Source organism: Oncorhynchus mykiss, chromosome 30 (genome assembly GCF_057628025.1).
Source record: "Oncorhynchus mykiss isolate SJ-2025 chromosome 30, ASM5762802v1, whole genome shotgun sequence".
NCBI lineage: Eukaryota > Metazoa > Chordata > Actinopteri > Salmoniformes > Salmonidae > Oncorhynchus > Oncorhynchus mykiss.
Window position 1 is genome coordinate 39,459,444 of NC_143051.1, and position 72,089 is coordinate 39,531,532.

The following is a 72,089-nucleotide window of genomic DNA, read 5'->3' on the forward strand; positions in this document are numbered from 1 at the left end:
GCCTGCAGGAAGGGTACCACATGAGAGAGGAGGATGTCTTCCCTGTAACGCACAGCATTGAGATTGCCTGCAATGACAACAATATCAGTCCGATGATGCTGTGACACACCGCCCCAGATCATGACGGACCCTCCACCTCCAAATCGATTCCGCTCCAGAGTACAGGCCTCGGTGTAACACTCATTCCTTCGACGATAAACGTGAATCCGACCATCACCCCTGGTGAGACAAAACCGCTACTCGTCAGTGAAGAGCACTTTTTGCCAGTCCTGTCTGGTCCAGCAACGGTGAGTTTGTGCCCATAGGGGATGTTGTTGCCGGTGATGTCTGGTGAGGACCTGCCTTACAACAGGCCTACAAGCCCTCAGTCCAGCCTCTCTCAGCCTATTGCGGACAGTCTGAGCACTGATGGAGGGATTGTGCGTTCCTGGTGTAATTCGGGCAGTACCTGTGCAGTACCTGTGTCATCCTGTACCTGTCCTGCAAGTGTGATCTTTGGATGTACCGGTCCTGTGCAGATGGTGTTGCACGTGGTCTGCCATTGTGAGGACGATCAGCTGTCCATCCTGTCTCCTTGTAGTGCTGTCTTAGGCGTCTCACAGTACGGACATTGCAATGTATTTCCCTGGCCACATCTGCAGTCCTCATGCCTCCTTGCAGCATGCCTAAGGCACATTCACGCAGATGAACAGGGACCCTGGGCATCTTTCTTTTGGTGTTTTTCAGAGTCAGTAGAAAGGCCTCTTTAGTGTCCTAATTTTTCATAACTGTGACCATAATTGCCTACCGTCTGTAAGCTGTTAGTGTCTTAACGACCGTTCCACGGGTGCATGTTCATTAATTGTTTATGGTTCATTGAACAAGCATGGGAAACAGTATTTAAACCCTTTACAATGAAGATCTGTGAAGTTATTTGGATTTTTATGAATTATCTTTGAAAGACAGGGTCCTGAAAATGGAACGTTTCTTTTTTTTTGCTGAGTTTATATTAATTTGGGTACAGGTCGAAAAGCATTAAACAGTTATGGCAATTTAGCTAGCTTGCTTGCTGTTGCTAGCTAATTTGTCCTGGCATATGAACATTGGGTAGTTATTTTACCTGAAATGAGGAGGAGATGGGAGAGGCGGGACTTGCAGCACTATGAGCTGTGATTCCAACAGCAAAGGCGGTGTAATGCTACCATTGCATTTCAATGTGCCACTGACAGATTCTGTGATATCAACTTTGAAGACTGTTACAACTCAATGTGGTGTTTGGAAGAGAGGCAGTTATGATAGACCTTGAGACCCAATTTTGTATGCCATATGGGCCCAAGCATTATGTCTTTGTTAGATGTGTTCTGTGATAAGCAATAAGCCAGAGAAGAAGAAGAATGTTAAAAAGTTAAATCGAAAATGTGTAATGTTTTGTTCCCCAAATAGTGTGACATTCAAATAGGTTAATTCATCTCATATTCTGAGAATCAGTCTAAACGTCTTCTCACTGCTGAAGGACGATCCTTTTATTTCACCAGGAAAGTAACATTGAGATTGACATCTCTTTTTCAAGTGAGCCCTGGCCAGGACAGACAAGTCAAACTCACAGCTTACCATCCATACAGTTTCTCAGGTGAAAAGCATGTGTTGACTTGCATTGTAGAGAGTATATTCATTCATGATGTGATACTTAAGATGGCGCCAGAGAAGAAGGCAGACGTTACGTGCCCCCAGCCAATTGTTTTTTTGTTAGTTTATTTGCAACTTTTTTTTAAACTTATTTTTAACTTATTTTGTACATAATGTTGCCGCTACCGTTTCTTATGTCTCTTATGTACAGAAGCACCAAGTCTAGGTCCAAGAGGCTCTAAACAGCTTCTACCCCCAAGCCATAAAACTCCTGAAAATCTCATCAAATGGCTACCCAGACCTCCTCCCCCTTTACACCACTGCTGCTCTCTGTTGTCATTTATGCATAGTCACTTTAATAACTCTACCTACATGTACGTACTACCTCAACTAACCGGTGCCCCTACACATTGACTCTGTATCGGTACCCCCCTGTATATAGTCTCGGTATTGTTATTTTACTGCTGCTCTTTAATTACTTGTTACTTTTATCACTTATTCTTATTTTTATTTTTTTTAACTGCATTGTTGGTTAGGGTTTCGAAAGTAAGCATTTCATTGTAAGGTCCTGTTATACCTGTTGTATTCGGCGCATGTGACTAATAAAATTTGATTTGATGTTGATGTTATGAATTAACCTTTGACCTCCAGGCCAATAGCTCCTGGTCCTATGGTATAGGCCTCAGTTGCCACTAGATTTAGTGTTATAAAGCACTTCATTTTGACAGTGTAGTTGGGAATGTTGGTAATGAAATAGTGTATAATCATAAATGACTGCTTCATTATTGTTATCAGATAATGCCTACCACTTATACTATTCAAGTATAGTCAACAGATTGAATTCTTTGTATAGAATATTCACCCGATTCAATCGACACTGTTACATTTAAAGAACGATTATTTTCATATTTTTGTCTGATTTCATGTGGAATTGTATGAATCTGTGTCATGAGTAGGTTGAGACATTATCTGATACCAAGATAGATCGATCAATTATCTGTTATTCACTTACACGTCCAACTATCAAATATTCCCCTTTCTCGGAACCATGAGCTGTTAGTCTGGAAGCCAAACGTTAACTCGTAACATCAACGTCAAATCGCGAATTACCTTGAACAAATGTTCTGAATAGATGTTTGTATGAGATATGCTCCTTGTGGTCCTCCGTGGCTCAGTTGATAGAGCAAGGCACTTGCAATGCCAGCTCAGTGGATTCGATTCCTGGGACCACCTGTACGTTAAATGTATGCATGTATGACTGTAAATTGCTTTGGATTAAAGCGTCTGCTAAATGGCATAAAATATGTTTGATAGATTTAGAGTTGACACACCATTGTTTCTACATTGCTGGTAAAAGGATGGTTCATTTTGAATGATTCCTTTGTTTTGAAACAGAATGTGATACGTTCGGTACAAGTCAAACTCATCTGAGTTCTCTCACAGAAAGACACGCTCAGTGTTACTTAACAATTATTTTTGTTGCAGACACTCCCTAGTGGTGTTGCGTGTTCTTTCTGTAGACTTTTTTTTGTTTTGAAATTTCGCCTAACAATTTCATGAGAGGACTGGTTTTGGCATGGGAGGATCTGACAGAGAGGCAGCAAGAGAGAGAAAGAGATGACTTATGCACGCAGAATGTTCCCCCTGTTTTTCGGCACTCCCTCTGCTTGCTGAGCTGGTGAGAGGCATAGGCTACAACAGTGTGAGAGGAGTGCCAAAAAACTGGGAACAAACAAACCAGAGATCGAGCAAGAAGGCAAGGATAGAGGGTCACACTTAGGTCCTCGCCAGTCCTACAGGGATCCAGAGACATTGACAGCACTAAGATTAGTGTCATCAACACAGACGAGTTTAAAGTATAGCTAATCCTTCTAGCGTACAGAAAAACCCTTTCCTCTCCTATACATTTCACAGTAAACCTAAGAAACTTCAAAAAGATAGGAATATGGCGAAGTCAGAGAGGTAGGAGGACAAAAAGACAGAAAGAAAGGGATGAACTGGGCTGAAAAGAGAGCAAGAGACAGGGTCAGGCAGAGAGAAAGAGAAAGCCTGGGTAAGTGACAAGGTCCGGAAAGCTGAGCTGGAGCTGGAAAACAAGATAGATGACCCTGGCAGAGGCATGATGGGTGAGAAGAGCGTGTGACAGGACTATTTGCTGGGAAGAGCAGACCACACCCAGGCCACGCTCCGATGGCAGGGTGCCAGGATGCTCTCTGATTGGAGAGAGAGCCTGAGCCGAGCTGCCTGGCTGTGTTGTTGACAGTGACCAGTCTGTGTTCCTTTCCTTCAGCCCTCTGTGACCCTGACCCGTAGACCTACTCTCTATCTGTCATTTCTAGCCAGTGGGCTAGGCAACCACTCAGGGGGCTCTCCTTCCGAACACTTTGGCAAGCTATGTTCTATTTGTGTTCATTTGATATTGATGCAAATGTAATCTGCACCCACCACTGCATAATAAATAACTACAATGAGATTATAAAGTCAGCCACAGGTCAGCCAATTGTGATCACACGGTTCCGTTTCCACGACCACAGTACCGCCCAGCAAGGTTACAGATGCTACAACATGGGTGCGCCACAAATGTCACCCTATTCCCTATATAGTGCACTACATTTGACCAGGGCACATAGGGCTGGTCAATAGTGGTGCACAAAAAAAAAAGATTTGTGTGCAATTTTGGACGCATACAATGACTACCATAACTTTAGATAACACCCCCCTAGGCTCTGGAAACTCCAGATTATTATATCCTCCCAACTCCGTGATTGGGTTAAACGTCCGCTTGCGACGACCCATGCTGTGTCTTGCTGATTGGTTGGTTGACTCGGTCCACAGGGCTAGACCAGCTGGCTGTGCCAAACCCCCTCTGTTGTAATCCTAATGTGGTCCTATCCCTGTGTCTCTGGCATCAGTCCTGCTTTTATGTTGTACATGCAGCTCTTGTTCAGTTCAACTATGCCTATGGATATGGACTGCTGATGTAAAATGCTGTTTGTCCTGACCTATGAGATTGGCTCACAGTTTTTGGAAATGGTTATGTCGTACAGTGCATTCGAAAGTATTCAGACCCCTCAACTTTGTTACACAATTAGTTACGTTACAGCCTTATTCTAAAATGAATTAAATTGTATTTTTTCCTCATCAATCAACACCCCATAATAATAAAGCAAAAAATAAATAAAAAAATGTATTTGCAAAATTATGAAGAAAAAAAAACTATCACATTTACAAAAGTATTCAGACTTTTTACTCAGTACTTTGTTGAAGCCCCTTTGGCAGTGAGTACAGCCTCGAGTATGACGCTACAAGCTTGGAACACCTGTATTTGCGGAGTTTCTCCCATTCTTCTCCGCAGATCCTCTCAAGCTCTGTCAGGTTGGATGTGGAGCGTTGCTGCACAGCTATTTTCAGGTCTCTCCAGAGATGTTCGATGGGGTTCAAGTCCGGCCTCTGGCTGGCCCACTCAAGGACATTCAGAGACTTGTCCCGAAGCCACTTCTGCGTTGTGTGCTTAGGTTCATTGTCCTGTTGGAAGGTGAGGTTTCCACCAGACGTGCCGCTTGGATTCTCGCTCCTTTCTCGGAGCTCTACAGACAATTTCTTCAACCTCATGGCTTGGTTTTTGCACTGACGAACTGTCAACTGTGGGACCTTATATAGACAGGTGTGTTCCTTTCCAAATCATGTCCAATCAATGTGCAGAAACATCTCAAGGATGATCAATGGAAGCAGGATTCACCGGAGCTCAATTTCGAGTGTCTGAATACTTATGTAAATAAGGTAATTCTAAAAAACAGTTTTTGCTTTATGGGGTATTGTGTGTAGATTGATGAGGAAAACATGTAATTTAATCTTAGAATAAGGATGTAATATAACAAAATGTGGAAAAGGGGAAGGTGTTCTGAATACTTTCCTAATCCATTGTATATGGCTACATTTCTAACTGCACTGACGATTGATGTTTACAGCCGTTTTATTATTTACAGAAATGTGCACTACCGACCATGCCTTGCCCTTTTTTTTTTTAACAGTTGAAGACATTGTTCTCAGCCTGGCTTTTCTTGCCTTTGCTGTGTCTAGACTGCCCTTACGTTCAGTACGGGTGATAACGATTTTACACCTGTTACTCAACACTCTTCACGTTTACTGATGTCAGGGCAGTGGAGGAGCAAGTCAACAGAGGAGCAGTTCTCCTCAACAGGCTCCCATTATGTTCTCTCTCTCTCGCTCTGAAGGGTCAACCGTCTGCTGGACCTAATTTATGACAACCACTTTGAAAACACAGGGGAGTGCTGTGGCACCACACTTTGGTGCTACAGCTGTTTTTACTGTCACCACAGCTGTTTTTACTGTCACAGCCATAAAGCTCCTCTGGGAAGAGAGAAAGGAAGAGAACAATGGATGGAAATACAAACAGAGCAGGAAAGGATGACTAAGATGGGGATATGAAGGAGAGTGGCGTGAACTTCTGTATTTAACTCCATATTAATCGGAGTGATCATTATTATAGCTATCAACTTCTCTGTGATGTTCTTTCCACTGTAATATAACAGAAATCTGTTAGGAGGGGAAAGGGGAAATTATAAAGTCAGGGTAAGGGAAACCACTAATTGTTCTTGTTTTCACAAAAATATATTTTATTTCACATGAGAATTTCACATTTATCATAATTATCAAATGGGTTCTTTATATAATCTTCTATATATATATATATATATATATATACACATATAATACACATATACAAAATAAGGTAACAAAAAGGATTGACTCAATGTTAGTCATATAATGTTGTCTGTTGTTCAAACCACCCTGTGAAGTTGGGCTTGGCAGCTGTGATTGATACGGTGTCTTGTGGTTTCAGTGAGTTCTGTGTGCCTGACTGGGTGTGTAGGCCTATAATCTTACCATAGCAGTATAAGCCTGACTGGCAAATTACATTATAATACAACCAAATTGTAAATTACACTACATGACCAAAAGTATGTGGATACCTGCTCGTCAAACATCTCATTCCAAAATCATGGGCATTAATATGGAGTTGGTCCCCCCTTTGCTGCTATAACAACCTCTACTATTCTTGGAAGGCTTTCCACTAGACGTGTGAACATTGCTGCCCTGGATTTGCTTTCTTTCAGCCACAAGAGCATTAGTGAGGTCGGGCACTGATGTTGGGCGATTAGGCCTGGTTCAGTGTTTGATGGGGTTGAGGTCAGGGCACTATGCATTGGGGCAGGTAGCATTCTCCTGGCATCCGCCAAACCCAGATTCATCTGCCAAACCCAGATGGTGATGCGTGATTCATCAGAGAGAAAGCATTTCCACTGATCCAAATGTGGAGAGCTTTACACCACTCTAGCCAATGTTTGGCTTTGTACATGGTGGTCTTAGGCTTGTGTGCGGCTGCTCAGCCATGGAAACCCATTTCATGAAGCTCCCGACAAACAGTTATTGTGCTGACGTTGCTTCTAGGGCAGTTTGGAACTCGGTAGTGAGTGTTGCAACAGAGGACAGATGATATTTGCACGATACAGCGGTTCTGTTCAGCTGAGCTGTTGTTGCTCCTAGATGTTTCCACTTCACAATAACAGCATTTATGACCGGGGCAGCTCTAGCAGGGCAGAAATTTGACAAAACAGACTTGTTGGGAAGGTCGCATTCTATGATGGTGCCACGTTAAAAGTCACTGAGCTCTTCAGTAAGGCCATTCTACTGCCAATGTTTGTCTATAGAGCATGACTGTGTGCTCGATTGCATGACAGTGTGCTCGATTTTATAAACCTCTCAGCAACTGGTGTGGCTGAAATAGCCAAATCCACAAACACAAAGTATATAGTGTATTACCAACCAAATTTCAACTGTTTTTGAATATAAACATTGACTTTTGACTTTTTAGTGTAAGTAGAAGTAGAGAACAGTGTTGCATAGTGAAACACTGCTCTGGCAAGTACTGTGATGAGCATAGTTCAGTCTGGTTTATTTTGTTTGTCAGTTTAAAACGGTACGGGTGCATGATCTGACATACAGAAAAGGCCTGCCTTACACTGCTTCACACAATGTACTGTATCCGTGTTTGCTTTTGGCAAGTTTTAACATTTTGTTTGACCTCTAGCTCTCTCTCACTGAAACACTCATTCTAACACTCTCCCCCCCCCCCCCCCTCCTCAGAGAGAGCTCACTTACCAACAGTAAGCATAGCATTTGTTAAACATACAGTATTGTATACAGTAAATCTTTCACAGAATGTACATAATACCTTTCCTTTCCATGCAGTGTCTACTATGTCATGGGTCTGTATTGTGATGTCAGTCAGTCTATGCAGTCAGTCAGTCTGTCTGTTGTGCTGTATGGTTAGTGCTGTGAAAGCACATGGTCGAGTCTGCACAGGAACATTGATAGTTCGCCAACATCCCCTGCTTTTGTCGATGCTACATTGAGAAAGAATCACTAGGACATTTAGCGCCACTCAATTACAGTACAATAACACAAACAGAACACAATAGTCACGGTTGGAATAGAATAGTTAAATACTGAAGAGATGATCACTGTATTCTTTGGCTCAAAAGCTTAGAGAAGATGTAACACTAAATGCAATTCATATCAAATCCAAATAGTTGTCCATATAAGAAAGTCATTTAGCTTTTGTCGTCAGTGATTGTTCTTCGTCCATTTATGTTCCTCTTCAAAATTTTCTTCCGCACTTTTCCAAAATGAATTATGTTTTTTTGGGGGGAGGAGAAGAGCAAAACACTAACCCTAAAGAGAACAAAATCTCTCCAGGAAATACTAACATCTTGAGAAAGCTCAGTGCCTTCCCACAAAACTCAAACCAAATTCTCACTCAGCACACTTAGTGCATGTGTCCATCCGTACTTACGAGACTCAAATTTGTCCCTCTCCCAGTGACCAGCACTTGGGCTTTGAGAACTGTCTTTTGTGCCTGTGGTTCCCCACAGACCCAACTTCATTGTATGTCCTCCAAGTCTATGAGATTTGTAGTCTCACTGTAACAGCAGCAATAATAAGACTGGGACAAACAATGACAGGATGGAGAAGGACGCCTTTGACACCGACGAATTTGTTCGCACACTTTTCTGGACCTCTGGCAGGATCACCACTGGGTCATCTGTATGGTGAAAATATAGAATATATATATATTAGTCCATGTAAACTCATCCTTAATCTTAATTTCAAGGGCCGGTTTCCCGGACACAGATTAATCCTAGTCCTGGATTAAAAAAAACATCAATGAAGAATCTCCATTGGAATATACAATGCATTTGGAAAGTATTCAGACCCCTCGACTTTTTCCACATTTTGTTACGTTACAGCCTTATTCAAATATGTATTAAATAGTCCCCCCCTCCCCCCCATCACGTCTTTCAAACCGTCCCTAAACGTTCAGTCCTAGGATCAAGTACAACTGGCCCATAGAGAATACAACTGGCCCAATGGTTTGTTCATTAACATACCTGCAGGCAGCCTGTTGGAGGGGTTGTGTGCTCCACCCTCAGCTCCAGGTACAGCTGCAGCTCCTCCAGTTGCAACCCTGGCCTCTTGAGAACCTGGATGAGAAAAATAACAATCAATTCCTCTGCCATACTGCAGCTAAAATCATCATCATTGTCAGACAAAGGTTACATTCCAAATGGCACCCTATTCCCTATATAGTGCACTACTTTTGACCACCCAACCACTAGGGCAGTGAAACTTACCATCAGTAGCTACGACGTCTACCCTGAGCCTGAGGCACTCCTGTCCGTGGTGGTGCAGAGGTTTGGCTGGAGAGGGGAAGGGAAAAAGACGAGCGTTAATTACAGAAAAGCAAATGCACTTATCCTCCTGTGTCACCTTAATCTACCTCCACAGACAGACAGACGCACGCACACACACGACCTGCAGCCATCTGTGAACAGGGGGAGGGTGTCCCGTCCTATCGCTCATCTAATTACAACACACTCAGGGTCACAGCATCGCCTCTCTGGGTGATTGGGCCACCAGCTATCTGCTAGCTACCATGTGAGCGCTGATGCACAACATAGCATGCCAACAACACAACGTAGCATGCCAACATTCACTGAATGTTAACATAAGCCTTCAAGGTGGCACCTTGTTTGTCTGGGTGCTTTACCAAGGGTCATACACATCTATGTCATCGGCAGTGCTTTTCCCTCACATTTTTTCCTGACTTAAAAAGGAACATTTCACCTCACTCTCATGTTGACTCGACTACTTTTGAGGTCTGAAAACGTCAAACAAACGTTGACTTTCGGGTTCAGTTCTCTTACAAATTCTCAAGAAATAATATATTTACATGGATAAAAAAAAAATAGCTAGACACTTACAGATATAGTAGTAGCTCTCTCCCTGGCGGAACTCCTTGCCCAGGGTGAAAGGGGTGAAGCGCTGGAACTTCTCCGAGAACTTCTCAGCTGCGTGGGGGGCGAAGGGGTGGCCACACTCCCAACGCATCTGGTCGTAGGACTGAGGCTTGCAAGCGTCGTAGTCCTCCCGCTCCACCATGTAGAGCACGTAGCGCTCAGCATCCTGCGATGCCACCTCGCCCAGCGGGTAGTGGGGGCACACGATGTCCAGGTAGTCGTTCAGACGCACCTCCACCGCATAGCTGTCCCTTAGGAACCTGAGGACGAAGATCAAAAGGGGGAAGGAGGGGGTTAGGCGAGTCACAAGTGTCATAGGGATTAATAAGTATGGCGATGGCTTCAGGGCGGCAAAAACAAATACAACAATCAAATGTTGAAGTATGTATCGGCCGGTGGCGTGTGCCACGTATTCAACAGGGGAAATCATGGAGGAGATGGAGAGGCATGAGCAGCAGGCAGGGAGAAAACACAATAAGTGGGAAAGTGAGTTTGGTTGGATGTATAGAAATATGGATGATTGTGGACAGCAGTGCAGTCTGTGCTGGGAGCTAGTCCTGAGTGCACATTGATCCCGGCTCCCCCTGGCACCCAGCGATGTTTACAGAGAAACATTAGCAGTCATTCAGGACACCGGGCCAGGAGATGAGTATCGATACTAAACTGCAGACAGAGCTAGACACCAGGCATGCACAGACAAGGGGTGCCTAATCACAAAACACGCACCACCGCCGCCCGAAAGAGTGAGAGGCATGAGTATGAGGAGGCCAGGTCTCTCCTGAGCATTTACCCCTTTCATTAAGGATAAACAGACACACACACACACACGTCTGGTCCCTGTCTGTTTCTGTCTCCAGCCTCACTCCCCCTCTCATTACAGCTACACACACAGGGAGCAGATACAGTCAGACTATCTGCCTGCCTCTCCTCCCTCCAGTCCTCGGGCAGATTTACATTTGTCAAATATGTCTAGTGAGATCAACAGTATGTCTCTTCAACATCAGATTCGCAACTTCTCGGTTTACACTAGCCTTGGGATGTGAATCCTGCTTCATGTGTGAGTGCAGCTTTTAGCATACCATAAATGCCATAGTATGTAGACAAACAAAATAAGGATAGCAATTCAAACTATACAGGAGCTTCATCTAAACCATATTGCACATAAGTTTGCAAACTTGATTAATGCAATGATACACAAATGTGTGGATATTTTTTAAAGCCATACATTTTCTATGTGGCTAACAGAGCAAAAATGTTGTCTACTGGTATTAAGGTAATTATTTAGGGGACATGTGGTGTGAGAGAGGTTGTCTTACACTGTTCCACTCAGATGGGGGTATGTGGTGTAGATGTCTTCCAAACTACTTTCTCTTAAAGAGAGATTTCAATCTACAGTTGAAGTCGGAAATTTACATAAACCGAGTTTAAATGTATTTGGCTAAGGTGTTTCAAAATTCCTGACATTTAATCCTAGTAAAATTCCCTTAGGATCACCAGTTTATTTTAAGAATGTGATATTTCAGAATAATAGTAGAGAGAATTATTTATTTCAGCTTTTATTTCTTTCATCACATTCCCAGTGGGTAAAACGTTTACATACACTCAATTAGTATTTGGTAGCATTTTTCAAATTGGGTCAAACGTTTCAGGTAGCCATCCACAAGCTTCCCACAATAAGTTGGGTGAACTTTGGCCCATTCCTCCTGACAGAGCTGGTGTAACTGAATCAGGTTTAGGCCTTCTTGCTCGCACACACTTTTTCAGTTCTGCCCACACATTTTCTATAGGATTGAGATCAGGGCTTTGTGATGGCCACTCCAATACCTTGACTTTGTTGTCCTTAAGCCATTTTGCCACAACTTTGGAAGTATGCTTGGAGTCACTGTCCTTTTGGAAGACCCATTTGCAACCAAGCTTTAACTTCCTGACTGATGTCTTGAGATGTTGCTTCAATATATCCACATAATTTTCATGCCTCATAATGCCCTCTATTTTGTGAAGTGCACCAGTCCCTCCTGCAGCAAAGCACCCCCACAACATGATGTTGCCACCCCCGTGCTTCATGGTTGGGATGGTGTTCTTCAGCTTGCAAGCCTCCCCCTTTTCCTCCAAACATAACGATGGTCATTATGGCCAAACAGTTCTATTTTTGTTTCATCAGACCAGAGGACATTTCTCCAACAAGTACGATCTTCGTCCCCATGTGCAGTTGCAAACCATAGTCTTTCTTTTTTATGGCAGTGCAATGGCTTCTTCCTTGTTGAGCGGTCTTTCAGGTTATATGTCGATATAGGACTCGTTTTACTGTGGATATAGATACTTTTGTACCCGTTTCCTCCAGTATCTTCACATAGTCCTTTGCTGTTGTTCTGGGATTGATTTGCACATTTCACACCAAAGTACGTTCATCTCTAGGACACAGAACCTGTCTCCTTCCTGAACGGTACGAAGGCTGCGTGGTCCCATGGTATTTATACTTGCAAATTATTGTTTGTACAGATGAACGTGGTACCTTCAGGCGTTTGGAAATTGCTCCCAAGGATGAACCAGACTTGTGGAGGTTTACAATTTTTTTCTGGGGTCTTGGTTGATTTCCCCATGATGTCAAGCAAAGAGGCACTGAATTTGAAGGTAGGCCTTGAAATACATCCACAGGTACACCACCAATTAGCCTATCAGTAGCTTCTAAAGCCATGACATAACTTTCTGGAATTTTCCAAGCTGTTTAAAAGGCACAGTCAACTTAGTGTATGTAAACTTCTGACCCGCTGGAATTGTGATACAGTGAATTAAACGTGAAATAATCGGTCTGTAAACAATCGCTGGAAAAATTACTTGTGTCATGCAAAGTAGATGTCCTAACCAACTTGCCAAAACTATAGTTTGTTAACAGGAAATTTGTGGAGTGGTTGAAAAACGAGTTTTAATGACTCCAACCTAAGTGTATGTAAACTTCCGACTTCAACTGTATATCTGTCTCTCTAAACTACACAAGCACCTCTCCTGGACCTGATTTGTGTCGTCAAAGTAGCGTAGTGTAAAGAGGCCCCTAGTTCCACCCAGTAAAAAAATAAATAATAATCACCTACACTCCCACCCTCCTCCTCTTTTTGCTCTCCTTCTCTACCTTTCCTTCTTCCCCGTCATTCTTTCTCACAGAGATATGCGTTCATCCCCATCCATCACCACACACACACCAAACTGGAGAGGGCAGTAGCTGGCTCTAGCCTCTAGCAAAACAACCACCACCCCCTCACCCAGTGTTCAGTTACTTAAGCTGTGCTTATCCATTACCAACTCCTCCTGCCTGAATCGGTCTGCATCACCAGGGTGCCCAGAGTAACGGAGAAATGGAGTAAACTCACCCAGCTTAAATGTTTTCACAACACGCGCCCCGAATGTGTGTCTTAGATAGAGTTTTATTGCTTTTGCAATGAATACATGTGCAACTCTGCATTTGGGGGACTCTCACAAAGCCAGCTAGTGTGTGGTGTGTTATATCCTCCCCCTATTAAGGCGGCCGCATGCTTCCCAACCGAAACAGTTTGGTACAGTTTGTGCCATTTTGTTCGTTTTGGAGTTCGGTTAGGATTTTGTCGGCTGTTTGGGCACCGAAACTCGTGTGGATTCAACACGGCGAACGACAACGTCGAGCATCATTTGACCGAGTAAGTAAAAAGTACCTTCCCCAGTACGATTCTACCTATGCATTACATAAAGACCAGCATGTAAATGCCAATTCATTCGAAAAAGTGGGGTAGGGTTTGCAACAAGTTTGTCAAAGCAAAGAAAAAACAAACATGGGCCGCAGTGGAGATCCCGGTAGAAATGCTACTCCAGAAATGTTGCTGCTGGTTTGTTCAGCACACGAAGCATGGGAAGCCAGAAAGGAACATGCTGTCTTCACCAAAGGATGGGGTATGTTGTTGTATTTTCTATTGTAGTCAACAAAGAGTAGTCATGTTTGGCTAACAATAGCTAGCGCAAGCTTCTTGGCTGGCTATTGGCTCATGCATGGAAAGAAAGACAACCAACTAAACTAAAGATCGTCATAATTTTTGATCAAACAATTTTGTCAGAGAAAGAAAAACCTAAGCTACCCACATTGGTGTTACCAAAGTCAAAGTTTGGTAGCAAAGTCTGGTAAAGGGAGGAAAAAGAGCTGCAGACTCAGTCCTTGACACAAGTTTTCAATTATTTGCAATGCCTTTATCTCAAGATCTGGAAAACGTCATGCATAGAGCCAGCAGCTTGTCCCAGAAGTAAAAAAAATAAAATTTAAAAAATAATTTCAGACTTTACTTTGATCCCCTTTCCTCTGTTCTGTGGTATTTTTTCCTCCTCTGCTCTCCAGACACTCCTTATTTCCCCCCTCATCCCATCCTCTCCACAGGGTCCTGGCACCTATAGCTGATTTCATGGACAAACTCTCGCCAAAACTCCGGGAGGAATTTGACCACCAGCTGCATGAGTTTGTGCATGACTTCAAGAAAATGACATGGACCAAACGACTGGGACCGCAATGAAATTAACAACTTGTTCTGTTGTTGTTCAGACATCTCAGGAGTCAGACACTAGACACGTTCATTTTATTCTAACAACACTTTTTTTGGTTTACATGTCTGTTCATAGCAGACACTGTTGCACTATTTTTCAGAAAGATTTATATTCAGAAAGATGTGCAACTACACCCCAACACTTATTTTACTCCATAGGCACTTGTTTCAGCGTCTGTTCTCAGCAGACAATTTTGTATTGTGGCTTAATTTCAGAAGCAAGAATAAAGGTTTATTTGTTAGCTGAAAAAGCTCTGATTGTATTTCTTCATGTCAATACAGCAGAGTTACAGTTCATATAAGGAAATCAGTCAATTTAAATTAATTTATTAGGCCCTAATCTATGGATTTTACGACTGGAAATACAGATATTCGTTGGTTGGCTACAGATACTGTACCTTTAAAAAAGGTAGGGGCGTGGATCAGAAAACCAGTCAGTATCTGGTGTGACTAACATTTGCCTTGTGGAATGTTGTCCCACTGCTCTTCAATGGCTGTGCGAAGTTGCTGGATATTGGCGGGAACTGTAACATGTAACACTTCGACCTAGAGCATCCCAAACATGGGTGACACGTCTGGTGAGTATGTAGGCCATGGGAGAAATGGGATATATCCAGCTTCCTGGAATTGTGTACAGATCATTGCGACATGGGGACATGCATTATCATGCTGAAACATGAGGTGATGGCGGCGAATGAATGGCACGACAATGTCTCATCACGGTATCTCTGTGAATTCAAATTGCAATTGTGTTTGTTGTCCGTAGCTTATGCCTGCCCATACCATAACCCCACCATGGGGCATGCTGTTCACAACGTTGACATCAGCAAACCGGTCGCCCACACGACACCATGTGGTCTACGGTTGTGAGGCCGGTTGGACATACTGCCAAATTTTCTAAAAACGACATTGAAGGCGACTTATGGTAGAGAAATTAACATTCAATACTCTGGCAACAGCTCTGGGACAATCCTGGAGTCAGCATGCCAATTGCATGCTCCCTCAAAAAACTTGAGACATCTGTGGTGTTGTGTGACAAAACTGCATATTTTAGAGTGGTCTTTTATTGTCCCCCAGCACAAGGTGCACCTCTAATAGTCATGCTGTTTAATCAGCTCCTTGATATGCCACACCCGTCAGGTGTCCCAGAATCAGGTTTCATTTTATTAAAAAGATTAGAACTCTACTGGTTCACAGTGCACACAAAGAACAGTGTGTGCGCGTCCAACGAGAATCCTCCTTCTTGCAGCCATGATGCAGAATGCAATTTCTGACTCTCCGACAACAAGAGTGGTGCTAGTTCCAGGTACACCCAGGTTTATTGAGATACCTCTCACGGGAGTCTAACAAGATAAATGTCAGATATATGCATTTGGTAAACAAAAACAACATTTCCAGGAACCATATTCCAAAAGCCTTGATAAAATGGCACTTTCATATAGAGGTGCAGTAACAAGGGAAATTAGAAACAGAAAAAGTGAAATGGATTCCAACATTCTATTATCAACATACCTGAATAAGGGTGCATGAGGTCATCATGTAGGGGGAAAGGCGCATCTCCCATGAAAACACGAGGACGTTGTGGTACCTGGCAGGACAGCTGGCGGTGGTAAATCGAGGGTCTTCTGCAGCAGTTTGGACCCAAAAGAACTCCTGAAACACTTCACCCTAGCTCTTTCGGCCATATGCCCTTGCATCCACCATTGTGAACCTGTAGCGGGCATCTTCTGTCTCCTTATCTCGCCTATTATGTGTGTTACTAGGCACATCAAATCTAGTAGATCCCGGGCAGTTCGAAAAATGCATCTCTCGCCAGTCAAGTGTCTCTATATACACAATTTTATTCACCTGCGTGTGTATTCCTTGTTTAGGTGTGTCGTTTCTTCCTTGTTTGGCTGTAGATGGCCCATTACCAGCTCATCCGCCTCTAATGTCCTAGGGTAATATTGCCGCTTTCCTCTTCATTTTTTCAAGTGAATATCTTTTCAGGGAGCATGGGATCATACTCGTTCAGTTTGGCTAGTCAAAGTCGAACTGAAGCATGCTGACGCCTTTGCACCACACAGCTCTGTGAGAGATGGGTTGCTCCATAGTCCTGGGTTGGGTATTTGCACATCTGCCAATGAAAACTCCACATTGGAGCCATTTTGGCTCTTGGGTATCTGTTTTTTGTTGTTGAGAATTCCAGCTTCACCCCATGAAAGCAGTGAACACAAGAAGTGACATTTGGGATGTGTTCCGGGGGGGGGGGGGGGGGGTGACGTGACAAGGTCCATATGTGTGAGTAACGATCAAAATGCACAAGCAGAGAGAGGCCCTTGTCGCTCATTAGCTGGTGTTGTTTGTTACCGGTGGACCCCCCTGGTTAAAGGGCAGACGCTGTGGCTCCAAACTCCTAGTGCCCACTACCCTTCCCCCACCCCTCCAGCACAACCCCCTCTGCCTCCCCGCTTCATTGCTTTCCCTCAATGCAGATGACCAGATTAACAGCACAGTGGCAAGAGTAGTGTTGGGGCTGGTAAAAAGAGCAACCGTTTCTCTCTGTATACTAATTAAGCGAGTCAACATCCATCTAGCTGCATAATAGTGGCATATTAAGCAAACACAGGGGCCAGTAATTATTATTCCACTGACTGTGTGCTAGGACAGCTTAGTGCTTATCTACAGTTTGCCTAGCTGCCACACACTGTTTACAAGTTCCACTGTAGAGTGGTCATTTTGCCTGACACTCACAATCCCAGCTAAATCGATAATACTATTGAGCAAACATGTTCGTATGCTGCGTTTGACCTAGTATCCTCCTCAAACAGTAACCACACGACCGAGCACGCACACACACTCGCTCGCTCTCCCCCTGATTTAAAAGTTGTTTGTCGGGGTCGAAGGGCAGTGCAATTAAAACACAAAAAAAAAGGTAATAAAGTCACCCTCAGGCTGGGAGTGAGGGAGCCATGTGAATGAGAGGGTCAGGGGCCTCTCGCTGCGAATGGCTTTTCCTCTGTGGTAAACTTTGTGTGTGTGAGTATTGCAGTTGCTTCATCAATGCCAGTTTCATACAGTGGTACTATTTGCACCCTCCTCTGATGGAATATCTTACTAACCCAAATGAACAGGGGGCTGAATACACACCCAAGAGGGGCCCCTTTATTAATTGTAAATAGTTTATTTATCCCGGGGGCTTTTGCAGCACGACTGATTAAAGGCACTTCAAAGAATGCCTGATTGAAAAGTTTTTAACAATGTCAAACGTTGTCACCATCACTCTGGCAGACTCTAAACAGCTTCTCTCTCTTGATTTCAGACTCCATATTGAAAATGGCACCGGAATTGCTTCGCACTATGGTTAGTGCTCATTTATGCCCTCTGTTGTTCCTCGGATGCTTAGTTTTAATGACAGCAACATTTACAGACGGGAGGGGTGACTGCATTCTCTGCTTATGGAGGATTTATGGAACGATGACAGATATGCAACTACGATTGTGTGTGTGCGCGTGCGTGTGTATTAGGTTTACTGAGGTGTGTGTGTGTGTGTGAGATTAAGGGGGATAATGAATGACGACGATAGACAGCCAGCGAACGTCAAGTGGTTTTGTGTCTGTGTGTGTTTGTGTGTATTGTGTCTAGTGCAAAATAGACTCCAGACTGTTTCAACCTCTCCTCGTCTCAAGTGAATTCTTGATTTATTAGAGCCTCTTCAGGGGCAGGAGCCTGATCTATCTACTTTAATCTCTCTGGCCAGCGTTTTGCTTTTTTCTTCACCTCTACCCCCTCCCTCCATCTCCTTCTCTCATCTCTGCACTCTATCGCCCTGTGGAATGTTGGACATCTGAGGGGAGGAGGGCTCACTCGGGATCAAAGGTCGGACAATCGCAAAGTCGGCACCAGAGGGTCCTTGGACACACACATACAATCACACACACGGTCAGCAAGTAATGTGCTGCTCCCGTGCATTTAAAAGCCATGAGATGGATGCTGTGTGGAGAATCACCTGCTTTGAGGTTCAGTTGTCTATTTAAAAGCACATGAGGTTACACCAGCTGTCAAGCTCGCAACACCTGACCACTGTGAAACTCCACAGCAATTACCATCAGTGCCATAGTCTAGAGCCATCACCCATCACTCAAACCTAGAGCAATTACACTAACCTCAGAATCTTTTTTTCCACATCGGGTCATAATGCCACACTAATACAGCCTAAGAGGTGACTGGTCGGAGTTACGGCTGAGTGGATCGGAATGCCGCGGGGGCGTCTAATCGGCTCGTCCGAGCACGGATTATCAGGTGGAGCAGCGGCTGAGTTTAGGTCCATTCAGCGGCACCAGACTCTGCCTAATACAAGGGCTTAGAGCCGACACTGAGGCCCAGAGAGGGAGGACGGTAGTCGGGGAGAGTGGGGCAGGGTGGGGCCCTGGGTCCATTGTTCCCAAACAGAGAGGGGGTATTACTCTGGACTTTGGGACTTCAAAAAGGACTGAACACAGTGTGTGTCCTGTGTGTGTGTGTCCTGTGTGTGTGTCCATAGGACCATGGAGGGAAAATGGGAAAGTGAGGGGTGTTAAAGAAGAGAGATGAAAGACATGGGTTACAGGGCTGGCATTTCTTTCTGAATTTATCCCCTGGAAAAAGAAAAACAGTTAAGAAGTTTTTTAAATTATTATTTTTTTTTTAATTGAGGAGCATGAGAGAAGAGAGCCACTGAAATATAAGTCTGGCTGTGCTTGTGGGGCTGGTTCACATTTTTCTACACAGCTAAATTTCTCTTTCGTTTCATCTATCCATCTCTGTCAGGTCTCCCCACCCTCTCCCAGTCCATCTTGCATCACTCAATAAGCCCAATAGATCCATTTAATTCCGACCTCTCCCCTAGCACTTGACGAACCAATCGGATCCGGCCTTGTTGGAATGCCAAATATGTGAGTTTGTGACCCACTGTTTGTATTGGCTAACACAGTTAATAGAAACAAGAATGGGCCAACTATTAGCCCCTCCCACTTAACATAATATTCAGAGGCAGGTTCATACTTGGGTTGTGTAGACTTCTGTCATCAATCTCTCTCCTTTCTATATCTGTTACTTTACCTTTGTCCATTGTTCATTCTGACAGCGCCCTTGGCCAAAGACTTCAACGGCTTCCCTCCCACAAAGTAACCCCAGAATCCACCAGCAACATAATTGCCTTATTTTGGACAACCACAGGGATATGGATAGGTGTGCTCTTTCTAACGGTCTAACACGGTCCCAGAATCATTTGTACTTGTGTGAGAGCCTGACCAAAAATGTCATCACTGAAATTACATTACTCAAGACGCATTTTTTTTGTTGCAGAATTGATTTCCATAAGATAAACCTTGTTTTTTCATCATTATTTCTCCAATCCTCAGAGTATAATAGTCTGTGAGCATTCACCATTGTTTGCCTGCCCGTGGCTTTGAAACTGTACAAGGAGGTTTGGCTGAGATAATCTATTCAATGCAAAGAGGTAATCGTTACACATCTTGACCTCCAGGGGGCACCAGTAACTGGAGCTGTGTGTGTGTGAGAGACCCATACCGTGGATCAGTGTTACTCACTATTTTTTGTAAGAGGGCCACTTTGGGTTGAGACAATCATTCAGAGGGCCGCACAGATCTTTACATTTGTTGTACTTTTTCTTCCAATATTATCAATTATCAATTGAACAAATTCAGAGCAAGAGAGCACATGCAATTGATTTGATGTACAGCACATCACAAATATATACATACACACATCAAATAGGCTACATCACATGAATAAAGACCCATATTAAGGGTTACCTCAGTAGTTGGATGAGTGAAAATGTCCCCTCTGGTCCTTGACTGAATTCATTCTAAATGTATAGTGTTGTTGCTATCCTTGTGAAGCAATCCAGGTGTGCATTGGTCAGTCTGTTTCTCTGTTGTTTCACAATGTTCATTGTTGAAAATGTTGCTTCACATGATTAAGTGCCAATATACAATGGTCACCTCTTTGCACACATTGCTTCAGAAGTGGATACTCTGTGTCTGACACAAGGCTCCAGAAATGGGTAACACCTAATCTTAGTTCACATTGCAATGAACTGATATCCTTGAATCTTGACTCAAACTCCCTTGGAGCTGGAGATTCACCGTGTTCAGGTGGCAGGTGATGTCATTTTAAAAAGCCAGCTTTAATATCCTCCTTCACAGATTTGAGGGAGGAGAGAGAAATCTTTCCAAAACTCTGTCACGAGACAGCCATTGTGAAATATCAAGTCGCCGTATTCTGTCTGGTATTCCTCCAGCAACTCGCGGAATTTCCGGTGATTCAGTGCCCTCGCAATAATAATTATTTTTATTTAACTAGGCAAGTCAGTTAAGAACAAATTCTTGTTTGTTCTTGGCAGAACGACAGATTTTTACCTTGTCTGTTCTGGGATTCGATCTATCAACCTTTCGGTTACTAGTCCAACGCTCTAACCACTGGGCTACCTGCCGCTCATAAAAAATGTTCACCACACACAGACACACACACACGACTTGCTGCATCACATTCTGTAAGTCTTCTGATTTTCCCATGATGTCAAGCAAAGCGGCACTGAGTTTGAAGGTAGGCCTTGAAATACATCCACAGGTACACCTCCAATTGACTCAAATCATGTCAATTAGCCTATCAGAAGCTTCTAAAGCCATGACATCATTTTCTGGAATTTTCCAAGCTGTTTGAAGGCACAGTCAACTTAGTGTATGTAAACTTTCTGACCCACTGGAATTGTGATACAGTGAATTATAAGTTAAATAATCTGTCTGTAAACAATTGTTGGAAAAAAATACTTGTGTCATGCACAAAGTAGATGTCCTAACCGACTTGCCAGAACTATAGTTTGTTAACAGGAAATTTGTGGAGTGGTTGAAAAACGAGTTTTAATGACTCCAACCTAAGTGTATGTAAACTTCCGACTTCAAGTGTGTGTGTGCGTGTGTTTGTGATATATATATAAAACAATCAAGTGTTTCGGGCCTGCGTTAGACACATTGAATTGAAATTGTATCATTGTTATGTACAATGAATGGAAAATATGAAAACAGGACAAACACATCAAAACGACCCTTATTTACAGAACACACATAATGGCTCATTTTCAGAGACAATAATCGACCCCATACACACACACACACACTTCATTACAAATGCATTGATACGTGCAAAGACAAAGACTATGTAGTTGGACAAGTCTGGACACACACAATTCCATGTTTATCCTATTCCTACGCCTGTTTACCAGGAAAGTCTTTCATACACAGTATTTGGGGTTGAGAGGTTGTAAAACATTGAGGAGGAGGTGGAGGAAGAGGAAGTCTGGCGTGTAGATAAGGAAGAGGCAGAGACAGGGGCAGAAAAACACCCATGGGGTTGATTGAGGTGAAAATGATCAGAAGGAAAATCTTGAGGAGAGACAGTGGAACACACACACAATCAAACAACCAATCACTATTCATCCAATTACTCTCACTGGCAGGAAACGGGTTGTGTTAATTTTGATAAAAATGTTCTTAGGATCATTTCATCAACCCCCTTAAGAAATAAGTTGGTGATTGCGTGTGCCAGTGTGTGAGAACGGTATTGTTTATTGTGTCGGCAGGATATGCCGTTTCCCGGGAAAAGACTAGGCCAGGAAGCTCACATTCGTAAGGAAACACGCACATACACGCTCTTGTAACACTGCCTCTGAAAACCTTTGGCCTGAATCACTATCTTACTTTACTCAAAACTTAGCAGCCTTCCTTCTCCCACCCAGACATACAGGAAATTGGCTTTGTCATTATGGTCGTCAAGGTAGTTAGTCTGCTTAACCGATGATTGTCAACTACTGTCGCTTAGGTGATACTGTTTATACAGTAGTATTTCAAAATACTAATGGTATGATTTTCAAAACAGCAATTTTTTGTGTGTATACAGTACCAGTCAAAAGTTTGGACACACCGACTCATTCAAGGGTTCTTTATATTGTAGAATAATAGTGAAGACATCAACCCTATGAAATAACACATATGGAATCATATAGTAACCAAAAAAGTGTTAAACAAATCTAAATATATTTTAGATTCTTCAAAGTAGCCACCCTTTGCCTTGATGACAGCTTTGCATACTCTTGGCGTTCTCTCAACCAGCATCAGCTGGAATGCTTTACCAACAGTCTTGAAAGTGTTCCCACATATGCTGAGCACTTGTTGGCTGATTTTCCTTCACTCTGCGGTCCAACTCATCCCAAACCGTCTCAATTGGGTTGAGGTCGGGTGATTGTGGAGGCCAGGTCATCTGATGCAGCACTCCATCACTCTCTCCTTCTTGGTCAAATAGCCCTGTTCTCGGTCATTGTTCTGTTGAAAAACAAATGATAGTGGGACTAAGCCCAAACCAGATGGGATGGTGTATTGCTGCAGAATGCTGTGGTACCCATGCTGGTTAAGTGTGCCTTGAATTCTAAATAAATCACTGACAGTGTCACCAGCAAAGCACCCCCACACCTCCTCCATGCTTCACGGAGGGAACCACACATGCAGAGATCATCCGTTCACCTACTCTGCTCCTCACAAAGACAAAGCAGTTGGAACCAAAAATCTCAAATTTGGACTCATCAGACCAAAAGGACAGATTTCCTCCAGTCTAATGTCCAATGGCCCAAGCAAGTCTCTTCTTCTAATTGGTGTCCTTTAGTATTGGTTTCTTTGCAGTAATTCAACCATGAAGGCCTGATTCACACGGTCTCCTCTGAACAGTTGATGTTGAGATGTGTCTGTTACTTGAACTCTATGAAGCATTTATTTGGGCTGCAATCTGAGGTGCAGTTAACTCTTAATGAACTTATCCTCTGCGGCAGAGGTAACTCTGAGTTTCCTTTCCTGTGGCGGTCCTCATGAGAGCCAGTTTCATAATAGCGCTCATTGTTTTTGCGACTGCACTTGAAATTTTCAGTATTGACTGACCTTCATGTCTTAAAGTAATGATGGACTGTCATTTCTCTTTGCTTATTTGAGCTATTCTTGCCATAATATGGACTTGGTCTTTTACCAAATTGGGCTATCTTCTGTATACTACCCCTACCTTGTCACAACACAACTGATTAGCTCAAATGCATTGAGGAAAGAAATTCCACAAATGAACTTAACAAGGTACACCCGTTAATTGAAATGTATTCAAGGTGACTACCTCATGAAGCTGGTTGAACTAATGCTAAAGAGTGTGCAAAGCTGTCATCAAGGCAAAGGGTGGCTACTTTGAAGAATCTCAAATCTATTTTGATTTGTTTAACCGTTTTTGGTTACTACATGATTACATATGCGTCATTTCATAGTTGATGTCTTCACTATTATTCTACAATGTAGAAAATAGTAAAAATAAAGAAAAACCCTGTAATGAGTAGGTGTCCAAACATTTGACTGGTCCTGTGTGTGTGTGTGTATATATGGAAACCCCATCAAATTAGTGGATTCGGTTATTTCAGCCTCAACCGTTGCTGACAGGTGTATAAAGATCGAGCACACACCCATGCAATCTCCATTGCTAAACATTGGCAGTAGAATGGCCTTACTGAGGTGAGGAGCTCACTGACTTTCAACGTGGCACTGTCATAGGATGCCACGTTTCCAACAAGTCTATTCGTCAAATTTCTGCCCTGCTAGAGCTGCCACAGTCAACTGTAAGTGCTGTTATTGGGAAGTGGAAACGTCTAGGAGCACAAGCTTACAGAATGAGACTGTCGATTGCTGAAGCGTATAAAAATCATCTGTCCTCGGTTGCATTACTCACTACAGAGTTCCAAACTGCCTCCAGAAGCAACACCAACACAAGAACTGTTTGTCGGGAGCTTCATAAAATGAGTTTGTGGCCGCACACTAGCCTAAGATCACCATGCACCATCTGGCAGTCGGACAGGGTTTGGCAGGTGCCAGAAGAACGCTACCTGCCCGAAAGCATAGTGCCAACTGTAAGGTTTGGTGGAGGAGGCATAATGGTCCGGGGATTATTATTATTTTTTTTCATGGTTCAAACATGGCCCCTTAGTTTCAGTGAAGGGAAATCTTAACGCTACAGCATACAATGACATTGTAGACGATCCTGTGCTTCCAACTTTGTGGCAACCGTTTGGTGAAGGTCCTTTCCTGTTTCAGCATGACTATGCACGGGGGCACAAAGCGAGCTCCATACAGAAATGGTTGGTCAAGATCGGTGAGGAAGAACTTGACTGGCCTGCACAGAGCCCTGACCTCAACCCCATCAAACACCTTTGGCATGAATTGGAACACTGATTGTGAGCCAGGCCTAATCGCCCAACATCAGTAATGGACCCCACTAATGCTCGTGGCTGAATGGAATAAAGTTCCTGCAGGAATGTCTAGTGGAAAGCCTTCCCAGAAGAGTGGAGGACCACCTACACATTAATGCCCATGATTTTGGAATGGGATGTTCGACGAGCAGGTGTCCACATACTTTTGGTCATATCGTGTATGTCTTTGTGGGGGCTGTGGTAAGCCACTGCTTATAACTAACTATAAGTAATCTAAGATGTATCAAATAAATTATATTCAGCTCGGGGCTCCACTCCAGCTATGCATTTGGTTTGCTAACTTACTAGCTAAGTGGATAGATGTCAAGATCAAGCTACTTGGTTCCAGCAGAGACATTACATCCCCTCCTGGATCAAGAGCCTTTGTTGCCTAAATTGCGTTGAGTTTATTTTTTATATTAACATAATTTTTTTTTAAAATAGCGCCCCACTCAATAATACCATATACCCCTGTATTGTACAGAAACATTATGACGGTATCAACATCTGGATACCGCCCAACCCTAAAACACACCCCGTCATCCCTTCTCACACGCCAATGATCATTGACCTACAGTTGAAGTCAGAGGTTTACATTCAACTTAGCCAAATACATTTAAAACAGTTTCACAATTCCTGACATTTAATCCTAGTAAAAATTGCCTGTCTTAGGATCACTACTTTATTTTAAGAATGTGAAATGTCTTTATTTCAGCTTTTGTTTCTTTCATCACATTCCCAGTGGGTCAGAAGATTACATACACTCAATTAGTATTTGGTAGAATTGCCTTTAAATTGTTAAACTGGGTTCAAACGTTTCAGGTAGCCATCCACAAGCTTCCCATAATAAGATGGGTGAATTTTGGCCCATTCCTCCTGACAGAGCTGGTGTAACCGAGTCAGGTTTCTAGGCCTCCTTGCTCAGGCATGCTTTTTCAGTTCTGCCCACAAATGTTCTATAGGATTGAAGTCAGGGCTTTGTGATGGCCACTCCAATACTTTGAATTTGTAGTCCTTAAGCCAATTTGCCACAACTTTGGAAGTATGGGATATTGCTTCAATATATTCCCATAATTTTCCTTCCTCAAGATGCCATCTATTTTGTGAAGTGCACCAGTCTCTCCTGCAGCAAAGCACCCCCACAACATGATGCTGCCACCCCCGTGCTTCACGGTTGGGATGGGTGTTCTTCGGCTTGCAAGCCTGCCCCTTTTTCCTCCAAACATAACGGTGGTCATTATGGCCAAACAGTTCCATTTTTGTTTCGTCAGACCAGAGGACATTTCTCCAAAAAGTATGATCTTTGTCCCCATGTGCAGTTGCAAATGGTAGTCTGGCTTTTTTATGGCGGTTTTGGAGGAGTGGCTTCTTCCTTGCTGAGCAGCCTTTCAGATTATGTCGATATAGACTTGTTTTACTGTGGATATAGATACTTTTGTTCCGGTTTCATCCAGCATCTTCACAAGGTCCTTTGCTGTTGTTCTGGGATTGTTTTGCACATTTCGCACCAAAGTACGGTCATCTCTAGGAGACAAAACGTGTCTCCTTCCTGAGTGGTATGATGCCTACGTGGTCCCATGGTGTTTATACTTGTGTACTATTGTTTGTTCAGAAGAACGTGGTACCTTCAGGCGTTTGGAAATTACTCCCAAGGATGAACCAGACTTGTAGAGGTCAAGCAAAGCGGCACTGAGTTTGAAGGTAGGCCTTGAAATACATCCACAGGCACACCTCCAATTGACTCAAATTATGTCAATTAGCCTATCAGAAGCTTCTAAAGCCATGACATCATTTTCTGGAATTTTCCAAGCAGTTTAAAGGCACAGTCAACTTAGTGTATGTAAACTTCTGACCCATTGGAATTGTGATACAGTGAATTATAAGTGAAATAATCTGTCTTAACAATTGCTGGAAGAATTACTTGTGTCATGCACAAAGTAGAGGTCCTAACCGACATGCCAAAACCATAGATTGTTAACAAGAAATTAGTGGAGTGGTTGAAAAACGAGTTTTAATGACTGCAACCTAAGTGTATGTCAACTTCTGACTTCAACGGTTTATAGTTTGTGTGTATTGATATGCAGGCTACGTGTGCCTTTTGTAAAAAAATAAATAAATACAAAAGTTTTTTAAGTATGTCGTTCTGCCCTTGAGTGGTTTGTCTATTAATGTTCTGTATTATGTCATGTTTTGTGTGGACCCCAGGAAGAGTAACTGCTGCTTTTGCAACAGATAATGGGGATCCTAATAAATAAAATAAAAAAAATCTAATTGAGGCTATTTCTCTGATTCCAATTCACTATACAGAGATTAGGGAGCAGTTTATGGGATTTGGGGGAGGTAGAGAAACAGAGAATGAGTGGGGCGTGGAAGAATCATTCACAGAAATGACTAGAAAGGGGGTGAAAAAGGGAATAATATGAGATTAGCGAGAAGAGGAAAAACTGCCACTTTTTGCAGAAAATAGGAGATGAGGTAGATACAATTTAGATTGTCTAAGCAATGAAGAAATCCCTTCTCACACCACCTACTTATACCAGAAGACGTGGCTATCCAACCCTCTCTACACACACACACCTTTGTTATTCTCAATTTTACTCCTTTCAGTGGCAGAGCAGAGTTCTCAGACTGGTTCGACCACTTCCACTGCCTCGTGAAAAAAACAAGAAGAGAAAAGCATACAGAGTGAGCCAACAACTGAAAGAGGGGTCAAAATTGCTTGAGTTCATTGAATAACCCATGGCGGCTGGAAGGAGAAGTGGGTAGGGGTTTGCTTGAGGGAAAGGTAAAGCCGGGAGAAAGAGAAAAAGATGGCAAAGTGCCTAGTGACGAATGGCTAAGGGTGCCAAAAACTTTTTTTTTTTTTTAAATCCACACCTCTTACCATTCTTTTCTCCTTCCTTCCTTTAGAGAGGGAGACTAGGAGGTGAGGAAATAATGGACTGGGGGCAGCATGTAAAGATGAGATAAAAGGTGGAGAGGGAGCAGAGAGAGAACCAGAGACATGAGGAAGAATGAATCTCTCCGAGGCAGTTCCAAACCCGTGTGAAGAGGGGAGGCCTGAGTGGCAGACAGCATTCAAAGGCCACCTCAGTGACAGAATGACTGACAGACTGATCGAGGCAATGGCACTTCATCACCGTGTGCACTCTGACCCCCAATCAGTCACACCAGTTACTATTCTCTTCTGTGGCACTCCGTGAAGAGAATACCCCCAATTTGTATAGGAAGCACTACAAAAACCTCCAAATTGGCTGGATAAAACTTGCAAAAATCACTTAAATGGGTGAAACTGACCATAAAAATCACTAATTCGAGGCAAATGCACCGTAAAGGTCACTTATTTTGATGAAATACACTATAGAGCGATAAGCCTGTTGAGTGAAAATATTGCAAAGCTTATTGAGGTAAAAAAAAAAATGCTATACATTAGTGAAGAAGATTAAACCCCCAAAAAGATAAAATGTGCAGCGAGAAAAAGGGGTGGTTGGAATTATGTGATAAGAAAAAAAGCCATTAAGATGGAAAAGAGGCAAATAAAATAGAAAAAAAATCAAAGTAAGTAAGGAGTAGGGAAAGCGTTAACATTGAACATGTTGAACTTTCTGCCACAACCAGCTTGAAACAAGGAACAGAGCCAAAATGAGCGAGGGGGCGGTGGAGAGGAAGAAACAGGTACGGGGAGGAGGAGGGAGGTTTATTCATGCTCTGTCAGGAAAAAAATAATGGGTAAAAGAGAGAGAAAGAGCAAGCTGAATGAGTAGGCTACAGTATTACTTTACTTTTGGGTTATGAATGTTAACATCAAATCACAGCAATGCAGTGCAGTGTGCCCGTTGCCCAGCAGTGTGTGAGGGTGAACGTCTGGGTTCATGTGTGTGTGAGCGAGCAAGTCAGTGATTTAGGAGCTGGTGCTTTAACACACTGCTTCCCCCATTGGACACACCTTTCACACAGACACGTACGTACGGACACACACCGAGCAAAGCATACTGATAGATCAACTTCTGGGAACCAGTGTGAATGATAAATCCCTTCTTAACCTATGATGCAAGCTTTCAGATTGACACATGTAGGCACACGGCTCTAAATTAGAGAATGTTAAAGAATGTTAGGAGAACAACAAAAAAATTATTCATTGATTGAAATACAGCCTATATTGAGCCTACGTTGCACCCTAGAAACGAATATGTAACACTGTAAATACATTAGTTTATTATAAAAGCTAAAATGTTGATACGAAAGTTGTGAAACATTAGGACCCTACATTGTATAAAAGCACACATTTCTTATTTAGATGCATTACATTTAAAAGTGTACACGGTCTCTTTAAAAAAAAAGTCAGGTTTGTGATGACTGTCATTCATGCATCACCATGCTCATTGATTTTCTGAAGAAGCTATCACTTTTCCTTTCTTTCTGTGGCCCCAAATGTTTAGATATAGTGGTAAAGTTACCAGGTTGTTAGCTAGCCAGCCAATGAGGTAACATGGCTGAAAAAGTGTAAACTAATGTTTAACGACGCACAATCTGTTTTAGAACTACCCACGACGTTCCGGTATAGGAAGATAAAAATGTTGCGCTGGTAATATGAGTCAGATCTTTTGACTTGGTTGGTCTGAAAGCAAAGCCTTTTCGTTGTAGTTATGGTACAACCATGACCCTAACAAATCTGAACTCGCTTGTTTCTCTAGGGCACTCGGAAGCAACGGTACAGGGAAGCCTTATCATTACAACAATTGATATCTGGTAGATTTTGTTTTTATAGTCACACGGTGCTCCTAAAATAAAACTCCTGGTCGCACAGCAAAATAATTTTGTCGCATCCAACAAAATTGGTCCCACTTCAGGGCCCCAGGCGTACACACATAACAACCCAGCCAGAAACAGATCTCTGTTGGACTGAAACACAGCGGCAGCTCGCTCACAGGCAACGTCAACATGCCCCAAGGCACAAACATAGTACACACCAATGCATAGTAGGGCATCTGTAACTGACACACACACACTGTTTATTCCGTAGGGAAGCAGACACAGTAAATCGTTACCACCTAACTGACCAAAATGATTAGTCTGTTGTCAAGTAGATTAGCTATAGCTTTCTAATCAAGACCATTGATTGATCTGCCACACAGAGAGGGGGAGGGCGTCGACCCAAAAAGGCCTGAGAGAGAGCCATGAACAAATCAACAACAGTAGGTTTATCAAGCATTGGGTTTGAGGGGGAAAAACAGATTTAGAGAAAACCAAGAAAAGGAGAATAAATGAAGAAAAAAAAACATCTCTCCCGAACTCTCCTTTATTTCTGTGAGTGTGGGATTAAGTGCAGCCAGAGGGAGAGATTTAGTGCAGATATCCAGTAAAAATAGCAAGCGTGGGGATTATGCATTTATTTTCAGAAATGATGATCATTGTTGTCACTGCATTGACGTAGCATGCTCACATCTGGGACTCGTAACTTAATTCTCTAAGATTATGACATGGATGTGTTTCTGAGAACAATGACTGCAGTGGCAAGGCTTTATGGGAAATCTCTAGGGATCACAGCAAGATAAACTGAACTGAGTTTAGTACTGTGTGAATTTGAATATATATGTATGTATGTGTGTGTGTCTACAAGACAGGACATGTTAAATAAAGGTTTTTAAAAATGTGCTTGCATTCAAGTGAGTGTATGCCTTGCTGTGATTGAATGGCCGTTTGTCTTGTTTGTTTAGTGTATGAGTGAGTGTGTGTGTGTTTCAGTCTCACCCTCCCAACTTTTCACCCCAACCCAACCACCATAACTCTAATTGATCTCCACTTATTCAGAGTGGGCTCCAAACCCCCAAAATTTGGGCTCCAATTCCCAAGCTATCCATCGCACTCCCGCAATATGACCTACTAGGCAGGCTTCAAGTTACACCCTCTGTCTCTGTCATTGACCATTATTCCTCATATTTCCATCTGAAATATGAACCCTCATATGTCTCCCTGTCCTGTCCCGTCAGCCCATCATATATATCCAGTGATTTAGTGGACAGACAGACACGCATAATGAAAATGTAAGATGGAGATATCAACGCCATCAGTGGGGATGGGTTTGCAACCGATATTTACTACCACGGTCACGTCTCTGGGTGACTGTTACAAAGCCTTGGGTAAAGATAGGCAAACCCATTTAAAAAAAAACGGATATCTGTTGATACAAATGGAATGTGGAATTACATTTACTGTTAGTGTGGTTGGGTCTTTTAAAATAGGACATTTTATTATTATTAAATAGATATTACACAAGCTTAAACTCAGTTGCTAACAGTGGTGCTAATAATAATGCAACTCCCAATCCATACCATATGTCCTTGAAAGTGGGGTAATTTAGATGGTAGCCTATCAATAAATCAGATTTATGGTATAACTATGTGTAACTACCAATTCACCGAAAGGGTAGACAGAGATTGTGACACATAAATTGACCAGGTTATACAAGGAATTACAGATTCAAAAAAAAAAAAGTTTCCCCTCAGGCAGTAGTGAAGCCAGTGAACAAGAAGATACTGTAACTGCCTTGCATTATCATGACAAGTGGCCAGCTGCATATTCAGTAGACTCAGAATGTAAACCAATTAAAGTAGTAGGCTACAACATAATCTATTTAAAATACCCTAACAATCACATTCATGTGGTAATTAAAAGGTATAGGCTATTGCATAGTCATTGATATGCACAGATAAAGAGGTACTGTAGCATTATTGAGCAGTGACTAGTTTGCCGACAATCCTAGTCAGCAAATCATGCAAGTCACAATCACAGCTTCTGATACATTGCATTACTTTGTTGCACTTGCGAATCTGAATTGCAAATCTTTACAAATGAACAGTAATGAAATAGAATGACAAAAAAAAACACGTAAGCGATCACAAATAGTTTAACTTACTTGCTGTTTGTGTTATTCCAATATATGCTGTGCCTTTCTGCAGAAGCAAACCAAGCGCCGAGACTCCCAACGAAGCACAGGCTCCAGACCAAATCCATTATTTGAGTGGAGAGGTTGCGTTCAGAGGAAAACCGGCGAGTCTTGCAGTCAAAACAAATGTAGGAAAAATATCTATGCGTTCGAGTAGGTTATTTACTCAACAAATGTACTTATGCACGCAACAGCCTCTAAACAGAAAGCAAAAATACGAAGCACTCGGCAAAATAAGACGAGCCTGTTTCAGTCAAGCACAGTCCGTAATGAATGAACAACAATTTGCTTGGTTTCTAGTTTTGTGGAACGCCTACTATCGTTAAACACGCCTCATAATGAATGAGAACCAATGGGAGGACATAGCGCCTCGCCGCTCCCCCTTCTCCCCATTTTGTTTGTCAGATGCGGGATGCACGCCCTCTGTGGTACAGGACGAGGAGGGGCATTTCTAAGAAGTATTAGGACCTATTATATTGACGATTTCTTTTTCCAGGCTTATTCGCAGAAGGATATATATCAATTAAGAAATAACACGATTTTCACAGAATCAAACGACCCAGTCTGAGGGAAGTAAGTTGTATAATAGCTTTCCACCTCAACCACTTTATAGTGGTCAGTTAATTAACAGACCTTTAGGCTATTTTACTTCCCAAATGGCACCCGATTCCTTACAAAGTGCGCTGGTCAAAAGTAATGCACTATATAGGGAATAGAGTGCCATTTGGGATGCAAAAAACATTATATTCTTGATTCCCGAGTGCCGCAGCGGTCTAAGGCACTGCATCTCAGTGGTGGTTTGAATCCAGGTTGTATCACATCCGGCTGTGATTTGGGGTCCCATAGAGCGGCGCACAATTGGCCCAGCGTCGGCCGGGTCATTGTAAATAAGAATTAGCTCTTAACAGACTTGCCTGGTTAAATAAAATAAAATCTCATTCCTCAATTTCAGGGATTGGTTTTGTGTTGGTCTGGTGACATTGCCAACATGACATAGGCCCATAGACATAACATTTAACTAGGGAGCATTTACTGTTGCAGTATTTGACATGGAACCGGAAGAAATGTCAGCAGTTTTACAGGCGCCCAACCAATTGTGCAACCAATTGTGCTATTATGTGGGTTTTGTTCACGTTATTTGTAACTTGTTTTGTACATAATGTTTCTGCAACCGTATCTTCGGGCAAAAAAAAGCTGCTGGATATCAGGACAGTGATCACAAAGATTTTTTCTTCAACAAGCAGGACGCACAAGACATTCTCCAAACACCCCACAGGGCCGACATCCCCGTTATTTGCAAGAGGAAGAGATACAGATACAGAGGACACAGAGCCGGATGCCTCGTGAGGGCCCGCAGAAGGCGAGTGGGAAAGCTGCCGTTACCGTCAATATTACTCGGCAACGTGCAATCATTGGACAATAAATTAGACGAGGTACGATCACAAATATCCTAACAACGGGACACCAAAAACTGTAATATCCTATGTTTCACGAAATCGTGGCTGAATGACGACATGGATATTCAGCTAGCGGGATATATGCTGCACCGGCAAGATAGAACAGCACACTCCGGTAAGACGAGGGGGGGTGGTCTGTGCATATTTGTAAACAACAGCTGGTGCACGAAATCTAAGGAAGTCTCTAGATTTTGTACACCTAAAGTAGAGTATATTGTGATAAATTGCAGGCCACACTACTTGCCTAGAGTTTTCAGCTATACTTTTCGTGGCTGTTTATTTACCACCACAGGCAGATGCTGGCACTAAGACTGCATTCAGCCAGCTGTATAAGGAAATAAGCAAACAGGAAACCACTCACCCAGAGGCGTCGCTCCTAGTGGTTGGAGACTTTAATGCAGGGAAACTTAAATCAGTTTTACCAAATTTCTATCAACATGTTAAATGTGCAACCAGAGGGAAAAAAATTCTAGATCACCTGTACTCCACACACAGAGATACGTACAAAGCTCTCCCTCACCCTTCATTTGGTAAATCCGACCACAACTCAATCCTCCTGATTCTTGCTTAAAAGCAAAAATTAAAGCAGGAAGCACCAGGGACTCAGTCTATAAAAAAGTGGTCAGACTGGAACATGTTTCGGGATTCTTCCGATGGCATTGAGGAGTACACCACATCAGCCACTGGCTTTACCAATAAGTGCATTCAGGACGTCGTCCCCACAGTGACTGTACGTACATACCCCAACCAGAAGCCATGGATTACAGACAACATTCGCACTGAGCTAAAGGGTAGAGCTGCCGCTTTCAAGATGCGGGACTCTAACCCGGAAGCTTACAAGAAATCCTGCTATGCCCTGCAATGAACCATCAAACAGGCAAAGCGCCAATACAGGGCTAAGATTAAATCATACTACACCGGCTCCGACACTCGTCTTATGTGGCAGGGCTTGCAAACTATTACAGACTACAAAGGGAAGGACAGCCACAAGCTGCCCAGTGACACGAGCCTACCAGACGAGCTAAATCACTTCTATGTACGCTTCGAGGCAAGCAACACTGAGGCATGCATGAGAGCATCAGCTGTTCCGGACGACTGTGTGATCACGCTCTCCGTACCGGACGTGAATAAGACCTTTAAACAAGTCAACATACACAAGGCTACGGGGCCAGACGGATTACCAGGATGTGTGCTCCAGGCATGTGCTGACCAACTGGCAGGTGTCTTCACTGACATTTTCAACATGTCCCTGATTGAGTCTGTAATACCAACATGTTTCAAGCAGACCACCATAGTCCCTGTGCCCTAGAACACAAAGGCCTAAATGATGACAGACCCGTAGCACTCATGTCCGTAGCCATGAAGTGCTTTGAAAGGCTGGTAATGGTTCACATCAACACCATTATCCCAGAAGCCATAGACCCACTCTAATTTGAATACCTCCCAAACAGATCCACAGATGATGCAATCTCTATTGCACTCCGCACTGCCCTTTCCCACCTGTACAAAAGGAACACTTACAGTGGGGAGAACAAGTATTTGATACACTGCCGATTTTGCAGGTTTTCCTACTTCCAAACATGTAGAGGTCTGTAAATCACATTGTATGATTTTTAAGTAATTCGTTTGCATTTTATTGCATGACATAAGTATTTGATACATCAGAAAAGCAGAACTTAATATTTGGTACAGAAACCTTTATTTGCAATTACAGAGATCATCCGTTTCCTGTAGTTCTTGACCAGGGTTGCACACACTGCAGCAGGGATTTTGGCCCACTCATCCATACAGACCTTCAGGTTTCGGGGCAGTCGCTGGGCAATACGGACTTTCAGCTCCCTCAAAATATTTTCTATTGGGTTCAGGTCTGGAGACTGGCTAGGCCACTCCAGGACTTTGAGATGCTTCTTACGGAGCCACTCCTTAGTTGCCCTGGCTGTGTGTTTCGGGTTGTTGTCATGCTGGAAGACCCAGCCACGACCCATCTTCAATGCTCTTACTGAGGGAAGGAGGTTGTTGGCCAAGATCTCGCGATACATGGCCCCATCCATTCTCCCTTCAATACGGTGCAGTTGTACTGTCCCCTTTGCAGAAAAGCATCCCCAAGAATGATGTTTCCACCTCCATTCTTCACGGTTGGGATGGTGTTCTTGGGGTTGTACTCATCCTTCTTACTCCAAGCACGGCTAGTGGAGTTTAGACCAAAAACCTCTATTTTTGTCTCATCAGACCACATGACCTTCTCCCATTCCTCCTCTGGATCATCAAGATGGTCATTGGCAAACTTCAGACGAGCCTGGACATGCGCTGGTTTGAGCAGGGGGACCTTGCGTGCGCTGCAGGATTTTAATCCATGACGGCGTAGTGTGTTACTAATGGTTTTCTTTGAGACTGTGGTCCCAGCTCTCTTCAGGTCATTGACCAGGTCCTGCCATGTAGTTCTGGGCTGATCCCTCACCTTCCTCACGATCATTGATGCCCCATGAGGTGAGATCTTGCATGGAGCCCCAGACCGAGGGTGATTGACCGTCATCTTGAACTTCTTCCATTTTCTAATAATTGCGCCAACAGTTGTTGCCTTCTCACCAAGCTGCTTGCCTATTGTCCTGTAGCCCATCCCAGCCTTGTGCAGGTCTACAATTTTATCCCTGATGTCCTTACGCAGCTCTCAGGTCTTGGCCATTGTGGAGAGGTTGGAGTCTGTTTGATTGAGTGTGTGGACAGGTGTATTTTATACAGATAACGAGTTCAAACAGGTGCAGTTAATACAGGTAATGAGTGGAGAACAGGAGGGCTTCTTAAAGAAAAACGAACAGGTCTGTGAGAGACGGAATTCTTACTGGTTGGTAGGTGATCAAATACTTATGTCATGCAATACAATTCAAATTAATTACTTAAAAATCATACAATGTGATTTTCTGGATTTTTGTTTTAGATTCCGTCTCTCACAGGTGAAGTGTACCTATGATAAAAATTACAGACCTCTACCTGCTTTGTAAGTAGGAAAACCTGCAAAATCTGCAGTGTATCAAATACTTGTTCTCCCCACTGTATGTGAGAATGCTATTCATTGAATACAGCTCAGCGTTCAACACCATAGTACCCTCAAAGCTCATCACTAAGCTGAGGCCCCCAGGTGGTGAGGGTAGGTAGCAACACATCTGCCACGCTGATCCTCAACACTGGAGCCCCCCAGGGGTGCGTGTTCAGTCCCCTTCTGTACTCCCTGTTCACCCACAACTGCATGGCCTGGCACGACTCCAACACCATCATTAAGTTTGCAGACGACACAACACCTGATCACTGACAACGATGAGATAGCCTATAGGGAGGAAGTCAGAGACCTGGCCGGGTGGTGCCAGAATAACAACCTATCCCTCAACGTAACCAAGACTAAGGAGATTATTGTGGACTACAGGAAAAGGAGGACTGAGCACGCCCCCATTCTCATCGACGGGGCTGTAGTGGAGCAGGTTAAGAGCTTCAAGTTCCTTGGTGTCCACATCACCATCAAACTAGAATGGTCCAGACACACCAAGACAGTCGTGAATAGGGCACGACAAAGCCTATTCTCCCTCAGGAAACTAAAAAGATTTGGCATGGGTCCTGAGATCGGTACCGGAGTGCCAAGCCTAGGACAAAAATGCTTCTCAACAGTTTTTACCCCCAAGCCATAAGCCTACTGAACAGGTAATAAAATGGCTATCCGGACTATTTGCATTGTGTGCCCCCCCCCAACCCCTCCCAACCCCTCTTTTACGCTGCTGCTACTCTCGGTTTATCATATATGCATAGTCACTTTAACTATACATTCATGCACATTGGCTAACCGGGCTATCTGCATTGTGTCCCACCACCCACCACCCGCCAACCCCTCTTCTACGCTACTGCTACTCTCTGGTCATCAAATATGCATAGTCACTTTAACCATGTCTACATGTACATACTACCTCAATCAGCCTGACTAACCGATGTCTGTATGTAGCCTCGCTACTGTTGTAACCTTGCTACTGTAATTTTTCAGTCTTTATACTGTTTTTTTTTCTTTACTTACAGTGCCTTGCGAAAGTATTCGGCCCCCTTGAACTTTGCGACCTTTTGCCACATTTCAGGCTTCAAACATAAAGATATAAAACTGTATTTTTTTGTGAAGAATCATCAACAAGTGGGACACAATCATGAAGTGGAACGACATTTATTGGATATTTCAAACTTTTTTAACAAGTTTGTTCCTGCTATGTTTGCCCTTGTTGTATCATCAAGGCTAATACCCTCGCTACACCGCTCGCGTTGTGAAATAAATTTAGGAATATATGTAATTCAATTATTGCACCCAAACTGCTCGCACGCGCCAACGAGCGTCTGCGTTGCCAAGGGCTAAAATAGAAGTAATTCCTATTTCTGATGCAGATCGTGCTGCAAGTCCTGCCTCTCCCATCTCCTCATTGGTTTATGGAAGCAGGTACCCACGTGCCATCTCATTGGTTATACCCACGTGGGTGATTGAAAGACGAACTGTTTTGCCGCTTGTCGTGGTAATACTATGAAAGTGTAGATGCCAATCACCATACAAGTTCAAAGATGAGAAAGTCTGGAAGGAGGAGAGATGACTAGAAACGATTCGGTGGACCATTTTATGTGTGGATTAATTGTCGGAGTAGAAGACCTTGTGCATTTCAGGTAAAATAACAACTGAATGTTCATATCCCAGGACAAATTAGCTAGCAACAGCAAGCTAGCTAAATAGGACAAATTAGCTAGCAAGTGCAAGCTAACTAGCTAAATTGCCATACATGTTTAATGCTTTTCGACCTGTCCACAAATGAATGTCATTTGTTCAGAGTTTGTTTTGATATTTTAACCTGCGTGTCGTGATCACGTTTGGTGTAGGGGGACAAAATACATTTATGCATGATAGCGCACGATGGAGCACGGGTGCAGCCGGTTTGGGTTCCGTGTAAGTCAGCAGAAAGTAAAAAAGTGGCAAATGATTAGTGGCAGCAAGTCATGCAATATAGCCTCAGTAATTAATCAGTGACTGAGCACCTATATACTATTGCCACAGTTAAGTTGTAAATAACCTGGTCAATTGTGAGTGGGTGGGATGAGCGTGGTGGTTTATTATTGTGATTGGAAGTAAATGATCAGTTTGCTGCCAGCGGAGTGTTGTGTTCAGGTAAACCTACTGTATTAAGACAACACATCTCAGTCAGAGGTCTCACGGTGAGCTCAGCACTCGGTGTGCTCTCAGGCTTAAGAGCACAGAATCAAACCGGGGAGAGGAACAAAAGAGAATGGAGGAGAGGAAGAGGAGAGGAGGAGGAATGAGGCGAAATGCAATCACAGTGTTAGATAACCAGACGGTTCTCTGACAGAGAACACAGACAGAGATTTAGAGAGAAAGTGGGTGAGGAAGAGTCAGGGTCAAGAGATGGAGCAGGTTGAGAAGCCGAAAGAAATATGTAAAGAAATGTAAACAAAAAAGATGCAAAAAGGAGTGACGAAGAGAGACGGATTGAGGGAGGGATACCAAGAGACAGAAAGGTACGGAGTGAGAGAGAGAGTTTGTTATACAAATAGACTAAACAGATTAAGGAAGGGAAAGGACTGTCGAAAAGAGGGAGACACACAAACACAAGTAAACAAAGCAAGAAAGTAAGAAGGAAGAAAGAGAGAATAAATTGCCCAGAGCACACTGCCGGTAGTCCTCAATAGCTACTTCAACATGTATGAGAAGGTTTTCTGTGCAAGAAAAGACGATACTATAGCGAGCGATAAAAGAGAGAGAAAAAAGAGAGGGAGAAGGAGGAATTAAAATGTTCATGTAAAAGGACTCTTACTCCATTGCAGTGACAAGACGTGTCTGCATGTCCAAGAGATACAAGCAGGAAAAAGAGACCACCCAGAAGCCTTGTTAACAATCCCCCTGCATTTCCCTGACACAACAAAACAACAAGCTCTGAGTGCAGAAGCCCAACTCAAACAACCTGCCCACCAAATTACAACACTACACTGTTGCCAACAACACAATTACACCATTACATCCCAACCAGAGTGTAAGGAAAACCAAATGATAACACATGACACATTACCGCATTACACATTTACAAAAGTACATAGTCAACGAAACCACCACAAGGCCTGAAAATGGCCCATGGCCCTAGGGAATAGGGTGCCATTTGGGACCAGTCCCAGCCCTGCAATCGCACATTACCTACTAAAATTGTTGAAACATAAGCCACAGCAGCTCTCTTCCCAGTAGAGAAGTGATCTGTCCAAAGCACCCAGACCTCCGTGACATTGACATCCTCTCAGAACCCTATGGGGGAGAAGAGACTATGGTGTCTGTCACTTCCAGAACAGAGCGATCCAGCCTGTCATATTGATGGGGACAGTGACTGACACCGGTGCTAACAAGAGAGAATATTTACATTCCAGTTCCATGACATTCTTATTCACTTCCTCTGACAGATGTGATGTGAAGTAATGCCCCAACTACGAAAAGTTGCAACTTGCAGCTTATTGTGCTGCATAACAGGGAATTCAGAGTAAACAGCCATCAATTAGGAATGATATGATATAAGCCTACTGATTAATGCCTTCAAGTTGAAATTTAAATATGAATGGAAATAGATACTCTGTGTAATTGTGGCATCGAAAAGTTTGGAATATATACTCTTAGCAAAAAGGTGCTATCTAGAACCTAAAAGGGTTCTTCGGCTGTCCCCATAGGAGAATCCTTTGAAGAACCCTTTCTGGTTCCAGGTAGAAATCTTTTGGTTCCAAGTAGAACCATTTTGGGTTCCATGTAGAACCCTTTCCACAGAGGATTCTACATGGAACCCAAAATGGTTCTCCTATGGGGACAGCCGAAGAACCGTTTTCGAAACATTTTTTCTTAGAGTGTACAACCGGTAAATAAAAGTGTAAAGAATGATAGCATGTGTTTATCTTTGCGCTTTCTCTGTGCATACTCACAGGGCCTTACACCAGTGGTGTAAAGTACTTTAGTAAAAATATTTTATAAGTTGTTTTTGGGGGGTATCTGTACTTTACTGTTTATATTTATGGCTACTTTTACTTCGCTTCCTTCCTAAAGAAAATAATGTACTTTTTACTCCATACATTTTCCCTGACACCCAAAAGTGCTCATTACATTTTGACAGGAAAATGGTCCAATTCCCTGGTCATCCCTACTACCTCACTAAAAACAAATGTTTTGTTTGTAAATTATGTCTACGTGTTTGCTTAATATAAGGAATTTGAAATTATTTATACTTTTACTTTTGATACTTAAGTACATTCTAGAAATTCTATTTACTTTTGATACTTAAGTACATTTAAAACCAAATACTTTTAGGCTTTAACTCAAGTAGTATTTTACTGGGTGACTCACTTTTACTTGAGTAATTTTCTATTAAGGTATCTTTACTTTTACTGAAGTATGACAATTGAGTACTTTTTCCACCACTGCCCCACACACACACACACTCACTCACTCACTCACTCACTCACTCACTCACTCACTCACTCACTCACTCACTCACTCACTCACTCACTCACTCACTCACTCACTCACTCACTCACGCACACCCACTCACATACAAGCTGCTGCTACTCTGTTTATCTTATATCCTGATGCCCAGTCACCTTACCCATATACAGTCGTGTCCAAAAGTGTTGAGAATGACACAAATATGAATTTCCACAAAGTATGTTGCCTCAGTTTGTATGATGGCAATTTGCATATACTCCAGAATGTTATGAAGAGTGATCAGATGAATTGCGATTAGTCCCTCTTTGCCATGCATATGAACTGAATCCCCCCAAAAACATTTCCACTGCATTTCAGCCCTGCCATTGAAGGACCAGCTGACATCATGTCAGTGATTCTTTCGTTAACACAGTGTTGACGAGGACAAGGCTGGAGATCACTATGTCCTGCTGATTGAGTTCGAATAACAGACTGGAAGCTTTAAAAGGAGGGTGGTGCTTGGAGTCATTGTTCTTCCTCTGTAAACCCTGGTTACCTGCAAGGAAACACATACCGTCATCATTGCTTTGCACAAAAAGGGCTTCACAGGCAAGGATATTGCTGCCAGTAAGATTGCACCTAAATCAACCATTTGTCGGATCATCAAGAACTTCAAAGAGAGTGGTTCAATTGTTGTGAAGAAGGCTTCAGGGCGCCCAAGAAAGTCCAGCAAGCGCCAGGAGTGTCTCCTAAAGTTGATTCAGCTGCGGGATCGGGGCATCACCAGTACAGAACTTGCTCAGGAATGGCAGCAGGCAGGTGTGAGTGCATCTGCACACACAGTGAGGGAAGACTTTTAGAGGATGGCCTGGTGTCAAGAAGGGCAGCAAAGAAGCCAATTCTCTCCAGGAAAAACATTAGGGACAGACTGATATTCTGCAAAAGGTACAGGGTTTGGACTGCTGAGGACTGGGGTAAAGTCATTTTCTCTGATGAATCCCCTTTCTGATTGTTTGGGGCATCCGGAAAAAATCTTGTTCGGAGAAGACAAGGTGAGCACTACCATCCGTTCTGTGTCATGCCAACAGTAAAGCATCCCGAGACCATTCATGTGTGGGGTTGCTTCTCAGCCAAGGGAGTGGGCTCACTCACAATTTTGCCTAAGAACACAGCCATGAATAAAGAATGGTACCAACGCATCCTCCAAGAGCAACTTCTCCCAACCATCCAGGAACAGTTTGGTGACGAACAATACCTTTTCCAGCATGATGGAGCACCTTGCCATAAGGCAAAAGTGATAACTAAGTGGCTCGGGGAACAAAACATCGATATTGTGGCTCCATGGCCAGACCTTAATCCCATTGAGAACTTGTGATCAATCCTCAAGAGGCGGGTGGACAGACAAAACCCCACAAATTCTGACAAACTCCAAGCATTGATTATGCAAGAATGGGCTGCCATCAGTCAGGATGTGGCCCAGAAGTTAATTGACAGCGTGCCAGGGTGGATTGCAGAGGTCTTGAAAAAGAAGGGTCAACACTGCAAATATTGACTCTTTGCATCAACTTCATGTTAATTGTCAATAAAAGCCTTTGACACTTATGAAATGCTTGTAATTATACTTCAGTATTCCATAGTAACATCTGACAATATCTAAAGACACTGAAGCAGCAAACTTTGTGGAAATTAATATTTGTGTCATTATCAAAACTTTTGGCCACAACTGTACATACAGTTGCGAAAGTATTCAGCCCCCTTGAACTTTGCGACCTTTTGCCACATTTCAGGCTTCAAACATAAAGATATAAAACTGTATTTTTTTTTGTGAAGAATCAACAACAAGTGGGACACAGTCATGAAGTGGAACGACATTTATTGGATATTTCAAACTTTTTTAACAAATCAAAACTGAAAAATTGGGCGTGCAAAATTATTCAGCCCCTTTACTTTCAGTGCAGCAAACTCTCTCCAGAAGTTCAGTGAGGATCTCTGAATGATCCAATGTTGATCTAAATGACTAATGATGATAAATACAATCCACCTGTGTGTAATCAAGTCTCCGTATAAATGCACCTGCACTGTGATAGTCTCAGAGGTCCGTTAAAAGCGCAGAGAGCATCATGAAGAACAAGGAACACACCAGGCAGGTCCGAGATACTGTTGTGAAGAAGTTTAAACCATTCTGGAAGAAAACCTGATGGAGTCTGCAAAAGACCTGAGACTGGGACGGAGATTTGTCTTCCAACAAGACAATGATCCAAAACATAAAGCAAAATCTACAATGGAATGGTTCAAAAATAAACATATCCAGGTGTTAGAATGGCCAAGTCAAAGTCCAGACCTGAATCCAATCGAGAATCTGTGGAAAGAACTGAAAACTGCTGTTCACAAATGCTCTCCATACTGAGCTCGAGCTGTTTTGCAAGGAGGAATGGGAAAAAATGTCAGTCTCTCGATGTGCAAAACTGATAGAGACATACCCCAAGCGACTTACAGCTGTAATCGCAGCAAAAGGTGGCGCTACAAAGTATTAACTTAAGGGGGCTGAATAATTTTGCAAGCCCAATTTTTCAGTTTTTGATTTGTTAAAAAAGTTTGAAATATCCAATAAATGTTGTTCCACTTCATGATTGTGTCCCACTTGTTGTTGATTCTTCACAAAAAAATACAGTTTTATATCTTTATGTTTGAAGCCTGAAATGTGGCAAAAGGTCGCAAAGTTCAAGGGGGCCCGAATACTTTCACAAGGCACTGTATCTACCTCCATCACCCCCTCTGCCACTGCACACTCCACTACTCCCTCTCTCCTCCTCTTAAGAAAATAAGGAAAAGGAATGAGCGAGGAAATTAATTGTATTGCCCCTCTCCCTTCGTATCCCTATTATTGACAAGGGCTCGTATGCAAAGCGACACACTCCACCGTTCTCCTTCTTCCTCATTACTTAAACGAATGGAAGAGAAAATTAATTGTACAGCTCCGGGCGCCTATCAGTCACTTCACCCCCCAGCCACTCAGCCCCCCTCCCTCTTATTTGACATGGCACACTCCACCAGTCCCCCCCCTTCTCATTACTTAACCGAAAAATTGGAAATGAATTTTACTGCCTTTTCTTCCTCTGCTCTGCTCTCCACCATTTCTCCACCAATTCCACACTGGCTCCATTGTTTCTTTCCCTCACAATCCTAAGGAGGGAGAAAATGGATTTCATAGCACCCCTTCCATCCCTCGTAAAGAAGTGGCACACGTCGCATTTCTTGTTTCTGGCGCATTTTACTTTAAAAAGAGGGGAAAATCCATTTATTGCTCTATCACCCAGTTTATGGCCCCTTCACACTCCTAAAGAGTGGCACACTTCTTCTTCATCCCTGCACTGCTGCTTCCTCCCTCTCTCGGAGGGGCCCTTATTTTCATTAGCATACAGGTGGCAACCTTTGTCCCCCCCACCCAGGCACACTTCTGCTCTGCGATGCCCATGTGTCCACTTTGAGCGCATGCAGTGACTGATAGAGGGTATTAAAAGGTCACTGAAAAGGTCACTGGCTCTTCTGTTGCCGCACTCCCTCCGACACCTCCTCCTCAGATAAGGTACTGTCATTCCCTCTGCTGCCTGGTATTGGACACATCTTTTTTTCCTGTAATCTCACTCAGTAGGCCACAGGGTTATGGGGTCAGCATTGATCTATTCCTCCTCGGCCTGTATTCATAAAGTGTCTCAGAGTAGGAGTACTGGTTAATCATCAGTTTAGCATTGTAGATAATAATAATAATAATTAATATAATCATATGGACAGGGAGGATCTGATCCTAAATCTATTCTAAGATGCTTTGTGAATATGGGCCCTGGTCTTCCAACATGTAAAAGTAATGTTACATGGATATAATCAACCTTTAAAAGCTCGCATATTCAACCTTACACAGAAAGTGTTCTTTCAAAGAATACAACAGAATGCAGCCTCCATGTGAGCTGACATTACACAACAAAGACAGTCTGTGCTCAAATGGGTCATAGAGCACTAGTTATGACACAGTTATTTTGAATCTTCTCCTCCCCCAGAAGTACACTGTTACCACAACCTCTCGTACATTGCTACACATACAGTGTATCTGCATCCCAGATGCTACTCACCCCCCCCCCCCCCCCGCCTTCTTCTCCCCCTCCTCCCTCCTCCTCTCTTCCTCCTCCTTCGCTCCACTTGTGGTGGCTGTTCAGCACCCTATTCATTAACAGATTCTTAATGCTCCCAGATGGGTTGACTGTAATTTATGGTGGCAGTGCCTCAGTGTGTGTGTTTGTGTGTGCGCATGTGTGTTATTTTCGTAAAGTGCATGCATACCAGGATAGATTTGTATGTATGAATAATTGATTAGGCATGTGTGTATATTGATTTAATTCATTCATGTGTGTTTGATGGTGGTACTGTGTATGTAAATGTTCATGTCCCTGCTTCTCTCTTCTATCTGAATCTCACTGGAGAATGTCACGTCTTCCTAGAGGGCAATGTAAGGACAGTGATTAAGGCACATATTTTGGCTTTTTCTCCAGGGCAGACCTCAGCCAAAGTTCTGCAGTTTTCCAGTCTGTCTGTTTTTCCCTCCCCAGGGTACTGCCTCGCCTCGTCGGGGCCTGCTGAATTAAGATGTCATGTGTTTGTGTGGGAAGTCCCCATGTCCATAGCCACACAGATTTGAGTATGCTTGTACGGGGTGTGTGTGTGTGTGTGTGTGTGTGTGTGTGTGTGTGTGTGTGTGTGTGTGTGTGTGTGAATGATAGTCTTTCTTGTGTGTACAGTACCGGTCAAAAGTTTGGACACACCTACCCATTCAAGGGTTTTTCTATTTTTTACTGTTTTCTACATTGCAGAATAATAGTGAAGACATCAACGCTATGAAATAACACATATGGAATCATGTAGTAACCAAAAAAAGTGTTAAACTAATCAAAATATGTTTTATATTTGAAATTCTTCAAAGTAGCCACCCTTTGCCTTGATGACAGCTTTGCACACTCTTGGCATTCTCTCAACCAGCTTCATGAGGTAATCACCTGAAATGCATTTCAATTAACAGGTATGCCTTGAAAGTTAATTTGTGGAATTTCTTTCCTTCTTAATGCGTTTGAGCCAATCAGTTGTGTTGTGACAAGGTAGGGGTGGTATACAGAAGATAGCCCAATTTGGTAAAAGACCAAGTCCATATTATGGCAAGAACAGCTCAAATAAGCAAAGAGAAACAACAGTCCATCATTACTTTAAGACATGAAGGTCAGTCAATCTGGATATCAAGAACTTTGAAAGTTTCTTCAAGTGCAGTCACAAAATTCATCAAGCACTATGATGAAACTGACTTTCATAAGGACCGCCACAGGAAAGGAACACCCATAAATGCTTCACAGAGTTCAAGTAACAGACACATCCCAACATCAACTGTTCAGAGGAGGCTGCGTGAATCAGGCCTTCATAGTTGAATTTCTGCAAAGAAACCACTACTAAAGGACACCAATAATAATAAGAGACTTGATTGATTGATTCTTATCGGCAGACTCAATAGCCTTGGTTTTTCTAATGACTGCCTCGCCTGGTTCACCAACTACTTTGCAGACTGAGTTCAGTGTGTCAAATCGGAGGGCATGTTGTCCGGACCTCTGACAGTCTCTATGGGGGTACCACAGGGTTCAATTCTCGGGCCTACTCTTTACTCTGTATATATCAATGATGTTGCTCTTGCTGCGGGCGATTCCCTGATCCACCTCTACGCAGACGACACCATTCGGTATACTTCTGGCCCTTCCTTGGACACTGTGCTAACTAACCTCCAAACGAGCTTCAATGCCATACAACACTACTTCCGTGGCCTCCAACGGCTCTTAAACGCTAGTTAAACCAAATGCATGCTTTTCAACCACTTGCTGCCTGCACCCGCCCGCCCGACTAGCATCACCACCCTGGACGGTTCCGACCTAGAATATGTGGACAACTATAAATACCTAGGTGTCTGCCTAGACTGTAAACTCTCCTTCCAGACTGATATTAAACATCTCCAATCAAACATTAAATCTAGAATCAGCTTTCTATATCGCAACAAAACCTCCTTCACTCATGCCGCCAAACATACCCTAGTAAAACTGACTATCCTACCGATCCTCGACTTCGGAGATGTCATCTACAAAATAGCTTCCAACACTCTACTCAGCAAACTGGATGCAGTCTATCACAGTGCCATCCGTTTTGTTACCGAATCACCTTATACCACCCACCACTGCGACCTGTATGCTCTAGTCGGCTGGCCCTCGCTACATATTCATCGCCAGACCCACTGGCTCCAGCTCATCTATAAGTCTATGCTAGGTATTGCTCTGCCTTATCTCAGTTTTCTGGTCACGATAACACCCACCCATAGCACACGTTCCAGCAGGTATACTGATCATCCCCAAATCATCCTCCCAGATCATCCTCACTGATCATCCCCAAAGCCAACACCTCATTCGGCCGCCTTTCCTTCCAGTTCTCTGCTGCCAGTGACTGGAACAAATTGCAAAAATTGCTGAAGTTGGAGACTTTTTTTCCCTCACCAACTTTAAACATTGACTATCTGAGCAGCTAACCGATCGCTGCAGCTGTGCATAGTCCATCTGTAAATAGCCCACCCAATCTACCTACCTCATCCCCATACTGTTTTTATTTACTTTTCTGCTCTTTTGCACACCAATATCTCTACTTGCACATCATCATCTGCTCATTTATCACTCCAGTGTCGATCTGCTAAATTGTAACTATTTGCTCCTATGGCCTATTTATTGCCTACCTCCTCATGCATTTTGCACACACTGTATATAGACTTTATTTTTTCTACTGCGTCATTGATTTGTTTATTGTGTTATTGGCTTGTTTATTGTTTACTTCATGTGTAACTAACTCTGTGTTGTTGTCTGTGTCACACTGCTTTGCTTTATCTTGGCCAGGTCGCAGTTGCAAATGAGAACTTGTTCTCAACTAGCCTACCTGGTTAAATAAAGGTGAAATATTTTTTTATAAAAATAAAAAAATAAAATTGGGCCAAGAAACACAAGCAATGGACATTAGACCGGTGGAAATCTGTCCTTTGGTCTCCACAATTACCCGATCTCAAGCCAATTGAGATGGTTTGGGATGAGTGTGACCGCAGAGTGAAGGAAAAGCAGAAAACAAGTGCTCAGCATATGTGGGAACTCCTTCAAGACTGTTGGAAAAGCATTCCAGGTGAAGCTGGTTGAAAGAATGTGTGTGCAAAGCTGTCATTAAGGCAAAGGTTGGCTACTTTGAAGAATCTCAAACATAAAATGTATTTACATTTGTTTAACACTTTTTTGTTTACTACATGATTCCATGTGTTATTTCATAGTTTTGATGTCTTCACTATTATTCTACAATGTCAAACATTGAAAAAAGTAAAGAAAAACCCTTGAATGAGTGGGTGTGTCCAAACTTTTGACTGGTACTATACATGTGTGAGAGACAGAGACAGAGACAGATACAGAAAGAGAGAGAGAGAGAGGAGAGAAACAGGTTCTGTGCCCAAACCTAATCTCACGGATGTTGGCATGCTCGCTCCCCCAGATTGTGGAGTATTGAATCCCAGTGTTGCGCCTCTCTTTCAGGATGGAGGTGGTGCTGGTGGTGGGTGGAGGTTGTGGAGGTTATACAGATTGCGGGCTGCTTTGTGTGCCAAGGAAAGTCTGTTTCCTAGAAATGGAGAGACAAACACACAGTCAAACATATAATAGATAGACAGTTGCCTTTGCATAAAAAGAGGCACTGTTGTGCACATGTAAATGCCCACCCACACTTATACACAGTCGTACACACACACACACACACACACACACACACACACACACACACACACACACACACACACACACACACACACACACACACACACACACACACACACACACACACACACACACCATCCTACACACACACTAATGTACAGTACATTTCCTTGACTCCTTGACCATTTGTGTTTCCTGCAGCTCGCTCCCTTGCCAGTTGAACGGAACTCCACACACAGTAAAAATAACCCCTGGAAAGCAGTAGCAAAGCTCCACTCTGAAAACACAGGGTGCCCACACTGCCTGTTAGCAGCAAGGTTTCTATGTCATTTACAAAATAGCCTCCAACACGCTACTCAACAAATTGGATGCAGTCTGTCACAGTGCCATCTGTTTTGTCACCAAAGCCTCATATACTACCCACCACTGCGACCTGTACTCTGACCCTACCTGTGTTGGCTGACCCTCGCTTCATACTCATCGGCAAACCCACTGGCTCCAGGTCATCTACAAGTTTCTGCTTGTAGGTAAAGCCCCGCCTTATCTCAGCTCACTGGTCACCATAGCAACACCCACTCGTTGCACGCGCTCCAGCAGGTGTAACTCACTGGTCACCCCCAAAGCCAATTCCTCCTTTGGCCGCCTTTCCTTCCAGTTCTCTGCTGCCAATGACTGGAACTAACTGCAAAAATCAATGAAGCTGGAGACTTATATCTCCCTCACTAGCTTTAAGCACCAGCTGTCTGAGCAGCTCACAGATCACTGCACCTGTACATAGCCCATCTGTAAACAGTCCATCCAACTACCTCATCCCCATACTGTATTGATTTATTTATTTATCTTGCTCCTTTGCACCCCAGTATCTCTACTTGCACATTCATCTTCTGCACATCTACTATTCCAGTGTTTAATTGCTATATTGTAATTACTTCGCCACCATGGCATTACTTCGCACTAATTGCTCACAGACATGTCACACGTGGAGAAGGAGCACCAGGGATGATGGAGTGCCGTGTGGGGACATTCTACACACTGGCCATGTCCAAATATCCATACTAGCGTAATACATACTTAAACTGCATACTAATTTTAGCATTTGATCTAGTAGAATTTACTTGTCTTTTCCGACTCAACTGATAATCAGGTGAATTGACGAGCTGTATCAAAACGAACGAATGACGGGAGTCAACACAATCATGCATTAGATTACGAATGCGGAGTACTATTTAAAAATTTCACTTACTATAAAACATTATTTTTACTCATACTATTTAATACGTTAACATGGGTGTTCGGAAACGGCCATTGATATCGTGTCCCACTCAGACAGCACAGCAAGTTTAAAACATTGAAATGAGCTCACATGAGCAGTAGATGTTTAAATGCAACTACACACGGACATACATGTTTGTGTATGTCTGTGTAAAATTCACAGTCATAGACAAACACACGCTGTGATGAAAACAAATACACAACGCTTACTTATTTGTTCTCATTAGCAACCTGTTTTACGCTTGCGCATATGCGGATATGGTCACACACACACACACACACACGCACACACACACACAGGCCAAGTATGTCCTCATCTGCAACATGCATAGATAAGTATATGTGTGTGTGAGTGTGTCCTCTCAGACCTAACCACAGTGCACAGCTGGCAAGGAGAGAGAGACCAGAGTGTGTCAGTGTGGTCAGGTCAGGGGCCCTGTCTCGCTCTCCTTCCCTTCCCTTTCTCTCTACACCACTCATTTTCTCTATCTTTCCTTTTCTTTTCCACCCTCGTTTTCTCGGCCTCCCGCTCCCTTTCCCTCGGTCTGGTCTTGGCATGTCTGTGAGTCTATCGGTCGTCTGTCTGTCTGTCCAGACTTCTCGGGCCAGTCCCAGGTCTCTCCCAATACAAATACACACACACACACACACACACACACACACACACACACACACACACACACACACACACACACACACACACACACACACACACACACACACACACACACACACACACACGCGCGCAAATGCCGGAGTTAAGATTGCTTCCTAGAAATGGATAGACACATACATTCACACAGACACAAACAGACCAACAATAGACATTTTCATTCATTCTCAGTCTATTCACTTCCCCCAAAAAACGTTTATGTTCAGATTTTCGGAGTGACTTCTCGTTCTTTGTCCAACATGCTTCTCGTGTGAGTGCTGACCACATGACAAAATGCTAAAACTAAACAGCTCGCTGAGATACCAACAGAAAAGACACCAGGAAAACCAACTTATCTAAATAACAGCATCACTGTAGACATAATTGTGGTGTTTATTCTGTATCTGTACAACATGGACACAGAGGTCACAGTGAAGCTCGAACCGCAAACCACCCACCTCTCTGTTGTCATATCAATACATTCAAATGGGGTTGACATTTCATATGGTGCTTTCTTAGAAAAGAGATCAATATGTTTCAGATGATCAACCTTACGGAAAACATGCATTTACATGGATGACATATCAATTCAAATATTTCCCAGAATGCATTTACTATCTTTTTTTGTTTTGTTTTCCACTCAGTTGCCCTGTGACCCCCGGAACATAAGTGGGTATCAGACCGCTTAAAACTTTATTGACATTACGAAGAATATACAAAAAAATGCAACAGCCCGTATGGAAAGAGCTAGCACTAGTGAAATCAATGGAAAAACACTCTCCCGGAGATTACACACTGTACTTATCTGTCAATGGGGTTTTTCCAAGAGCTTGGACAGTGACTCTGTCCATCAGTGACTTGCACCCGCTCATTGCCATTGTCATTTTTATTTGTATTCTTTTTTTGTATTTATATTTATCAGGGGCCGCAGGCCAGCCAGAAAACCCTCAGTCCAGTGGACACACTCATAAACCTAACCTCTAACCTGACCTTTGCAAAGAAACCACTACTATCAATCTGAAGTTGGTGCCCTGATTTTGGACCAAAAGGGCAAATCCTACTGCAAGGCGTTTGCAAACTACAAGCTGCATTGTTGCTATTATTTTGGACACGGAACAGAAGAACAAATCTTATAATGAATCTTTTGCAAACTCAGTTGCACTGTTGCTATTATTTTGGTGAGGGTTTGTTTTCGCCTACAGGTGGCTGTTACTGTGTGATAAAAGGTGATATCCAGAGTAAAGGAATTCAATCAATTGATATCATGGGTGTTTGGTTTTTAAACACTCCTGAAAGAGCTTGATTTCATGTCACGTGTAAAAGTGTTCCCACAAAGGGAAAGGTGAGATGTAGGCGTGTGTTTGACAGTGTCCTGTTCCTTGGTCCTCTGAACAGACACACCTGAGAAACAATCTTTCATCAAGCCCTTTGAGTTCCGCCATAGGGTTGAGTTCCCTGGATCAAAACACGATGACACTGAATATTTAACCCAAGACACACATTGTACATGAGTTCAAAATGAACAGTTTAAGCTGCTGTTGATGTCTAAATATACATGATTTATTGCCCTCTTTCTCTAGGTCAAAGACAAAGACATTTGGCAGATGAACGAGTCAAAGAACCCTGAGAATTGGGATAATCCTTTTGCATTTGCTGAGACAGAACTTGATTGGCACTACATACACAGGCGTACTGTCCAGTCTACTGTATGCTGTGTGCTGTTGCAACAGAGATAATATTTCAATTAGATTAAATGAAATGTGAACAAAAAAAATACAAATACAATGACGATAGGATGTTGCAAAAACAATGAGAAAACCCATGATATCTCACTGTATTGAATCTATGAAACAGACAAATGACTACCATATAATACATATGATCCATCCATTCTCTATGCCTCTCATTTTGGTACAATGGAAAGAGCAATCAACAGAATAGGGACAGTTCCTTCCTGGGATATTTTCTGCTGATGTCTCACTCATGTTGGAAAACAATAATAATCAACTCTTCTCCGCCTGACTCGTTACGACAAGGAGGCTTGTTACTCATAATATTTAATGAAATCAAATCAAAGATGGAGTGGGAGAGAGCGAGCGAGCGCACACTGGGCTTGTTGCAGTTAGTCAGGCAATCAGTTGGGCAGGCCCGCCCCGGTGTTCTACCTTGGGTTATTTGTGTAACTTAATGAAAGATACAGCACACAGATGTCTTGGACATGGTCCAGATACTGTCTGAGGTTATGAGCCATGCAGACAGATAAAGAGAAGCGAGACGAGAGAGACACAGACCCCACAGAGATACACTGTAACCACCAGTTCATGGAATCCCAGACGTGATGACACAGGGAGGGATCAAGGTGAGAATAATGGTTTCTCCTGAATCACAGCTGAATCATCAACATGAAAATGTAATGTAATAACAGTCTTGATATTAAACTGTTCAATAAAGACGGTCTAGGCCGGGGGGTGGGGGGGGGGGGGGGGGGGTGACACACACAAGCTTCCAGTACATAATGGTAATCTAATAAGACATTGTTGCTCCATATTCTAAATGGTTAATTCATTAAAAAGGCTTCAGGCTGTTTGCTTAAATAGCACAATTGAAATAGATATCAATAGCCGTCCCATTGGTAAATCAGAAAATGCTGGGATTGAGCAACTGGATGACTCTGTCTGAACGTAGTCAGAGCAACAAGCTTCCTCGGACTTGGAAAATAATTGGACAGTCTTTTGTCTATCATATCAATCAAAACGATGAGAGCACTTAATAACACACACTTGGAGAAGCCCAAGGCCTGACCCACTTCATATCAGAACTAGTGACCTAGATGTTTCGCATGACCTACTGCAATGTGAATGCCTTGCGGGTGGTTGACAATGTTTGCATCCCAAATGGCACAATATTCCCTATTTAGTTTGCTACTTATGACCAGAAGTAGTGAAATAAATAGGGAATAGGGTACCATTTGGGATGCAGAGAGCTGACGACGGCCATACGCAGGAAGCCTCTGGGACTAAAACTGTCCCTGTTTGAATCTTTGTCCAGTCCCATGGCCGACAACAATGAAAAAATGACTTGAACAAGTACAGATGTAAGACATTTATTTTATCACCCTGTTGCAGAACTTTCCTTCAATGCAGGAACCTTTAAACTTGCAGTATATTTAAGTTTTAAAAAGGCTTCTGAAGTTTTTAATGTGCACTTAGATTTTTCCCTTATGAAAAATGTATCAACCCTAAAAAATGTCCATACATTATCGTCCACATAATAATTCACATTTCCTGTTGCTGCAAAATAATTTTCCTGCTGTAGCAAACTGGCTCAAATTAAAAGGAATTTCACCCTGGATCTGCCACGGTGTCAGGCTGTGGGTAACTGGTGCATGGAATCAGGCGCAGGAGAGCAGAGATGAGTGTACAAGGTAATTTATTCCACGAACAGCACCAGTATAAAACAAATACTAAAAGGTGAGTGAAATACCGGTCACTCGTAAAATAACGGGCGTAATAACGAACCCGGCAAACAATACCAGCCAACAAGTAACGACCTGAACATTATATACAAACACACACACAAACATGGGGGAAACAGAGGTTAAATAATAAACATGTCATTGGGGAATAGAAACCAGGTGTGTAGAAAACAAAGACAAAACAAATGGAAAATTAAAAGTGGATCGGCTATGGCTAGAAAGCCGGTGACGACGACCACCGAACGCCGCCCGAACAAGGAGAGGGACCGACTTCGGTGGAAGTCGTGACACACGGCATATAGTTATTGCTATATTAACAACATTACGTTTTTATCATAAACATCACAATTATCCAAACCACAAGCTAGAACTCGCACATTTTCCTTTCACCTTTAGAATCAGGAAGTTTCGTCTCCCTGTGTTTTCTTCTGCTCATAGTGAACCACCAAGTCTGGCATTCTTAGCAAATGCTGATACTGCTCGTTAGGTAGAGGGGGCGTTCCCACAAACTTGAGTAATGGCGTTATTTCCTTCAAACGACCAACAGTAATCTCAGAAATTCTCTAGGCAAGATTATTTTGAAAATGTTTGTTTTTCACTAATGTTTGTCATCATGCCCGTGTGTTTTTTCTTTTTTCTTTTCTTTCACCTTTAGTTAACCAGGTAGGCCAGTTGAGAACAAGTTCTCATTTACAACTGCAACCTGGCCAAGATGAAGCGAAGCAGTGCAACACAAACAACAACACAGAGTTACACATGGAATAAACAAACGTACAGTCAACAACACAATAGAAAAGTCTATATACAGTGTGTGCAAATGAGGCAAGATTAGGGAGGTAAAGGCAATACATAGGCCGTAGTGTCAAAGTAATTACAATTTAGCAATTAAACACTGGAGTAATAGATGTGCAGAAGATGAATGTGCAAGTAGAGATACTGGGGTGCAAAGGAGCAAAAAATAAATAAATAACAATATGGGGATGAGGTAGTTGGATGGGCTATTTACACGTGGGCTATGTACAGGTGCAATGATCTGTAAGATGCTCTGACAGCTGATGCTTATAGTTAGTGAGGGAGATATGAGTCTCCAGCTTCAGTGATTTTTGCAGTCATTGGCAACAGAGAACTGTAAGGAAAGGCAGCCAAAGGAGGAATTGGCTTTGGGGGTTACCAGTGAAATATACCTGCTGGAGTGTGTGCTACGGGTGGGTGCTGCTATGGTGACCAGTGAGCTGAGATAAGGCGGGGCTTTACCTAGCAGAGACTTATATATGACCTGGAGCCAGGGGTTTGGCGAAGAATCTGAAGTGTTCTGTGCCTGGCTGTGCTAATTCCAAAACAAGAGCGAAAATGTTATACCTTTTACCGTTCTATCGACCAGAGATTCACCCTGACTCTGCAAGTGGCTTGAGGCTATCAAGAATAATGCAGTGACCAAATATTATCAGAGGGATTTTCAGGCTGAACTGATCAAGAATCAATTTCAATGACAGCTGAGAAGTGATTTTTTTCTTTCACTACAAAACGGATGATTCTCAATTAGAGGTAATCTAACGTTAGCAAGCTTGCTAGCCTAGCTGGATAAGTTAGCGAGCTAGTTAACGTTATAGTCCTGTATTGAACTCTGAAAGCCATCAGCTAAATCATATGGCTATCTTTTGGTATACACACTATCAATAAATTTGGCTTACGCCATGGTAGTCACTGCTAGACTGGTAGCTACCTTCAGCAGAGTAAACATGTTTGTTTGTTCGTTCTATATTTGACTGATGTTAGCTAAAGTCAGCTAGCAAATGTTACTCTTATTTGGTATCTCAATTTGGTAGTCATTTATTCCACCCTTGTCTGGAAAACATTCTGTTACTAAAAATAGAATTATCGATATAGCTAGCTAACTCATTCTCTGTTTGTGTGTTGGTAGCAACGATGAATGTGAATAAATCGGCTATGGTTAGTTGGTTCTCAGCCAGCCTCAGCTGGCTAGCAATCTTGCTGACAATTTAGTGACACTGTCCCCATATGAGAACCCTATTGGGTTCCAGGTAGAACCCTCTACCTGGAAGTGACTAGTGACTAGTGATCCATTTATTAAAGTGGCCAATGATTTCAAGTCTGTATGTAGGCAGCATCCTCACTGTCTTAGTGATGGCTGTTTAACAGTCTGATGGCCTTGAGATAAAGACTGAAAAGCAGCTTCTCGGTCCCAGCTTTGATGCACCTGTACTGACCTCGCCTTCTGGATGGTAGCAGGGTGAACAGGCATTCCTTGATGATCTTTTTGGCCTTCCTGTGACATTGGGGTTGTAGATGTCCTGGAGGGCATGTAGTTTGCCCCCAGTGATGCGTTGTGCAGACTGCCCCACCCTCTGGAGAGCCCTGCGGTTATAGGCGGTGTAGTTGCTGCACCAGGTTGTGATGCAGCCCAATTGTGCATCTGTCTATTGTACATCTGTAAAAGTTTGTGAGGGATTCGGGTGACAAGCCAAATTTCTTCAGCCTCCCTGGATTCAGTACACTGTCTCTGTGGGTGGACCATTTCAGTTTGTCCGTGATGTGTAAGCCGAGGAACTTAACTTTCCACCTTCTCATCTACTGCCCCGTCGATGTGGATAGAGGGGTGCTCCCTCTGCTGTTTCCTGAAGTCCACGATCATCTCCTTTATGTTGTTGACGTTGAGTAAGATGTTATTTTCCTGACACCCCACTTGATGATTGACCTGGTGGTGTGCACGGTCACGCAGTCATGGGTGAACAGGGAGTACGGGAAGGTGCTGAGCATGCACCCTTGTGGGGCCCCAGTGTTGAGGATCAGCGAAGTGGAGATGTTGTTTCCTACCTTCACCACCTGGGGGGCGGCCCGTCAGGAAGTGCAAGACCCAATTGTAAAGGGCGGGGTTGAGACCCAGGGCCTCAAGCTTAATGATGAGCTTGGAGTGTACTATGGTGTTGAATGCTGAGCTATAGTCAATGAACAGCATTCTTACATACGTATTCCTCTTGTCCAGGTGGGATAGGGCAGTGTGCAGTGTGATGGCGATTTCATTGTCTGTGGACCTATTAGGGCTGTACGCAAATTGAAGTGGGTGTAGGGTGACAGGTAAGGTGGAGGAGATATGATCCTTGACTAGTCTTTCAAAGCACTTCATGATGACAGAAGTCCCAGTCCTCGTGATCAAACAATCTTGAAGCGTGGATTCCGATTGGTCAGAAAAGCGTTGAATAATCCTCATCACGGGTATGTCCTGTTTAAGTTTCTGCCTATAGGAAGGGAGGAGCAAAATAGAGTCATGGTCAGATTTGCCGAAAGGAGGGCGGGGGAGGGCATTGTAGGGCATCTCGGAGTAGCAGTGATCCAGAGTTTTTCCAGCACAAGTACTACAATCAATATGTTGATAGAATTTAGGTAGCCTTGCTCTCAAATTTGCTTTGTTAAAATCCCCAGCTACAATAAACGCAGCCTCCGGATATATGGTTTCCAGTGAAACAAAGTCGAGTGAATTTCCTTGAGGGCCGTCGTGGTATCAGCTTGAAGGGGGATATACACGGCTGTGACAATAACCAACAATAATTTTATTGGGAGAAAATACAGTTGGTATTTGATTGAGAGGAATTCTAGGTTAGTTGAACAAAATGACTTGAGTTCCTGTATGTTGTTAAAATTACACCATGAGTTGTTAATCATGAAACATACACCCACGCCCTTCTTCTTCCCGGAGGGATGTTTATTTCTGTTGGCGCGATGCACAAATAATTCAGGTGGCTGTACCGACTCCGACGGCATATCCTGAGAGACCCATGTTTCCGTGAAACAGAGTATGTTACAATCCCTGATGTCTCTCTGGAAAGCAACCCTTGCCCTAATTTTGTCTACTTGTTATCTAGAGACTGGACATTAGCGAGTAATATACTCGGAAGCAGTGGGTGGTGTGCGCGTCTCCGAAGTCTGACCAGAAGGCAGCTCTGTCTACCTCTTCTGCAGCGACGTTGTTTTGTGTCACCCTCTGGAATCAGTTCCGATGCCCTGGACATTTTATGAGACTCCGATTTCCCCGAATCTAGGGCGAAGGCAGCATCGCTAAGGTTGGTTGAAAATTCTCTGTGCTACACCAAACAGTACCTCTCCTGTAACTCCCCGTAATGGATACCAAAAATATCTGGTTAAATGACATTTTAACTGGTGTAACAATCTGTAGCTAAGATAACTGGTGATCAAAAGACGGTGGTCATGATGAAATTGCCATTCAGCTCCTCATGTGTCGTCTGCTTGAAATTCAGCATAATGTCTAATCCCTCGAGAGGGATACAGTTCACGGGATGCAGTTCTTCTACAATGTGCACAGGTACAGAGATTAAATGTACAACAATATCTAGCCTAATAGAAAGAAACATGGAATAACCCTCAACCTTTGCACAGTAACCAGACTGTACGAATGAACCTAGGTAGGTAGGAAGACAGTATCTACCTACAGCCATGTCTATCAGTCATGCTTTGGCAAATATTTTTATAGTAACACCAGCTTCAGTTTTAGAGATTTACAACAGTAAATTGTTGTATTATTGTTTCTCCTCACTGTTTGCCAGTAAACTTAGCTAGCTAGCATGCTGGATATGCAATACTTGTTATTTACATCTTGTTGGAATCCTTTCTTGCGTCATGCCTATAATTTTGTGAGATTGAAATGCATTCACAGTCATGATCATAACCAATGTCAACCCTTGTCAATTATGTTACATAGCTAGCTAGTAAAATCATTTACAGTTGCTAATGTTACATGTTTGCTAACAGGTTACAAATGTGAGGTGTGGCGCATAAGAAGTTAGCAGGTGCCAGACAAACTAGCTAGGCAACTCCAGTCATGTGCTAACTTTTGCTGGTAAACCTAGCTTTAGGTGGCTAGTTGTAACATTGCACCTTGCTGTTTAGTAGCTAGCCATATCTATGAATAAAAAGAGAAGAGGTTTTACAATCGAGATACTACCTAGCTAAGTTAGCAAACAGAAAAATAATTTGATTAACACAGTAACGTTAGTACAGTATGTTAACCAGCAATACACCATATTGGTTTACTAGCTAGGTGTCTGGCAGGAAAAACAACTTAGCTAGGCACCGTATTTGTCATCTGCCCTGGCATCTGCTGTAGCTGAGCTTCTAACATAAGCTAAATCCAACTCTTTGTTTCGAATTCTCTACATTATATTCCAGTTGAAACATGTTTGGTTGAATGTCACCATGTAACTAACAGATGCTCCATCGTCAAATTTGTGTTGGTGAGAGGAATCACTTGCGTCTGGCCATTGCGTCTGGTCAGTTCTTTTAGTTTTTCCCAAAGGATTGTTGTTAGTGTCTGCCTCCTTGGGGGAAGGACGGGGGCCAGAGCACGAAGCACCTCCCAACACAAGTTGTAGTCTTTCAGAGACTGGGAAAAAATGTGTCTGTTTGTATATTTAGTAACGAAACCACTGATGGAGACATCGATGAAAGATATCCAATGGCTCTATCAAACAAGGACAACCATATATACACCCACAAAAACATATAGTGAGATCAGTATAACATAGACTTCGAGAAATGCCACAAAGCAGGACTACATTCATTTTTAGATCTCACCCCCCACCACCATTGATATACCGAAAGCCGTCAAAGGGTGTATCATTCAGCGAGCAAAGCCCTGACCTGCCTTCCTCCTGGGTAATTATGTGTGAAACACATCTTACTGCCTCAGACATGATGAAAATATGCTCAGATTCCCCAAGGGTGAAATTCCCCTTTAAGATCCTACATCTGTAAATCTCCCTATTGTCTCCAAGATAACAAAGCTGAACCTTAACCCTTGAAAAATAACTGCTGAGCCATACACATGCTGTGTGTTTATTAAGCAAAATATAACCTCCCAATGTTTTGCTGACAACACAGATTGTATTGTAATGTGCAGTAGATTTAAAGATAAAGCCAAGGCATGAGCAACATTTTATCAACACCTGAATTTGTGTGTGTGCTTGTACACTGGCATGTGGGGAGCATGTCCTTCACACCTACTGTACCGTTTGTGTGTGTGTTTGGGAATGTATGTCCAGGGAGTGTGTTGTTGTGCACATTGCGTGCTGCTAAAGAGTTTATGTTATATGTTATTCTGTCCCTCCTCCCATCCTCGTTTACTCTCTATTCTGGGAAAGTCCAAATTACAGTCTTTCAGTGTGTGGTTGGCTTGTGTGGTTCAGAATTTGTACTTAACCTACCCCTCCTGCGCAGTCCTTCTCCCTCCCTACTAGTCTCGTTCTATACCTTCCTCGTTCCTTTCTCACTACATCTTATTCTCTTGCGTTTCTTGTCCTTTGTATTCTAAAATATACATTATTCTGTTCACTTTCATTGCATTTATCTCTGTACCATACTGTCCCCTCCCTCATTCCCATTTGTCTCTCAGTTGTTTTGTCTCGCAGCCTGTTGCTCTGTGCTGTAGATATCATGAATAAATCCATGTCTCCTTTAAAAACACTCTTCCACCTATACAGTAACTAGCATCATATAACGTATGGATCTTTCGATACTCTCTACTCGCCATTCACAAACATGACTTCCCTCCACTTCTCTCTGTGTGTGCGTATATGTTTACCATTGTGCACCCTCAGCTGAGTCGCACAAAACCGGATGCATCTGGTTTTCAGGGGAAATGGTAGAGAGCCTGTGATGGGACTTCTGCTTTTGGGCGTTAACAAAGCTGCACTCCATCTTAACTCCTCCTCCACATTTACTGGATTGGTTGAACAGTGTAGAAGAACCTCCCCGGATAGTTTATTTTCTCTCATCAGGACCAGAAGGAAACGCTGCTCAGACATTTCTTTCACGCCTGCTAAGAGTTTTTGTGTGGGATTATGATAGAGTGTGTTTGTGCATGCATTTTATTTTTTGGTATTACGAGTTTGTGAGTAAGCGCAAATGCTTCTGTTTATTATATCTGTATAATCCCTTAGTTCTGTCCTGAATACCCGTTAAATCTATTTTGGTTGACTGAATGACCTTATGCGCAATTACATATGTAGGTCTATACTGTTTATGGGGGTTGTCAGTGGGTACCCGTAAACTGGATATCCCAGAGATGGCTCAGAGCGTTCCAACACCCCAAAAAATGTTGATCAAAGCTTGTCATCACTGAATACTGTAAACTTTGCACAAAGGTCACTTTTCCTTTTCCATCAGAGTTGTTTAAGTTCCACATGAAACAGAACATTGGTTGCATTTGATAGCTTGTCTTTCAAGAGGGTTAAGAACAAAGCCAAACGAGAGTCTTAAAGTCAAGGGACCTGGCCTGCGTCCTCAATGGCACACTATTGGTCCTGGTCAAAAGTTGTGCACTTATATTGGAAATAGGGTGCCATTTGGGACACACTCCTGGTTATCCACTGTGTTGATCATTCTAGAAATCCTTGGAGTATCTGTTTATTGTGTTGACCTAAATGTGAATTCGGTTTTGCTTCAATAACTTTGTCTTCTCATGTACTCTCCCCTGCGTTACATTTTTACATAAACAGTTTATCCATGTACCCAAACATTAGCAGTAATATGTGAGGCATTAAAGAGGAACTGACAGCATTTTGGCAACATGAAATCTTATTAAAATATTTTTATATACACCCCTAGGAAAAATATGACACTTTTAGCAACATTTTTTAACAAGTGAGCACTAAGATATGGTCATTTTCACGTTTTCATAAATTCTTAGAATGTTTGGGAATTACGTATACTAAGGCATTGTGAAAATTCTATAGCAATATACACTGTAGTGGGAAAGTGGCTGTGAAAGTGGCACATATTCAATCAATCCTTATCCCAGTCTGCTGTTCCCACATGCTTCAAGAGGGCCACCATTGTTCCTGTTCCCAAGAAAGCTAAGGTAACTGAGCTAAACGACTACCGCCCTGTAGCACTCCCATCATCATGAAGTGCTTTGAGAGACTAGTCAAGGACCATATCACCTCCACCCTACCTGACACCCTAGACCCACTCCAATTTGCTTACCTCCCCAATAGGTCCACAGACGACGCAATCGCCACCACACTGCACACTGCCCTAACCCATCTGGACAAGAGGAATACCTATGTGAGAATGCTGTTCATCGACTACAGCTCAGCATTTAACACCATAGTACCCTCTAAACTCGTCATCAAGCTCGAGACCCTGGGTCTCGACCCCACCCTGTGCAATTGGGTACTGAACTTCCTGACAGGCCGCCCCCAGGTGGTGAGGGTAGGTCAACAACATCTCCACCCCGCTGATCCTCAACACTGGGGCCCCACAAGGGTGCGTTCTGAGCCCTCTCGTGTACTCCCTGTTCACCCACGACTGCGTGGCCATGCAGTCCTCCAACTCAATCATCAAGTTTGCAGATGACACGACAGTGGTAGGCTTGATTACCAACAACGACGAGGCGGCCTACAGGGAGGAGGTGAGGGCCCTCGGAGTATGGTGTCAGGAAAATAACCTCACACTCAACATCAACAAAACAATGGAGATGATCGTGGACTTCAGGAAACAGCAGAGGGAGCACCCCCCTATCCACATCAACGGGACAGTAGTGGAGACGGAAGTAAGTTTTAAGTTCCTCGGCGTACAAATCACGGACAAACTGAATTGGTCCACCCACACAGACAGCGTGGTGAACAAGGCGCAGCAGCTCTCTTCAACCTCAGGAGGCTGAAGAAATTCAGCTTGTCACCAAAAGCACTCACAAACTTTTACAGATGCACAATCGAGAGCATCCTGTCGGGCTGTATCACCTCCTGATACAGCAACTGCTCTGCCCACAACCGTAAGGCTCACCAGAGGGTAGTGAGGTCTGCACAACGCATAACTGGGGGCAAACTACCTGCCCTCCAGGACACCTACACCACCCGATGTCACAGGAAGGCCATAAAGATCATCAAGGACAACAACCACCCGAGCCACTGCCTGTTCACCCCACTATCATCCAGAAGATGAGGTCAGTACAGGTCAGAAGGCGAGGTCAGAAGGCGAGGTCAGCAGGGACCGAGAGACTGAAAAACAGCTTCTATCTCAAGGCCATCAGACTGTTAAACAGCCACCACTAACATTGACTAGTGGTCAATGTTAGTGACTTGTATATTGTTTACTCCATGTGTAACTCTGTGTTGTTGTCTGTTCACACTGCTATGCTTTATCTTGGCCAGGTCGCAGTTGTAAACTAGCCTACCTGGTTAAATAAAATTAAATAAAATAAAAAAATTGAGTGGCTGCTGCCAACATACTGACTCAACTCCATTCACTTTAATATTAGAAAGATTGATGTAAAAAATGTAGCACTAGCCCCTTTAAACAATGCCACTTAATATAATGTTTACATACCCTACATTTCTCATCTCATATGTATATACTGTACTTTATACCATCTACTGCATCTTTCCTATGCCGTTCTGTATCATCACTCATTCATATATCTTTATGTACATATTCTTCATACCTTTACACTTGTGTGCATAAGGTAGTTGTTGTGAAATTGTTAGGTTAGATTACTCGTTGGTTATTACTGCATTGTCGGAACTAGAAGCATAAGCATTTCGCTACACTCGCATTAACATCTGCTAACCATGTGTAAGTGACAAATAACATTTGATTTGATTTTCAACCGATCGCTGCCCGCACCTGCCCGCCCGTCCAGCATCACTACTCTGGACGGTACTGACTTATGGACAACTACAAATAACTAGGTGTTTAGTTAGACTTGTAAACTCTCCTTCCAGACTCACATTAAGCATCTTCAATCCAAAATTAAATCTAGAATCGGCTTCCTATTTCACAACAAAACATCCTTCCCTCATGCTGCCAAACATACCCTCATAAAACTGACCATCCTACCGATCCTCGACTTTACAAAATAGCCTCCAACACTCCACTCAACAAATTGGATGCAGTCTATCACAGTGCCATCCATTTTGTCACCAAAGCCTCATATACTACCCACCACTGAGACCTGTACGCTCTCGTTGGCTGGCCCTCGCTTCATGCTCGTCGCCAAACACACTGGCTCCAGGACATTTATAAGTCTCTGCTAGGTAAAGCCCCGCCTTATCTCAGCTCACTGGTCACCATAGAGGCACCCACCCGTAGCACACGCTCCAGCAGGGATATTTCACTGGTCACCCCCAAAGCCAATTTTTCCTTTGGCCGCCTTTCCTTCCAGGTCTGTGCTGTCAATGACTGGAACGAACTGCAAAAATCACTGAAGCTGGAGACTCATATCTCCCTCACTAGCTTTAAGCACCAGCTGTCTGAGCAGCTCACAGATCACTGCACCTGTACATAGCCCATCTATAAATAGCCCATCCAACTACCTCATCCCCATATGGTATTTCTTTCTTTATCTTGCTCCTTTGCACCCCAGTATCTCTACTTGCACATTCATCTTCTGCACATCTACCATTCCAGTGTTTAATTGCTATATTGTAATTACTTTGCCACCATGGCCTATGTATTGCCTTACCTCCCTTATCCTACCTCATTTGCACACACTGTATATAGACTTTTCTACTGTATTATTGACTGTATGTTTGTTTATTCCATGTGTAACTCTGTGTTGTTGTATGTGTCAAACTGCTTTGCTTTATCTTGGCCAGGTCGCAATTGCAAATGAGAACTTGTTCTCAACTGGCCTACCTGGTTAAATAAAGGTGAAATAAAATACTAATTTTAAAGATGATCAAACAACCATGAAATGGTAGGCTCTCGCTCCCTCAGTTATGCACATCAACAAGATCAACAACTGGTGGTAACCAGAGAAAGATAAGCTACAATCTAATGGAGGAACATTAGATAAACCATCTCAAACTGTTTCAGCTAGTTGGCTGTCAAAATTGCACTGATAAACAATGGGGAATTGTTGCCTAATCGTCCTTCTGCAGCTCGCCTGCAACCAAGTACCCAAGCTAACTGGCTAAAGTATGCTAGCTTGCTACCTAGCTACTTCCAGGCACAAATTAGAGAACACCTCACTCTGACCCTTTTACTTACCCTAGCAGAGCTGGTTAGCTAAGATGTTTACGCTCTATCTAGAGTGTTTGTGAATAACTATTACTTTTGTTGCCTACGTTTACTGACACTGTTCATATTAAGCCAGTGTTTCGTGTTTGTAAATGTATCAGTTATTCTGCGCTCTGGCACAATCAGACGAGTGTGCTCTGAAATCAGAGTAGATAGCCATAGTGAATTTGTGTAAGAGATATGCTAACTGGATAACAGTTGTTCAAGTTCTTGCTAGCTAACCAAATGACACCTGCATTTCTAGCTATGTATAGCCACCGAAAAACAGTATGAGGGGAAAAAGTCAGTCACTCAAATTTAGGCTCCGTGTTTTTAGCTTGCTACATAAATAGATACGCTAGCCTATTGGCCACTTCTTCTTCATCCCTGCACTGCTGCTTCCTCCCTCTCTCGGAGGGGCCCTTATTTTCATTAGCATACAGGTGGCAACCTTTGTCCCCCCCACCCAGGCACACTTCTGCTCTGCGATGCCCATGTGTCCACTTTGAGCGCATGCAGTGACTGATAGAGGGTATTAAAAGGTCACTGAAAAGGTCACTGGCTCTTCTGTTGCCGCACTCCCTCCGACACCTCCTCCTCAGATAAGGTACTGTCATTCCCTCTGCTGCCTGGTATTGGACACATCTTTTTTTCCTGTAATCTCACTCAGTAGGCCACAGGGTTATGGGGTCAGCATTGATCTATTCCTCCTCGGCCTGTATTCATAAAGTGTCTCAGAGTAGGAGTACTGGTTAATCATCAGTTTAGCATTGTAGATAATAATAATAATAATTAATATAATCATATGGACAGGGAGGATCTGATCCTAAATCTATTCTAAGATGCTTTGTGAATATGGGCCCTGGTCTTCCAACATGTAAAAGTAATGTTACATGGATATAATCAACCTTTAAAAGCTCGCATATTCAACCTTACACAGAAAGTGTTCTTTCAAAGAATACAACAGAATGCAGCCTCCATGTGAGCTGACATTACACAACAAAGACAGTCTGTGCTCAAATGGGTCATAGAGCACTAGTTATGACACAGTTATTTTGAATCTTCTCCTCCCCCAGAAGTACACTGTTACCACAACCTCTCGTACATTGCTACACATACAGTGTATCTGCATCCCAGATGCTACTCACCCCCCCCCCCCCCCCGCCTTCTTCTCCCCCTCCTCCCTCCTCCTCTCTTCCTCCTCCTTCGCTCCACTTGTGGTGGCTGTTCAGCACCCTATTCATTAACAGATTCTTAATGCTCCCAGATGGGTTGACTGTAATTTATGGTGGCAGTGCCTCAGTGTGTGTGTTTGTGTGTGCGCATGTGTGTTATTTTCGTAAAGTGCATGCATACCAGGATAGATTTGTATGTATGAATAATTGATTAGGCATGTGTGTATATTGATTTAATTCATTCATGTGTGTTTGATGGTGGTACTGTGTATGTAAATGTTCATGTCCCTGCTTCTCTCTTCTATCTGAATCTCACTGGAGAATGTCACGTCTTCCTAGAGGGCAATGTAAGGACAGTGATTAAGGCACATATTTTGGCTTTTTCTCCAGGGCAGACCTCAGCCAAAGTTCTGCAGTTTTCCAGTCTGTCTGTTTTTCCCTCCCCAGGGTACTGCCTCGCCTCGTCGGGGCCTGCTGAATTAAGATGTCATGTGTTTGTGTGGGAAGTCCCCATGTCCATAGCCACACAGATTTGAGTATGCTTGTACGGGGTGTGTGTGTGTGTGTGTGTGTGTGTGTGTGTGTGTGTGTGTGTGTGTGTGTGTGTGTGAATGATAGTCTTTCTTGTGTGTACAGTACCGGTCAAAAGTTTGGACACACCTACCCATTCAAGGGTTTTTCTATTTTTTACTGTTTTCTACATTGCAGAATAATAGTGAAGACATCAACGCTATGAAATAACACATATGGAATCATGTAGTAACCAAAAAAAGTGTTAAACTAATCAAAATATGTTTTATATTTGAAATTCTTCAAAGTAGCCACCCTTTGCCTTGATGACAGCTTTGCACACTCTTGGCATTCTCTCAACCAGCTTCATGAGGTAATCACCTGAAATGCATTTCAATTAACAGGTATGCCTTGAAAGTTAATTTGTGGAATTTCTTTCCTTCTTAATGCGTTTGAGCCAATCAGTTGTGTTGTGACAAGGTAGGGGTGGTATACAGAAGATAGCCCAATTTGGTAAAAGACCAAGTCCATATTATGGCAAGAACAGCTCAAATAAGCAAAGAGAAACAACAGTCCATCATTACTTTAAGACATGAAGGTCAGTCAATCTGGATATCAAGAACTTTGAAAGTTTCTTCAAGTGCAGTCACAAAATTCATCAAGCACTATGATGAAACTGACTTTCATAAGGACCGCCACAGGAAAGGAACACCCATAAATGCTTCACAGAGTTCAAGTAACAGACACATCCCAACATCAACTGTTCAGAGGAGGCTGCGTGAATCAGGCCTTCATAGTTGAATTTCTGCAAAGAAACCACTACTAAAGGACACCAATAATAATAAGAGACTTGATTGATTGATTCTTATCGGCAGACTCAATAGCCTTGGTTTTTCTAATGACTGCCTCGCCTGGTTCACCAACTACTTTGCAGACTGAGTTCAGTGTGTCAAATCGGAGGGCATGTTGTCCGGACCTCTGACAGTCTCTATGGGGGTACCACAGGGTTCAATTCTCGGGCCTACTCTTTACTCTGTATATATCAATGATGTTGCTCTTGCTGCGGGCGATTCCCTGATCCACCTCTACGCAGACGACACCATTCGGTATACTTCTGGCCCTTCCTTGGACACTGTGCTAACTAACCTCCAAACGAGCTTCAATGCCATACAACACTACTTCCGTGGCCTCCAACGGCTCTTAAACGCTAGTTAAACCAAATGCATGCTTTTCAACCACTTGCTGCCTGCACCCGCCCGCCCGACTAGCATCACCACCCTGGACGGTTCCGACCTAGAATATGTGGACAACTATAAATACCTAGGTGTCTGCCTAGACTGTAAACTCTCCTTCCAGACTGATATTAAACATCTCCAATCAAACATTAAATCTAGAATCAGCTTTCTATATCGCAACAAAACCTCCTTCACTCATGCCGCCAAACATACCCTAGTAAAACTGACTATCCTACCGATCCTCGACTTCGGAGATGTCATCTACAAAATAGCTTCCAACACTCTACTCAGCAAACTGGATGCAGTCTATCACAGTGCCATCCGTTTTGTTACCGAATCACCTTATACCACCCACCACTGCGACCTGTATGCTCTAGTCGGCTGGCCCTCGCTACATATTCATCGCCAGACCCACTGGCTCCAGCTCATCTATAAGTCTATGCTAGGTATTGCTCTGCCTTATCTCAGTTTTCTGGTCACGATAACACCCACCCATAGCACACGTTCCAGCAGGTATACTGATCATCCCCAAATCATCCTCCCAGATCATCCTCACTGATCATCCCCAAAGCCAACACCTCATTCGGCCGCCTTTCCTTCCAGTTCTCTGCTGCCAGTGACTGGAACAAATTGCAAAAATTGCTGAAGTTGGAGACTTTTTTTCCCTCACCAACTTTAAACATTGACTATCTGAGCAGCTAACCGATCGCTGCAGCTGTGCATAGTCCATCTGTAAATAGCCCACCCAATCTACCTACCTCATCCCCATACTGTTTTTATTTACTTTTCTGCTCTTTTGCACACCAATATCTCTACTTGCACATCATCATCTGCTCATTTATCACTCCAGTGTCGATCTGCTAAATTGTAACTATTTGCTCCTATGGCCTATTTATTGCCTACCTCCTCATGCATTTTGCACACACTGTATATAGACTTTATTTTTTCTACTGCGTCATTGATTTGTTTATTGTGTTATTGGCTTGTTTATTGTTTACTTCATGTGTAACTAACTCTGTGTTGTTGTCTGTGTCACACTGCTTTGCTTTATCTTGGCCAGGTCGCAGTTGCAAATGAGAACTTGTTCTCAACTAGCCTACCTGGTTAAATAAAGGTGAAATATTTTTTTATAAAAATAAAAAAATAAAATTGGGCCAAGAAACACAAGCAATGGACATTAGACCGGTGGAAATCTGTCCTTTGGTCTCCACAATTACCCGATCTCAAGCCAATTGAGATGGTTTGGGATGAGTGTGACCGCAGAGTGAAGGAAAAGCAGAAAACAAGTGCTCAGCATATGTGGGAACTCCTTCAAGACTGTTGGAAAAGCATTCCAGGTGAAGCTGGTTGAAAGAATGTGTGTGCAAAGCTGTCATTAAGGCAAAGGTTGGCTACTTTGAAGAATCTCAAACATAAAATGTATTTACATTTGTTTAACACTTTTTTGTTTACTACATGATTCCATGTGTTATTTCATAGTTTTGATGTCTTCACTATTATTCTACAATGTCAAACATTGAAAAAAGTAAAGAAAAACCCTTGAATGAGTGGGTGTGTCCAAACTTTTGACTGGTACTATACATGTGTGAGAGACAGAGACAGAGACAGATACAGAAAGAGAGAGAGAGAGAGGAGAGAAACAGGTTCTGTGCCCAAACCTAATCTCACGGATGTTGGCATGCTCGCTCCCCCAGATTGTGGAGTATTGAATCCCAGTGTTGCGCCTCTCTTTCAGGATGGAGGTGGTGCTGGTGGTGGGTGGAGGTTGTGGAGGTTATACAGATTGCGGGCTGCTTTGTGTGCCAAGGAAAGTCTGTTTCCTAGAAATGGAGAGACAAACACACAGTCAAACATATAATAGATAGACAGTTGCCTTTGCATAAAAAGAGGCACTGTTGTGCACATGTAAATGCCCACCCACACTTATACACAGTCGTACACACACACACACACACACACACACACACACACACACACACACACACACACACACACACACACACACACACACACACACACACACACACACACACACACACACACACACCATCCTACACACACACTAATGTACAGTACATTTCCTTGACTCCTTGACCATTTGTGTTTCCTGCAGCTCGCTCCCTTGCCAGTTGAACGGAACTCCACACACAGTAAAAATAACCCCTGGAAAGCAGTAGCAAAGCTCCACTCTGAAAACACAGGGTGCCCACACTGCCTGTTAGCAGCAAGGTTTCTATGTCATTTACAAAATAGCCTCCAACACGCTACTCAACAAATTGGATGCAGTCTGTCACAGTGCCATCTGTTTTGTCACCAAAGCCTCATATACTACCCACCACTGCGACCTGTACTCTGACCCTACCTGTGTTGGCTGACCCTCGCTTCATACTCATCGGCAAACCCACTGGCTCCAGGTCATCTACAAGTTTCTGCTTGTAGGTAAAGCCCCGCCTTATCTCAGCTCACTGGTCACCATAGCAACACCCACTCGTTGCACGCGCTCCAGCAGGTGTAACTCACTGGTCACCCCCAAAGCCAATTCCTCCTTTGGCCGCCTTTCCTTCCAGTTCTCTGCTGCCAATGACTGGAACTAACTGCAAAAATCAATGAAGCTGGAGACTTATATCTCCCTCACTAGCTTTAAGCACCAGCTGTCTGAGCAGCTCACAGATCACTGCACCTGTACATAGCCCATCTGTAAACAGTCCATCCAACTACCTCATCCCCATACTGTATTGATTTATTTATTTATCTTGCTCCTTTGCACCCCAGTATCTCTACTTGCACATTCATCTTCTGCACATCTACTATTCCAGTGTTTAATTGCTATATTGTAATTACTTCGCCACCATGGCATTACTTCGCACTAATTGCTCACAGACATGTCACACGTGGAGAAGGAGCACCAGGGATGATGGAGTGCCGTGTGGGGACATTCTACACACTGGCCATGTCCAAATATCCATACTAGCGTAATACATACTTAAACTGCATACTAATTTTAGCATTTGATCTAGTAGAATTTACTTGTCTTTTCCGACTCAACTGATAATCAGGTGAATTGACGAGCTGTATCAAAACGAACGAATGACGGGAGTCAACACAATCATGCATTAGATTACGAATGCGGAGTACTATTTAAAAATTTCACTTACTATAAAACATTATTTTTACTCATACTATTTAATACGTTAACATGGGTGTTCGGAAACGGCCATTGATATCGTGTCCCACTCAGACAGCACAGCAAGTTTAAAACATTGAAATGAGCTCACATGAGCAGTAGATGTTTAAATGCAACTACACACGGACATACATGTTTGTGTATGTCTGTGTAAAATTCACAGTCATAGACAAACACACGCTGTGATGAAAACAAATACACAACGCTTACTTATTTGTTCTCATTAGCAACCTGTTTTACGCTTGCGCATATGCGGATATGGTCACACACACACACACACACACGCACACACACACACAGGCCAAGTATGTCCTCATCTGCAACATGCATAGATAAGTATATGTGTGTGTGAGTGTGTCCTCTCAGACCTAACCACAGTGCACAGCTGGCAAGGAGAGAGAGACCAGAGTGTGTCAGTGTGGTCAGGTCAGGGGCCCTGTCTCGCTCTCCTTCCCTTCCCTTTCTCTCTACACCACTCATTTTCTCTATCTTTCCTTTTCTTTTCCACCCTCGTTTTCTCGGCCTCCCGCTCCCTTTCCCTCGGTCTGGTCTTGGCATGTCTGTGAGTCTATCGGTCGTCTGTCTGTCTGTCCAGACTTCTCGGGCCAGTCCCAGGTCTCTCCCAATACAAATACACACACACACACACACACACACACACACACACACACACACACACACACACACACACACACACACACACACACACACACACACACACACACACACACACACACACACGCGCGCAAATGCCGGAGTTAAGATTGCTTCCTAGAAATGGATAGACACATACATTCACACAGACACAAACAGACCAACAATAGACATTTTCATTCATTCTCAGTCTATTCACTTCCCCCAAAAAACGTTTATGTTCAGATTTTCGGAGTGACTTCTCGTTCTTTGTCCAACATGCTTCTCGTGTGAGTGCTGACCACATGACAAAATGCTAAAACTAAACAGCTCGCTGAGATACCAACAGAAAAGACACCAGGAAAACCAACTTATCTAAATAACAG

General features: G+C 43.1%; 1 protein-coding gene across 1 annotated transcript; it reads right to left on the reverse strand.

The window, feature by feature from the left end:
* Positions 1–6,221: 6,221 nt before the first annotated feature.
* Positions 6,222–32,083, reverse strand: LOC110488480 (ephrin-A1). The gene is made up of 5 exons (XM_036971385.2): positions 31,765–32,083; positions 9,951–10,246; positions 9,321–9,386; positions 9,078–9,170; positions 6,222–8,731 (listed from the first exon to the last, which is right to left on the reverse strand). Exons 1-5 carry the CDS (start codon positions 31,860–31,862, stop codon positions 8,607–8,609), a joined length of 678 nt encoding a protein of 225 aa, XP_036827280.1. The 5' UTR covers positions 31,863–32,083; the 3' UTR covers positions 6,222–8,606.
* Positions 32,084–72,089: the final 40,006 nt, after the last annotated feature.

Coding starts and splice junctions, on each gene's coding strand:
- LOC110488480 (XM_036971385.2), bottom strand. CDS start 31,862: ATGGATTTGGTCTGGAGCCTGTGCTTCGTTGGGAGTCTCGGCGCTTGG. Junction 9,387..9,950: donor AGAGAGCTACTACTATATCT/GTAAGTGTCTAG, acceptor TCCCCTCTCCAG/CCAAACCTCTGCACCACCAC. Junction 8,732..9,077: donor CTCCAACAGGCTGCCTGCAG/GTATGTTAATGA, acceptor TTCACCATACAG/ATGACCCAGTGGTGATCCTG.